The following is a 72,089-nucleotide window of genomic DNA, read 5'->3' on the forward strand; positions in this document are numbered from 1 at the left end:
ATTCACCAGCGCTTGCTAGGCCAACGCTAATTAGCCTTGTTTGGGACCGGTTTTTACCGGTCTACGCAGGAAAACCCTGGCTGAATCATGGAGGTCACTTGGACCCAGTACTCACCCAGCTGTGAGGACAGTACGTGGAGGAGCTGTGTCGGTGATCCTGTATGATAGCTCTTTACTTCAAGTGCAGGACCTGCCCTGGCCAGGTGGAACTCAGCACCAAATACATGATGATATGAGTGCACAGATGCCGCTGCAGTGATGCAAGGGACAAATTTCACAGAATCACAGAATGTTAGGTGTTGGAAAGGGCCTCTGTGGGTCATCTAGTCCAACCCTCCTGACGAAGCAGGGTCACCCAGAGCAGGCTGCACAGGACCTTGTCCAGGCAGGGCTGGAATATCTCCAGAGAAGGAGACTCCACAGCCTCCCTGGGCAGCTCTCCCTCCGTCACCCTCAGAGAGAAGAAGTTCTTCGTCGTGTTCAGATGGAACTTCCTCTGCTTCAGTTTGTGCCCGTTGCCCCTTGTCCTGTCACTGGGCACCACTGAAAAGAGTCTGGCCCCATCCTCCTGACCCCCACCCTGCAGATATTTAGAGGCATTTCGAAGGTCCCCTCGCAGCCTTCTCTTCTCCAGGCTGAACAAGCCCAGCTCCCTCAGCCTCTCCTTGTAGGAGAGATGTTCCAGTCCCCTCATCATCCTCGTAGCCCTCCACTGCACTCTCTCCAGTAGCTCTGAATTTCAGCGTCACTGCCAGCATGGACTTAACAGGATGGTAAAGTATTTCCAACTAACTGCCTGCATTGGAACCTCTTGGACTCAGAGAACAGATGTTTTGGTCCTGTGTTTGTATGGCACCTAGCACAGAGGGATGCTGGCCTTGGGCTGCTGCGCAATGTCCTGTTTCAAATATTTCAAGTAGCAGATGAACCCCCACTACTGATTTTGCCAGTGTTGCAAGAAAAAAATGCTGACAGTGGTCCACAGCCCGCAACTAAAAACCTGTTCCACTGCTGGCGTTAATTTCTGCTATGGGGAGTAGCCTGGGAAAAGATCCACGACGTCACCAGCTTGTGTCCCTACTCTGTTCTGTAGCTTTCTTCTTTAACATGAATATTCCTGACTATCAAACAGAGTTTATTCTGTGAGTTGGTGGGTGTATTCCTGTCTCTTGCTCTCACTATCATTTTCTGCTTCCCCGGAGGTGCCTTCAGAGAGAACATCCTTCTGGTTCTACATTACATCCCTCCTGGCGAATGCTCTCCAGAGTGATCTGAGGGATTTCTCAGATATTTTCTTCTGGTCATCCCATTTTGGTTAAACATGGGGATTAAAAATGAAAACTGTTCAGGCTGATGATGACCAATGTATGGAAAACATCTCATATTATTCTGTTTAGCAGCATCGCTAAAGCTGACAATGGTGTATTATGGTCCTGTGTGCAGGTGCTTGACAGGTGGCTAGGAAATAATCTAATACACTGATATCACTTCTAAGGAGAAATAATGGATTCTGTCAGGTTCACAGAAAGTCCTCTGCTTTGCTTTCTACCTATGTATCTATTAGTGACTGCCCAGGTTATTTGTGTGTCACTGATCTCACCTGAAAACACTGGATTCATTGTTCTGCATCTGGAATTAAAATGCATTTATACTGATAATAACATGAAAAAAATCAAACTGATGGATCTGAATTGTGTGTGTAAGGCAGCTCTGATTCCTTAAATTCCTAGACTAGATTTCTGCTACCCGTGAGCCAAAAGCTGCTTTCACCATTGGAAGTCCTTGTGTGAAAGGCAGCAGAACTGTGTCACTTTTCAAGGAGATTCTGTCTGAAAACTTTATGAGTTCCCAGAAAGCAGTACTTGCATTCTCATATGAAGGTTCAGATCCTCATGTGTCATGCCAGGCATTAAGAACAACATACCATGATTGTGAGACCACTGCAAGCACCTGGGTCCTGTAGCTTTCCTGCCAGCTGTCCCACTGAAGTTTAAACACAATATAACCTACTCATGTGAAGTGAATCAAGGTGAAGCAGCAGCCGTACAAACGTCCAGGAGAATTTTTTATATTATTTGAGTGGACAGCCTAATAAGCTTTACAGCATGCTAAGGTTTGTCAAGTAAACAACCAGCAAATTGTTACGTTAAAATTATCAAGGAGACGGTGATAATAATTGCTAACCCACTTGTCTGTCAGGGAAGATCCCCAGTCTCACCCATCCTTTTTTTCTTTGCTAGTATCTCCACTGTCGTTGGATGCCATTTGCAGTTTATGAAGACGGGGCTGGAGCCCCCTTCAGATACTAAAGCTGTGCCTAGTTTTGCCAGGAGAGCAGGCTGGACCCCTCTTATGTCTGCTTGTGAAGCCGCCTGCCCTGAGCCCCTGCAAGGCTCCCAGCACTGCTGATCCGTTCCTTGTCAGGGGCGGGAGGCTCGGCATCTCACTGACACCAGAAGCCACAAAGACAGGTCCTGGTGACAGCGAACGCTAGGCAGAAACGAGTGCTTCACAGAGGATAAAAAAAGCAATTTTACTTAAGAAAATAACCGTTCATAATTGGGCCTCTGTCACTTTAAATTTTAATGGTAATAGTAGTACTGGAACTTTAAATTACAGCTTTCAGTGGCTTCATGCTGAATCTCTCAATTACTCTCCGTAACTCCCTTCCCAGAGCGTGTGTGCCATGACATTGATATCGCCGTTCAGATCGAGGTTCGCACCCGGGGGCCGGGCTGCGAGGTACGCCGTGCACGGATCCCGTCTTACTGCATCGCCAGCAGCCAGGAGGACGTACAGGGAGGTGTCACTCCCAGCTCTGGGCAAATCCTGGTAGCCTCGTGAAAAAAAACTGAACATTTTTGGCACTGAGAAGGTGTCCAGCCCACCCGCTCTCTTCGCACTGTGTGGGCTGGAGGATGCTCCTGCAGGTAAGAATTTTGGTGCAAGAAGAGGCAGTCCTGGGAGAGGCAAGGCAACTCTGCCAGTGATTATTGTGATTTTTATGGCAGTGGCTGTTGAGGTTGCCATTGCACTGATCTGCCTGAGCAGCCGGGGACAGCAAGGCAATAAGTGTCTCACTGTTGGGATGCAGAGACTGGGTGGGGAAGGATTTTCCTTCAAAGACAGCTAAACTATATACAGAGCAACCCAAGAGGATGGGGAAAGAAAGGAAGAAAGGAGAAAGTCTCAGGTGTGTTGCATACTGATGTAAACTAAGTTCATATTATGGATTTTCTCTGTTGTTGTTACTGCCAATGGTGTTTTATGAATCAACCTTCCATCGTGGTATTTGTGCATGTCCAGTGCCCAGACCCTTCACCAGCAGCTTCAGCCCTGAACCTAGAGACAAGAACAACCCTGGCAAAGGAAACACTCATGTACATATAACCTGAAGATACACTTTTAAACTTCAGAATGGAAAAGGATCTTTAAAACTGTTGCTGTAAAACTGGTTGCACAAGTGACCAGCTTTGAAAATGCATGGGATTGCTAGTAAGGAGAAGACAAGTTTTGTGCTGGTTGTACCCTACATTGATGAAGAGAAGTGGCTGAGCCCTCAATTTACAGTAAGTGGGTGGGAACAAGAGATCACTTCATCTTTCCAGTAACCCTGCCTGGATAACTGGAATTCTGCATACGGTAGCTTAAAACCAGCTCAGACAGGGCTTCTATCTATTCCCACTTCTAGCCTGGATGAAAAGCACGAGGATGGAGGTCACATAAACTCACTCTGTTCTTGCAGTTCAGAGCTATTTGCATAATCCAAGCTTTCATTTTAAACAAATTAAGTGCCTGGCACTTTATGGTTGTGAAGAAACCTCCCTGAGGTGTGAGTGAAGTAAGGAGCCACTGAAAGCAAAGTCCATTGCGGGTCGAGTGGGAAATGGCAGTGAAGAGGAATGAATGCTTCATAATGTAAACAGAAGTGCAAGAGAAGGGAAATTTTTCACATTTTATTAAATCAGACTTTTACAGTAGTTGTTGAAAGCAAAAAAACACTGAATTATATTTAGATAATCGTTCCATAAATAATGTGTGTTTTCACAGCAGTCACAAAGTCTGGAATTTATTTGCTAATTACAGACCCCAAATCATCTCTGCACAGATTTGCAATTAAAACTGAAATATTTTCATATACAATGTGAGCCCTGTATTCATAGCAACAGCTAAGAGACATGCTGGTTACAGTTTGCTCAGTAAATCTGAATATTTCATGTTTGAACACAATTGTTTCACTATTGTTGTCCTTGCGTTCGGTATTTTAAAAGCTGAAAGAGTTTAAAGCCGAGTGCCACGTAGAGGGTAGCTATTCCATTTAGAAAAAATATTCTCCATATAGTAATGTATATACTACAACAATCTAAGGGAACAAACGGTTATTGAAAGACACAGAGAAAGCAAAATTCCTGCATATGGTTGTCTTCTTAATAAATATTGTAAAAACACATACTTTTAAAACCCTGCAGTGACAGCAAAGTGCAGGAAGAATGCAAAATTAGGGAGAACGTTGAATAATTCAGTAGCTTGTTATGTGATTAGATCTGATTGGCCCACACTAAGATTCTGCCCATAAAAATGATTTCCCATGGTAGCATTGGTCTAGGGGTGGGGGGTTTATGATGTCCATAAAATGGGAGAACAAGGCTTACTGGAACTAATAATATCGTGGCCATGCAGAATGATTGATGATCTTTAAAAAGGCCCAGATTGGTTTCATCTTTCTTCAGATTTTATCACTCACTCTTTCTTAGTCACGTGTAATCACTAAGGCCAAGAGAGGTAACAAGTGTTTGATGTATGATACTTGAGCCACTTTTGTCAGAGCTGCATTTATTTTAAACCACTCTTGTATTTGATACTCCCAACATGTAGATGTTCTTTATGTTTATTTTTTCTCCAGCTGATGAGAACAGGCACTCCTGGGGTTGGGTCAAGAGGTAAGCCAAGCTCGCACTAGAGCAACGGTGCCAAAAATCGCAGTAAAAATTAAACAGATCCTCCTTCTTTGCACTGGGACCTTTTGCGTTACTGATTAAATGGATAAAGAGCTTCACAGGGCTGACATCTTCTTGGGAGAACCTCATATCCTTTATTATTTGCAGTAAGCGCACACCTTTCAGAATGCTACTTACACTTCTTGGAATATATTATCCTTTTCAATTCACTCTATCCTTCACAATCTGCAGAGAGCCACAAAAGCTCCTTTTATGTCAGAAGATATATCAGATGAATAGGGAAAAAAAATACTTAATTTAAACAGTTGGGAAAAAAAGGGTCATTTCCACTTGTTTCTGAAAGCTTACACATCTCCTCAAATACGACAAATCAAGCCAGATATCTTAATCATTTGTTGGAAACATCCTTATCAGTAACCTATTCATAAAGATTGAAGATGTGTGAGCTGAAAGATGTTTGGCAGGGTCCCAAAGGGAAAAGAAAGAGTATTAAAGGGTTGATCAAATAACAAAGTATTGGAGTCCTGCTCGTTTGGAGAACTTCCCATCATCCCCGTTTGTTCTAGTTGGGAAAATGGTAGATCAATCAGCAGGATGTCAGGTTTCTGAGACCCGTCACTGACACGCACGCACGTGTTTGTACGCATGGGTACGATTGCGAGACCGTAGACATACCTGTGCCACACCTGCGCGCTTGTGCACGGCCACGCGCAAGGACACACGGACCGTCTCACTCGCCATGATTTTGTCTCCCGTAGAGTTTAATGGTTTTCTGTTTTGACAATTTAAACACTGTCTCAACGCTGTTTAACAGAATCAAGAGCGGTTCGTGGCAATTAATTTCTGCCGTCAATAGTATTCTCAAACCGGGCAACTCCCCTTGGAACAGGGAGCCGTAACAGCAAAGCCTGTGCGAGTGAAAGAGCAAGACAATTCATTAGACGACTCTGCAGCAGCTAAAAGTGGCGGGGGATGTCAGCCCATGCTCCTGTGCTTCAATACTAATGAGAGTCATTGCATATTCATAACCCTAAATACAGTCAGCTTCTGATAAAAACTTTTGTCATCGAAGCTTCACAGTGAGAGCAAAGCATTGCACTCCTCGTGTCGTGGCACTTCCACCAAGCCAGCGCAAGAGCAAGATTGATTGTTTTGCAGCAGAGCCTGACAGGGAACTAAGAGATACTGCCCCAAGGGTCCCGAAACTAAGCTTAGTTTGATTACAAGGCTCCAAGTAATCAAAGAAACAAAAGAGAGGGGGGGGAAATGAGGGGAAGAATGTTGTTTCGTCTTGTTGGTGGGTTTTGGGCTTGGTTTTTTTTATTATTTTCTAAAGATGTAGATTTCCTTATTGAGTGTTGAGAGTAATTATCTGTTAGGCATTTAAAACAGTTCATATCAGTTTTTATCACGGAGGAAGAAGAACGGCAGGTGCTAGCAAACTTGTTCCCATGTTGTAGGAACACTGCTGCATGTCTTAATAGATACAAATCTCTAAAACTGTATGAATTCTCACGTCAATATGAATAGCAAAGATTAGTGAACTCAACCTGTCAGATATTAAAATCAGCTCTGCCAAGTGTTGCGCTACCCAGAATCCACTTCTTGCAGGTTCCTTTTCATTTTTGTTGTCAGCTCCTTCTTCTTCTCATCATTGTTGCTATTTTTATTATTAGATTTGAGAAACTATCCATCTACTTTGCTGGCAGTCAAATCCTGAAGGTGCACAGCTCTGCTAGCCTTTGACCTTGCAATACCTGTCTGGTGGGGCAGCTGTTAGCATCCCCTGGAGTCAAAGAAGAGAAGCGTATGTTTCAGCACCCACTTTGAAAAAGCCTTGAGCATTTTCTCACTCATAATGATGTCTTCAGCTGGAATGCCAGCACATTTCCACATCTTTTTGACAGGCAAGCAGACTATAAAATATACATAAAATTAAATAAAACAGGACATTAACACAAAGGTTTCAAAATCTGATTACAGTGCAGTGTTGGATTTTTTTTTCCCCCAGCAATTATAAAATTGTGCATTTGGAAAAAAAAAAGAACTCCACAGCTTGAGAGAAATCATGAAAGATTAAGGCTGGGGAGGTTTCTCTAAATTGTTAAATATCTCAGTCATATGTATACAGGCTTCGAAAATAGAGAAATCTTGTAGTTATGATTGATTGAGGTAACTGATTATCCACAGATATTTTAAGTGTTGAGACATTAAATTGTCAGCCATATCAGTTTGATTGCAGTAAAACATGAAAACATTGACTTTTGTCTAGTTAGAGAAATTTATTTTTCCCAGAATGACAATCCTTTAAGTAGAAACCAGGCAGCTTGCCAGCTCTCCATGTCATACATTGAAGTTTGCAAATGCAACCCATATTTTCAAATGTTTTCAAGGTTCAATGAACGGTGCATAGGTCCTTGGCAAATAGTCTTGTAATAAACAGATTTCCATGTACTGCTTCAGTCTTCTTTAAGCCTGGCGTAGACTGGTATTTATTCATTACGAATAAATGAATGGCATAGGCGGCGGTGTGCATTCAAGGTGTACACGTAATCAGAGCTCTTCACTTATGTAAAACATTTCTCTAAAAGAAACAGTAACCCTCCTTGGGCTGAAGCTATAGGAACAAGTTTGATTAATATGTTTTACAAGCCTGAAGTAAATGCTCATCATAACTGTCAGCAAGCTGACAGCTTTCGAAAAAGAGCCTTTGTTCCCGGAATGAGTAATTTGTGTGATCTTCTTTAAGATACCACACTCAAAACCTTAGAGGGAAAAGGTGTTACATTCAAGTGAATTCTACTCAGAATGTGATTGCTGTTAAGTCTGCTTTGTATTCCGGATCCTTGATATGCACACAGTATTTGACAGGATAGCAACTTTTTTTTTTAATTTGTTGTTCTTGCTTGTCAGAACACCCGTGCTTTCTCGTTAGGCAGAGGTGTAGTCAACGAGTTTTCTGCCTATGCATGTGAGAGAGCCGCTGTTACCCAATGCCTTGCACCAGTTTAGCACTTGCTTGTGGTTTAACAGGTAAAGCCCAGGCATAGAGAATTACAGGATACCTTAAAATTACATTTAAATGACTGAAAGTATAAGGAAGTAGGTCAAAAGTTGGAGGCCTGCAGAAGGATGCTTGAGCCGTACCTTGAGAAGCAAAGGAAACGGCTATTCCCTCTTTACCAGGGTGTTCAATATTTTCTCTTAACTGGAGTAGTAACACCTCTGTCACAAAGCATTAGGCAGTGGTACGTTGTGTCTCCAACGTTAACAAGCAAGTACCCCAACAACACATCAGCTGCTGAAAAATAAAACTGAGGTTACCCATTAGTGTAGGAAAATATTTCCTTCCTGACCTCGCCAGGCAAAAAGGTTACTGTACAGCATGAAACATTAGGTTTGATTACTTTTAGATAGCCAAAGTTTGCTCTCAGTTGTATAAATTTGAAGCCGGAAAAGAGCATTCGGCTTAAATAGTCACATGTTTATCTGTTTATATGAGTAGTTACAGTGAATAATAACAACGAACCAATCCAACCCTTTTGAAAAATCCAGTCAAAATATTTGACTGAATGATGCCGAATTCCAGTCTGACTTCAAGCCAGGCAGGGGAATTAATCTTTACCTCTCTCCGTGCATGTGCCCTGCCATTTCTGATCGGTGGGTCTGTTCAGAGAAGAGGAGATGCCCTTTGTCATTTGCCTACCTCCACTCAACTAGCCTTCTCTTTCACAGACTTTGAGTGAATCCGGGCTGAGTCAGCCTCTGACTGAGGTCTAACGGCTTGCTTTGCAATCCAACATGTTAAATAAACCCTCTGTGCCCAAGGTGTGTCACCCGTGTGACCGAGTTGTCCTTCCCACCGTGAGGTGGATGAACCTGGATATGATCCTATACCCAACAAGATGTGGTTAGTATGACAATGTTACACTGATGCCTGTATTATTTACAGGTTTAGAGCACAAAAAATACTTCTTAGATTGCTGGTAGAGTTACTACTATTCTTTTAAATACAGGATTGCCTGACCACTAGCTAGCTCACTAGAGCTCACAAGCAGATTGTGATGGGTCTCCACTAGAACTATTGACATCCTTGTAGGCTCTGTGGTCTGCTTCCACAGGACAAATCAGGAGGATCAAGCAGACACAGCCCCAGCTTGGACATGGACATCCAGACTGGTTGCTGTGTAGAGTGGGACTCTGCAAGGAGCTTGCAGAGACTTTCAGATCTCAACAGCCATCTTGGTTGCCCCAATAGCCTTCCACTGGCCAAATCAGTTTTACAGCCCCTCAAAGCAACTTCTTGAAAATAGCTAGGACTTACCTTCTCCTTCCCATTAACTGTAAAGAGATCTAGAGGGTTACACAGCGGAGAAGGTTATCCATCTTAACAACCTGCTAGTACCATTTTAGTTCACCTTCATGCCGGGGAGAGAGGATCGACGCACTACACATAATAAAATAATACCAAGTTTTAATCCAAGGTAGAAGTCCATTTCTTCCTCCACAGCAATATATTTCCTTAAACACTCACTTTAGGTTATCCTTATAATAAGATTTTAGAAAGTCCAGGGGTTTTGTTCCTTGCTCACTTTTACCTATTTTGCCCTATTTCAGCACCTGTTTGCAGAAGCAGCATTGTTTTCATCCGTTTGGGTTATTCTCCTCCAAGTCATGCATTATGGTCTTCTTTAGAAGAACTCAATAGTTTTCCCAGCACCAAAAGGAGTCTCAAATTTCACACAATTTTTTAAAAGACACTCATATCCCTGAAGTTAACAGTAATAGTGCTTCTCAGTCACTGAGGAGGGTGGTGTTATGTATTATGATCACTATCTTAAAAAGACAATATTTGTTCTCATATATCCATACTGTACTTAATAATTGTGTAGCTTCTGAATTCTTGAGGGAGATCATTCAGTCCTGGTGATTTGCAATTACTGAATCCCTCAAATTGCTCCATCGTATTTGTGCCACACATCAGCCTGTTAAGGCCACGTTTTTGTTTCCTGTAAAAAGTGACCTTGGAACAGAATTTAGAAACAAGAATACATTAAAAAAAGGAGGGAGCCAATTCACTAGAAAAACGTTAAGTTCTGAGTATTGGTAAGTGTTGACAATGAAGAGATGTCATAAAAATCTATAAATATTTGAGGGCTTTTAACAGTAAAAACGGAGAAAAAAAAACCTGACTTTGTCATTAAAGTATTTATCCTGATGTTGTCTATCTAGCTCAGTACTTCTGATACTGTGATGTGGTAACAGGTATTATTTTTAAATCTTTAATCACAACACTGTCAGCTAGTCAACTTAGATAATGGGGTGAAATGACGAAAAAGAAAACAGAGGCTAATGTCTGGAAATTTTGTTTCAATCATAATCCACTGAATTATACTGCACTGTCCCAGATTAATCTGCAGAATCCCCCTCAACTAGATAAAACTCCAGCAAAATATGTGGTCAGAAACAGCCTTCCTTTGACATGGGGATTAATGCGGAGGAGAAAGGAAGAAATGAAGGAAGAAATCCAACAGATGACCTGGCTGTCCCCTTGCTTGAGCACACGGTACTGTCTGCGTATATACAACTTGTACTGGTAATTAATTTAATAATATGATATCTGTTCTAGAGATCTCTGGCTATTTTTATTACTCATAGCTTCTTTGATGTTTTATTCTTAAATGCTCCTGGCTTGTCAGTGTATGCGTTAAACTATTTATGTTATCTGGCTGAGCTTCAACTCCAAAATTTCTTTCAGTTCTTGAGGTCTCTCCTTAACTTTATACTTTTCTAAAGTCAAATTAAAACAAGTAAAGCTGAAACAGGATTATTTCTGACGGCTTTGGGGGAAACATGAAAGCATAGGAGTTATGACCAGCTTACTCCACATGAATGGTCCTCATTTGATTTAAAAACTGAATGTTCCATGGAAAGGTGGACCCAAATGAGATTAAGTAATCACAACTAAATCTGTGGTAGAGCCATGTAATATTTTCAAGTGTATTGATTACCAGTTCATTTCCTGTTTCATTATTTGCAGACATACACCTTGCATTCTGATGACACCAAGCTGAGTGGTGCTGTTGACATGCCTGAGGGAAGGGATGCCATCCAGAGGGACCTGGACAAGCTCAAGAAGTGGAACATAGTGAACCTAATGAGGTTCAACACGGTGAAGTGCAAGGTCCTGCACACGGGTCAGGGCAATCCCTCCTGGCATCAGTACAGGTTGGGGGATGAAGGGATGGAGAGCAGCCCTGCGGAAAAGGACTTGGGGCTACTGGTTGATGAGAAGCTCAACATGACCCAGCAATGTGCGCTGGTAGCCCAGGAGAACAACCGTGCCCTGGGCTGCATCCCCAGCAGAGTGGCCAGCAGGGCAAGGGAGGGGATTCTGCTTCTCTGTCCCACTCTGCTGAGACCCCCCAGGAGTCCTGTGTCCAGCTCTGGAGCCCTCAGAACAGGACAGAGCTGGAGCTGTGGGAGCGGGGCCAGAGGAGGCCCCAGCAATGATGCGAGGGCTGGAACCCCTCTGCTGGGAGGAAAGGCTGGGAGAGCTGGGGCTGCGCAGCCTGGGGAAGAGAAGGCTGCGGGGAGACCTCAGAGCAGCTGCCAGGGCCTGAAAGTACCTACAGGAAAGCTGGAGATGGGCTTTTTACAGCGGCTTGGAGTGACAGGACTAGGGGTAGTGGCTTTAAACTAGAAGAAGTTAGAGTTAGGCTGGATATAAGCAAGACATTCTTTACTCTGAGGGTGGTGAAATACTGGCATAGGTTGCCCAGGGAGGTGGTTGATGCCTCTTCCCTGGAAACATTCAAGGTCAGGTTGGACGGGGCTCTGAGCAACCTGATCCTGTTAAAGATGTTCCTGCTCATGGCATTAGGTTTGACTAGATGACCTTTATAGGTCCGCTCCAACACAAATCTTTCCACGATTCTGTGATTCTGTATTTTATTATTTAGTCAAGGGAATGCCTTCTGCTGGCATCATTTCCTCTGCTTGTCATGGCGTAATATTAACTAGTTGCTGCTGCGAAACGATTTCTCACCACCACAGACAGCATATTCCCCAGTTAAACAGACATTAGCAAAAGGCCACCCTTTTGGTTAATAGTCCTACAGAGTTTTCCTTCTCAACTTCATCTGGTCCACAGTGACTTGCAATGTTACTTGCAGATCAGACCCCTTGCCAGGTTTCCATGACCCAGCAGTGGCAATGGGCTTACTGTGGGTAACACCAAACCTTCAGCGGTGTCTGCAATGGCGCTGCGAGTGTCCCCAGAAAGTTTGGTACCTTTGAATGAAAATGCATCAACGGGTTTGGTCATTGTTTCAGAGGGCTTTGTTCGAGTTTGAAACTTGCTTTTACCCATCAGGTTTCCTTACCTCATGGCTGGGAAGGAGGAGGATACCTGCTCTCTGCCCATCTCGCTCTTGCACTTCCTAGGGTCACGATCCTGGTCACCTAAAGGTATACAAGGAGCAGAGGATTTCTATGGTACTCATCTTTTTCAGTGTGACCCCTCAATCTAGCCTCTGTCCAGCCCTGTGTTATCTCATGGCAATAGGACAAACTGGCAGTTTCTCATAGACAAAGCCCAACAAAGACAAAAAAAAGTACTATGGACATTTCCACCAGTGCGTTATGGTTGACTCCCACTGCTTAACAATTCTTCTTGTCTTTTCTTTGAAAAAGAAAATCAGCATCATCATATTAGGAAGGTACAAATTTAGTGATTTTTTTTTATTTTTAAGAAAAATCAAAACAAAACAGTCTATGTATATAATCTTTTTTCTTTCCCTGATTCTTCAGCAAGAAATTGGGCTAACACTGGAACAGATAATACATTTCAGTACTTCCTTACGTATACCACTTTCAGTTATTGTACTACTCTAAAGATCATTGACATCTTTTGTGATAGTATTTAAAAAATAATGCATCCGTTTCATCATGCAGGATATCTTTTCCAGGTTTTAAAGCACAAAGAGGAATTTGGCAAACACTGAGAAAGCCAAGCCACTATTCTGGTTTGAATTCCTTTAGAATACCTGGCGGTATCACGCTGAGGAAGAGCAACTGTTCTCTCCCATAAACATTTCCTGATTTATCACTTTGGGATTCTGGCACATTCATTTAGTTTTTTTACTATTATGATCTTACTAATCATGTCTGAAAATAAAACGTTAAATAAACTCACCAAGTACAGTTTTCAGAAATAAAATTATCTTCCTTTCTCGGTAGGGTTTTTTTTCTTTTTCCTTTTCCAGACTTCATAGCCTGCTCCAGAAAATCATACCAGCCTTTCCAGCAGCCATATTTCAACCTCTCTTTTCCTTTGCCTCTGATGTAACCTTTGCTGAAACAGCCCCACTGCCAATTGATTAGTATTTTCTTTGCTACCTTTTTGTACCAGCAACCAGTAGAGTGTCATAGTAAATGGAGCAGGTAGGCATGCAATCCAGATATTGATTGGCATGGGGAATTAACCATTTGCTATTAGAGAGGTTGCTCATATGGCAATTTATATTTAGCTTGTGTTTTTGTAAAGTAAATATTTATATACATTCTTCATGTAATTTATTACTTGCGTCCGTGTCTGTGAAATATATTAAGGTTATTTATGGTCTGTGTCAAAAGGTTATGAACAAATTGAATTTATGGAGAGGGATCACTATTCCCCTGTGATCTTGGCAGTAGCTGTTTTTCAAGTGTTTCTAAAAAAAATAGAGATCAGTCTTAGCCTGTTTGGTGCTCACCAAAACCAATGGCTCTTAAGCTCCTGTCAGTGGTTCTTTAAACTAAGCGAGGTTATCTGGCAATAAAACAGACGAGGAGATGTTACAACATCAGTTATTAATGGGAAGTAACTTCCACTTGCAGACCACAAGTTGCAGCATCGTGCTTGAGCAGTGTTTCCACTTACCAGAGACAATCACCTGGAAATCTGCACGTCTTTGTTTTTCCCATCATTCTTCTGTGAGGAGTTTTCTGTGACTGGATGTAGTGTCCTACAATAAATGCTGTGAAGCCCATGTTTTGAGAGCAAGAGTGAGATATTCGGTTCAGCGAGCATTTTCTCCTTCTGGGCCGATCCCTGGAGCGTATCCTTGAGTCAGGTAGAAGAGCTGTTGGATAACACACCTGATGGTACAACAAAACATCTGTTCCTGTAATTAATATAATTATAAATCTAGGGCAAGAAAGTAATAATTTTCTTTCCAAATAATTTTCTTTCCACTCCTTTGGTATGCTAGGAAAATGACAGACCCTCAGCAGACTACCAAACACTATTTTAATATCTCTGGTATTAATCAATGAAAGGAAATGTGAAAGTTACCAATAATTGACCTTGCACTTGATGTCTGGAAAGATAATCTTTATCAAAGTATGTACAAAGACTCTTAGGTTAAATTCTGGCCCATTCCAATAACTTTTCCTAAGCATTTGCATCAAATCATATTCTGCTACACTTCGTGACAGGTCAAATGCGCTAAAATGTTCTCACATTAAAAGTTGCTTGCAAAGAAGTACCAGCATGTTTTCTCTGTACTTTTTTCATTAAACATGCCTTCTGTAGGACATGCTCGCAGCCTCTTGGTTTGTTACTGCAATTCTTTTTTAATAAATGTTTTAAATCTTTTAAGATATGGAGAGAAATTGTTTCGAAATTGTTTGTTAATTATTATATATTTAGGATTTTAACAGGATTTTAAGATTTGGCTGTCATAATTCAGATGCTTTTTTGTATTTTGATACATTTATTTTTACAGGGTTTTTTAAATGAAGTTAGAATGATTCCTTTTCTTTCGTAATCAAGACACATGCTTTTAACTAGCCTGTAACCTCATCTATTACAGAGTAATTGCAGAAGATGCAACGGCTTAGAGTATTTACATAAGCTGGACAGGCACAGTAAACAACCAGCAAAAAACTTTAATAACATCAGATTAAATCTTGATGTTATTAATTCATATTTAGTCAGTACTTACATGTATAAACATTCAGGGGATTGATTGCAAAGAGCGGGTGATGACCTCTAGATTTCACTCAGTGCTAATAGATTAAGTCTGAGGTTTCTTCTTCACTGTTAGACAATGATCCCATCATCAGCTAATCCGAATGTTTGCTTTAATATAATTCTTTTATGACTGGTGTGAAGATATTTCCTCAAACTAGAGATATTTCAGCGGTTTAATCTCATAATAAGTATTAAAGATAACTTGACAATGTAGATTATCAGGCTGAACAGTTTTAATAAACTTAGAGTTAATATGCTGAAAAATTATAATTATTTCTTTTTTAATCAGAGCTTGAGTTCATGAAAGAGGGAAATTATCTTTCTACCTATGGCCAAATACCAGTTTCTCCAATTCGGAGAAAATTGCTATTCAACCTAGTCTTGCCTGAGTGAGGGTTAATGGATTTGACTGTGGTAAACAGAGTACCCAGAAAAACTATGTTTTTCCCTGATGTTACTATCAAGACTGTTACTACTCAACATTGTTCTTCATACTAAATTGGCTTTGCCAGAGCATGCTAATGTTTATAAACTATCAGTACCTAATTTGTCCTATTTGTAAAGAACGGGACAAAAACAATTCTTGGTTACCGTGTCAGCTTCTTTCTTTTTTTCAGTTTCCTTTGTATCTCAGCTAACAAATGCATAAAAGAATTAATTAGGAGAAGCAAGAATTTTTTTACTCTGAATTTTATGTGATAAATTATTATTCAAGAAACACTCAAGAGCAGATATGTTCCATTGAAGAGTCTCAGAGATGAGAGATGTGGTTTGATACCAGGTCAAAACAGTTGCTTATCAGAATCATAGAATCATAGAATTATTCAGGTTGGAAAAGACCTCTAAGATCATCAAGCTCAACCGTCAACCAAACACCACCATGCCTACTAAACCACATCCTGAAAGACCACATCTACAAGATATTTGAAGACCTCCAGGGATGGTGACTCCTCCACTGCCCTGGGCAGCCTGGTCCAATGACTGACCACTTTTCAGTGAAGAAATTTTTCCTGATATCCAATCTGAACCTCTCCTGAAGCAGCTTGAGGCTGTTTCCTCTCATCCTATCGCTAGTTAGTTGGGAGAAGAGATCAACAGCCGCCTCACTACAACCTCCTGTCAGGTAGTTGTAGAGAGCAAGAAGGTCCCCCCTCAGCCTCCTCTTCTCCAGACTAAACAATCGCAGTTCCCCCAGCCGCTCCTCGTAAGACTTGTTCTCTAGACCCTTCACCAGTCTCATTGCTCTTCCTTGGACACGCTCCAGTACCTCAATATCATCCTTGTACTGAGGGGCCCAAAACTGAACACAGTATTTGAGGTGCAAAGAAGGCCCCAACAACAACTTTTCTAACAGAAACCCTAAATTTTTTTGAGGACCAATGTCTATCACTATCCATTACAGTTATCCCAGAGCTGTACATAAACGAATTTTATCACAGAAAATCGTTAGTAATGTATATTGTGAATATGAGTTGGATGATGATTAATAAATTGTTTTCTTTTTGTTTCTTTTTTCCTTAGCATACAAGGAGTAGATAATGTCCATACTTGCTTGGTTAACTCTGATTAGGCTAATGAGTAAATCTTCAGACTGCAGGTGGACTGAGAAAGGATTTTGGCAGTGTATTCAACATACTGAGAGAACCCATTTTTCCTGCTAATATTTTCCATTCAAATTCAATCATCTCATGCCAATGTGTGTGGTGACTGTCACAAAAATGCAGGGAACAGGCTGATGAGAGATGCTTTAGAAATCAAACCATATGAAGAATTCATTAAAATGCATTGTACACTGAGTCCAGTTCCCTATTGTTCCTCCCATTACACAGCCACTGCAATGTGAGTTTGAAATTACTTAAGCTGAACTCTGGTAATTTCTATGTCAACATGGTTATAATGAGTAATGGCTATGTCAACAAGGGCAGCTTATCCCACGCTCCAACCCCAAACTGCTTGCAGCCCCACCCAGATGTCTCTTGGACCCTTAAAATGTGAAACTGATGTTTCAGTTCTGGCTCTCTGGGAGCGTTGGACGGCCCTCAAGATCGGAGCCCTTACACTCTGCATTGTATCCTCTGGCTGTCAAAAATTGCCAAGACTCTAGCCCAATTAAAGCAAGCAAATTGCCATTGCTGGGAGGTGGTGTATTGCCATTCCTTCTGGACAAACAGTTAAACTGTTTGCAAACGTCCATCCCCTGGTACCTGAGGACCTGGCAGAGGCAGAGCACCAAATTGCTCGCACACGGATTTTCCCCGGCCCCTTCTTCCTGTGGCTCACAGCTGGCACAGGCAGAAAACTGAACCACTGGCAGATAACGCTTTTTTCACAAAAATTAAGTTCATGTTCTATAACAGTACTTTGGATTAATTTTTTCCCCTAAAAGCCTGTCATTTTAAAGTACCTCATATATATGTATATGTGTAGAAGAGATCATATACATACATAATCTCTATGACTTAAAAAGTAAGAAATCGTCTATATACATATATGCGTTTATGTCTGTGTACAATCTCTCCTAATTTAAAGGACTACACAAAAGGCTTGTCAGCTTTTTGCTACAGAGATAGAAAGTGGGAGAGAAAGTGGCTTATTAACACCTGGAATATCACTCGCCATCTGGAGAGGCTCAGCACTCACTGGAGCTGTAAGGCTTGGACACAGATTTCTAGTGTGCGGTCCCAGACCTCAGGCTCAATCAGTCAGAGGCATGTTGTGTAGTTTTAGCCAGCGTTTTACACTCATTTGGTAACAGTATAAACGCCTACACAAGGTGCAGACCAATAGAGAATTAGTCCCACCGAGCCTAATAAAAACCCAGGGAGCAGAAAAAATCATAGTTCATTTGTGAAGCCCCAAGATAAGTAAGTTTTTTATACTTAATAATGTTCCAGGATGTGCCAGTACAAAACAAAAGAGCTCCAGTACAGCCAAGAGGAAAGTATACAACACAAATAAAAACACATGGAGACTTTTAGAAACAAGCTAGAACTTGTCTTCTACCAAGAAACCCCCAAACACACGGTCTCCTGTTCTTCCTGCAGCTCACAAGGAAAGAGTGGTTCTGGGTTTCCTCTCCAGATGGAGAGCTCAGCAGCATATTCCTATTCCAGCACTTCTTCCTAAACTGCCACTTTATCCTGCTTTCTCCAACACCTGCTACAAAATCTTTCATGCTTGTTCTGTCTCACTGGAGGTTCTGGGGGAAAGGATGCTGGCACCGTCAAAGGTTGTGCCCAGCACAGCAACAATGGACACTTCCAAAGCAAGATGTCCCTACTGCCCTTGCGTTACCTGCAGAAGGCTGTTTGCTTCATGGACACCGTCCGAGGAACAGCAGCAGCAGCACAGGTGCTGACACGTCAGATTCGGTGTAAATGGATGGACTCATGGGATTCCTCTGGCCATGGTTTTCTCTTGCATGATACGTGATGTTTTGAAGATGGAGTGATGTTGCTGTTGCACGCTAGTAGCCTGTGGCAGCGGGTGAGGAGGAGGCTTTTCCAAGCCTCACGCAAGGAACTGCATTAAAAATGTAAACTGCTTGCTGTCACATATATGTGTGTTCAGGTGGCTTATTGGGATGTAGCCTATAGTGACACAGCAAAATCTATTACGTACATCTGTGGTTGTTTAATGTTCTACAGCTTTCATTAAGTTTGTGTTGGCCGAGGTTCTCCTGTCCTTCCAGATTCAGTGTGGTTAGTGTAGACCACAAATCTCCTTCTACATCTTTCCTTTCCCTACTCCTTGTCAGGAGTGGAAAAGCCTGGAAGCTGTTTCATCCCACCTCAAGTAACAGGGTCTCCAAACACCCATGGCCAATCTTGGAATTGCTGCAGTTTTGAGTCTGTCCATGCAGGCACAAAACCATGTGCTCCAAAAAGGTTCACGTTCAAAATGTAGTGTGACAGAAAATAAAGGGATGTTAAAGATGCTGAATATGCTGTCTGAGACCATCCTTCATGGCCTGGCCTCCACTGTGAGCACCAGGTGGGAACACCGCAAGACCGATGTAAAGTGTCTGAAGTGCCTCTTAGGAGCAGCCTCCTTTTCTCGAGCCTTTAATTAAAATATGATTTACAACAGCCAGAATAGACTAGAATAGAGTAGAGTGGAGTAGAGTAGAGTATTGCAGTTGAAAGGGACCTAAAACAAGCATCTAGTCCAGCTGCCTGACCACTTCAGGGATGACCAAATGTTAAAGCCTGTTATTAAGGGCATTCTGCAAATGCCTCTTTTTAAGGCACTGGCAGGCATGGGACATCGACCACCTTTCTAGGAAGCCTGTTCCAGTGTTTGACCACCCTCTCGGTAAAGAAATGCTTCCAAATGTCCAGTCTAAAGCTCCCCTGACACAGCTTTGAACCATTCCGAGACATCCTGTCACTGAATCCCATGGAGAAGAGATCAACACCTCTCTCTCCACGTCTCCTCTTCTGGAAACTGTAGAGAGGAAGAAGATCACCCCTCAACCCCCTTTTCTCCAAACAAGACAAATCCAGTGTCCTCAGCCACTCCTCATAGGACATGCCATCCAGCCTCTCACAGCTGTGTTGCCCAGTTTGGGGTATTCTACCTGGAGAGTGGGGCCCAAGCTGCAATGCGTGGGGTCTATCTCAAACTAGTAGACCTATTACAACTGCAGACCAAGAAGGACCACAAGGGAACTTGCCATCTCTTGTCGTCAACCCTGTGTCTGTCTGTTCGAGGATGGCTCCTTAAAAATGGGTGTTGACTTCTAGGACCACTAGAGAGTTGCTCCAAAGGTCAAGGATGAAGAGGCATTGTCAGGCATGATATTGGAATGGTTAATAACAGATTAAACAAAATGAAACAAGTTGTCCTCTTTTGCTCTCCAAAACTGAGGCAATTGTTGTCATTAGACTCATAATACTAAGGCACAGATTTCCCAATGGAGCCCAAGGGCTGTGCTCCTGCCTGCCATCAGTGCTGACCTGTACAACAACCTGCCATGGGAAATGGAGCAGCCACACAGCTGCCTGGTGCTCCCCGTGTAGACAAGCACCATGTCCTTCCTGGTGGCAGTTATTTACACATGCCAACAACGAGGAGTGGGTCCAACACAACTAGGGATTCAACCTCCGCGTCCCAAAGTGAGGGTCGCTTTCTCTGTTCTGGGCTTAAAAGACAGTGAGGTGGACGCAGAAACTGTTTCAGGGTGGTGAGACAAGCACTTTAATAAAATACACTGATTTGGGAAAATTAAACTCTGGTATTATTCCAATCTTCCTGAGAGGTGGCTGTTTCCACATTAACTGTTCTTAGATATTGAACAAACCTTTATCCCACCAATAAGAAATGTGTGTAGCATTACATTTTGTATCCGCTGTCACATGGAGCAATAAAAAACCATAAACTGGTATACGTTTTATACATTGGATATTAGATTTTTCAGTACTTCTCCCACCCCACAGAAATTATATTCACACAGTACAAAAAATTTCCAACAATAGTAAAAGGCGGGGGGGGAGGGGTGGGAATCTGTTTTTCTTTTTTTTTTCTAACTTGGTGTTAACTTAATGATATGTGACATTGCTATCAGTGCAGTGCAATAAAAATGAAATGGTACCCAATGTGCACAGGCACTATGGAAATTTCAAATGACAACAGCAACAACAAAAATTATACTTTCCCCTTCCTTTCCTATGCCCTTTGCATTAACGTAAGGATATGTGACTTTGCCATCCATGCACTGCAATAAAAATTAAATTGGTGGCCAATGTGCCCAGACAGAGCCTTCAAATAAAACAAAAATAAAATTATACTCCTTTGCAGCATGTAAAGGATACATGACGCGAGGCACAAATTTCACTTCGCTGCCACATCAGGAAAAATACGCCAGCTGAGAACCTATATTTCTTTCCCATCACGAGGGAGAAAAAAAATGTACTTTGGAACAATTTTTTAAAAATTTCTTTTCATTTAATAAACACTAAAAGACGTGTTTCAAAACAGTTTCTTATATTAGACTCATTGTGTTTATACATTTCCTAAATGAATGCTTTTTTGGTAACATGTTTGTGTCTAACGTTACTCATATAAATAAAAATATACAGTCATTTTATGGGATAATAGGCAAACAGACATCTGCATGCAACATTTCCCTCATTAGATGTTATCATGTTAGCATATTTTTATGACTTCACTGCAAAATACAATGTGCTGATTTGAAGCCTTCTTAAATGTAACTTATTATGTATGTTAACAACCCAAATGCCTTAGTTATGCTTGGAGAATTGTTTAATAAAGGAGTGGTTAACACCGGTGTTGCGCGCGCCGATGTGGCCTGGAGGAATACGCCCTCAGTGACTGCGGCAGCGAGAGCAGCAACCCTTCATCTACGATTATTGAACTGTTGATGGTCCTCAAGTCTCTTCTTCAAGACGACAGGGCAGCCAGCTGACTGTCCTTGTCTGAGCTGCTAAACAACACTGCAAATAATTAGGCACGCGTTAGATGCTTTAGCACTATTGTTCCGCTAAGTAGTTTTCATCATTAATATCAAGATGCATAGGTTTTGTCAAAAATAGCCAGCAGAACGGAGAGTGGGTTGTCGAAAAGACCACGGGTTTTGAGAAATTCTGGGCTATGCTTCAAAACAACAGCAAGTGAAAGGCAGCAGCCTGGAGGACTCCGAGTCTCCAGGTTTAGCAAGAAGAGGCCCCATCTTTGGGTGCTGCAAACCAGTTGCTGTAATGGTTTAATGTGAGCCCAACGGCCAAGGTTAAAAGTCCTCCTTGGAGAAGGAGGAAGGGATGGAGAGTTCAGCCACCGGCGACGTTGGGCCAAGGAGCCAACAGCACACGAGCAGAGGAGGGTGGGTTACATGGGGATGCTTACGGCCAACTAAGCAAAAACCAGCGAATCAGACGGGTTTATAATCTGGCCGAAAAAATGCACAAATGCACTGCTCAATCACTGTCACATCGCGTTACAAAAGCCAAGCTGCAGAGAGCAGAGACTACCAAGGAAATGATTTACGCTCTGGTCAGTCTGAACAAACTGTTCTGCTCTGAATGCAATGAATGTCAGAACAGAATGAATCCTCCAAACCATTAGTGCTTTCAGCTGGGTTTGATCAAATTGTTACACCCTCCATGCCCAGGCTCTGAAAGATGAATACGTAATTGAGAAATTCTCTCTTCTAAAATATTTCTTAAATCCAACAACAAAAGAGTTTAATCAGAAAGTTACTCCCTTTTCAGGGATAGTTCTGCCATAGCAGTTTGGATAAAATGACTGGAAATCAGAGCTACAGTCATTTAAATAATCTGTTAAAAAGCTATTACATTTCCCTAATGCTAGTCATTTTTAAATGGCTCTTGGTTTGATTCATGAACAATACATGAACAGTACATGATTCACATGGGCAATTTTTATTAAGCACTTATCCAAAAAAGAATGTCAGACTGGGTGAAATCCACTGTATATTGCAGCATTTTCATACACATTTTTAAATCGCAGGCGTTAAGGTTCAACTTCTCATAGACCAAAATTGACAGAGAAGTTGGGCCTGCCGCAGAAGATCAAGGAGCCAACAGAGGCTGAAAGATATTATATAGATCATTGTAAAGATCTCGCTGCAGTTCAAGTGCTTTTGAAGTTCTGTAATGACTTTTCGCTATCAGAAACTGTCATGTTTAATTGAAGTCAAAGCTTGCTACTCAATCATGAGATCCATAAGTGTGTAAATATTATTGCTGCTGCTAAGCAATGAATCGCCTTAGTATTAATTAGGAAAAAAAAAACGCATTGCACTGCTTTAAGGTCCCGGCACACGTTGGGCTGCACTGAGTGGTTCATTAGAGGGTTTGCAGGGAGGATCATGAAACTTCAGGTAACTGGAGCTTCTGCTTTTAATTCCGTTTCTAACTGACTTGCTCTGGGGCTTGGGTCAGTCATTTTCTCTCCATACAACAGTTTCTCTGTTGTCCCAGCCATAAGGTATGGATTAGATAAATTCTTACACACCTGACAGGGATACTGCAAGGATGTCACCAAAGACAAAAATGTCAACATAATCTGAAAATTTCCTATAGTTTAAACTGTTCAAATACTCCTATAGTTTGAAGTTTAGCATAATACGTAATTCTTGAGCATAAAGGCAGTCACCTAAGGTTTTATAACCCTAGTGGTGAACATACACATACTTCCAACACGCAGCCAATGTCGGGATGATGTTAGAAGAAGAGTTATTGCTAATTGCCATTTTGAAACAAACAATATTTTCCTGGTTGAGCAATATAATCAAAAGCCAAAGCATTGTTTCTGCTGTGTTATAAAAGAACTTGGATTATGCAATTCAGCGCCAAAGTGACTTAGATCTGCTTAAAGAGTTCTAAATTGTGGCAAGCATTTAAACTGATAATCAGAGATTTAATATGGGCCACAATAAGATTAATGAATAAACGGGAGGATCTTATGTTACCTATTTACAATCACATTCAAAAACCAAACTGCAGCTGTTAGTTATACTCCAAGGACAAATTTTTTCAATTTTGCAGATCGTCGAGTTAAAGCTCATCCACTTTTCAAAGTTGTGTGGAAACCTTAACACACCTCTTAGCACATGACACTCTTTCAACTGTACTAGCTACCACATATCAAAGAGTTGCCCTGGGGGAAAAAAAGTTGCTGTTAGGATCCTAAGTGAAGTGCACTTCCAGGACACGTTAAATTTTAGTGCGTCCTAGTTGTACTTCATTTTGGGAAATCATGCTTCTTTTATTGTTGAGTTACTCGGGCCCATAATCAGGTCCCTAATAAGTTCAACAAAGCATCAGGATACATGAAATATCTTGCCAGATAATCCTCTTCGGAATCCACAGTTCAGTTATTAAGTATTCCCTTCACTAATCTCTGTAATCCTCTGTTGATATAGGTCAGTAAAACAGTGGCTAAACCCCATATGATAAAACTAAGTCTAGATTTTGCAATCTTTCCTCTTCTATTTTTTGTTACATTTTTCTTAGTTGTTCTTACTCCTGAAGGGACGTGACCAGCTCTGCAGATGTTGCGCAAGGCCGCTCTCTCAAACCAAGGGGAAGGTCTTTGCACCGGTGTGCCAGCCGTGAGACGAGATCCATCAGGAAACTCACACATATTCAGAAAATGTACGTGAAAGTCAAGACCAGGATTGTATGCTGTTTGATAACTGAGATGACATTAGCTCACTGGTGTTCGCAGCCACTGAATTAGCAATCAGTGTTAAATCTTCATATGCAATGAAAGTTAACAGTGCTGGTTTTATATTGTCCCAAAAAAATCATCGAGTCTGTTTTCTCCTTTTGATTACAGTTCATTTAAGGGAAGAACGTTACTGCATGCTTTGAAAATGTTTTATGTGTCTTTGGCTGATAGAACACACAAAACGTTTGAATAGGCCCATTTATTTGAGCAGACGTATTAAATAATACTTTAAATGTGAACATGCATGTCATAAATTTTGTAGTCTCTTTAAAGCAGGATAAATCTGTGTATTTAAAATAGTCTTTCTTCAAAGCCATCTTTTTCTTTTTTTTTTTTCAAACAGTCATAAAGGAAACTCTGATTTGTGCTGCATGAACAATGCCAGCATCATCATTTTAATGTTATCCATATGGTCTTCTAATAATAGATAAGAGACTACACTTGTATTGTATGTCTTAGAGACATTTAAAATCTTGATAAGGAAAGGCTGATTTCATTGGTCCCACAGTTAAAGGAAAGCAGACCCTAATTAAAAGAATTCTGTTCTGAATTAACTAGTTTGACATGTGCTAATTGACAGTTCCTGTGAAATGGTTCTAATTAAAGTCAATATGTCTTTTTCAATTAAAAGGAAATTAAGAATATACTAATATACATTAACAACTTAATCTGCCTTCAATATCCCATACATCAGCTGCTTTTTTTCTAATGTTATTGGAGAACCATCTGACATGCATCTTCTACTGTTTGGTTATGGTATCTCATTATTACTCAACAAAAACGCAGTCACTGGTGGATATCCCCTAGAGCAAGACGAGAACATGCCTATACTCCATGCGTGCAATTCCTTATCTCTTGCCTGATAAAAGGTAAACTCACCTTTCCAAGCAGAAGTAAAAAAAAAAACTTTTCTTATGACTGGGGACCTCCTTATTAACTGCACGCTGGGGCAAGTATTGACAATTAGTCGGTGAATTCAAACTCTTAATAGAAGCCTTAGAAGTAAAGGCGCACTGCTGGGCTGTTCCTTCATTATTCGGCCCAGGGACAGGCAGGATTTTGACTTTGAGAGATGTCTCTCATGCTCTGTCTCAGAAGTGAATGCAGGGCAGAGTTCTCTGGTGGGAATGCTTTTAATTGTATATACAAGAAGAAAATAGAAAACATGCCTGCTTGGTAGAGCAGTGCTGAAAACCGTCCCATTGTTATTGCTGGAAATGTGACGTGGCTGTTTATAGCCACAAAATTAAGTATTCAGATGTGCAGTTGACTTTTTGCTACCAATTCCAAGGCTCTACTGCTACTGACTTTACTAACTAAAAAAGCCCCACTAGAAATATCAGGCCCCGTGCCAAAAAGATCACTATCTTGAATGCATGGTGAACTATGCAGAAGATTAGCATCTGCTCATGTAAACTTTGTTATTGATTTTTCATAGTTTTTATTTTGTTTTTTGGGAAATAATAATTAAAACCTCAGCTGATACATTTTGGGGAGAACAGAGTCACCAGGGCAACAAGTGGAGTAACTGACTTAAAAGGTAATTAGATAGCTGCTTTTCAAAAAAATACCTCATACAGGCTGTTAAGAACACATTCTCTCTTCTGTTATAAATTTTATAGCTCAGGGAACACTACTTCAACTATGAATATTCACTCTGCTGAATTTATCATACAGAGAATATATTATCTAGCCAGATTTTACCAAAGCTTGGCTGGCTCTGGCAGTTTACAACATTTTTATTTTTTTCAAATTACTCTTTTAAATCATAACAAAAGCATGTAATTTTTTAAAAGACGAAGAAGAAATTTCAGCAAATAATTGCTTACCTGTGACTTAATGAGACAAATCAAGTTACAAAGGACAGATTTTACAGCTCCAGAAACTGAACCGGAAAATTTTTGACAGTGCAGCTAGGATTCAGAAACCATACAAAAGGTTCTGGGAGGATCTGGGAGTTGTGGTGAGGTGGTATTTTTTACTTTCGTTTGAGTTTGTTGGCTTTCTTGGTATTTGTTGAAATTTATATTCATTTTGAGAAAAAAATTTATATCTAAAGTATTTAATACTATTGAAATAAAAATGACAGTGTTGCATATTATCGCCTGGTTCTGTTTACCAGAAAGAACACAGCCAGATTTTCAGGACTGGGTGGGTGTCAGGAGGACAAGGCCAGACTCTTTTCAGTGGTGCCCAGAGACAGGACAAGGGGCAACGGGCACAAACTGAAGCAGAGGAAGTTCCAGCTGAACCCGAGGAAGAACTTCTTCCCTCTGAGGGTGACGGAGCCCTGGCCCAGGCTGCCCAGGGAGGCTGTGGAGTCTCCTTCTCTGGAGATATTCCAGCCCCGCCTGGACGTGGTGCTGTGCAGCCTGCTCTGGGTGACCCTGCTTCGGCAGGAGGGTTGGACTAGATGACCCACAGAGGTCCTTTCCAACCCATGCCGTTCTGTGATTCTGTGATTCTGTGACTGTATGACCAGATTTCATATAGGCAGCTACTTCATTTTTGGAAAAGCAAATGTCAACAAAATGTTTAAACCTTGGTCCCAAAGCATCTATTACACAGCTTAAAATGTCTCATCTTAAAGCTAACAACAACTTTCTTGACCAGTCCTCTTAAAAGCATTTAGACCACTTATTAGGTTTTGGACCTAGCAAGCTACTTGGGCTGAGCATCTTGATTCTCAGTCTGGACGAAACTTTTTGGGTAGTCTTTAGGAGACCAAGCACTTCGGAAAGTCTCTTACCCCTCACTTGTGCTGCTGGTGGGTCCCTGCGATTCTAAAGGAGGATTTTAAAGGGGAAAAGAATTCATGAAACCTGAAATAACAAAAAGGAGCACCTGAGATAGAGACTGGAGAAGTGTCTGTTTGCTTATGTTATCAAATGGAGTTTGTCGAATCACAGATTCATAGAATGGTTTGGGCTGGAAGGGACCACATAAATCATCTCGTTCCAAACCCCCTGCAGCAAGCAGGGACATCTGCAACTGGATCAGGGTGCTCAGAGCCCCGTCCAACCTAGCCTGGAATGTTTCCAGGGATCTGGCATACACTCCTTTCTGGGTAATCTGCTCCAGTGTTTCACCACCCTAACCATAAACAATTTCTTCCTTATATCTAATCTAAATCTACCTCCTCTTGGTTTAAAGCCATTGCTTCTTGTCCTATCGCAACAAGCCCTGCTGTTAAATGCCTGACTCCCTTTGAGAACCTGTGATAAAGGGCCTGATGTGTTATTTTAATACAAAAACTGTTTGACCAAACCAGGTGCTAAGCTAATCATGTTCTAGAAGCAACATTGTCTGAACCAAAAATAGTCATACATTTACAGCAGAAACTCATATCGTACCTTAATTTTTTCTTTTATCGTAAATGCAGAAAGCTCTCACAGAAACTGGACCAGATCCTTTCATGCCGTCTGTTTGTATCCATTGTAATCTTTTAAGATCTCATTATCTAAGCTGGGGACAGGGTTTTCAAGGGTCATTTATGTATGTGCCTAGGACCATATATAACATTCAGACACTACTGTTTTCTCAGCACCGGAATTTTAACCGTCACCTCAGTATGGTGCTGATACAGATGCACCACTGAAGTAAGATGTTAAACATCTCTCTAAATTAGTAAATAAACAAATCTCTGCGAGACAGCAGAAATTCTGACTACTTGCATTCATTAAAATTCCATGGTACTTTGCACAAGAGGAATGCTAATCCCGGAACCTAAACTGAGACCCAATCCCACAGGCCCTTAAAATGTGCTTCAGATAGAGTAAGACCACTTGCGAGGTTCAGTTTACAGACCTAGATGACTGCAGCTCGACAGTATTTTGCCTGTCCAAAATGCTGCTGTTTTTTTCACTGGCTGCATTGTTCTTTCTTCTCTTACCTCCTTTCACGGTGCCATTGCTGTAAACTGCTAGGAACTTATTTCATGTATTCCATGTTTCAGCTGCATTTCATGCACAAGTAAGAGGATGAGGATAAGGGTATGTGAAGCACCGAGAAAATTATTTTCCTTGTACTGCCCTTGCTAAGCCTGTTGCAGTATTTCAGCTCCTTGGTCTAAAAGCGGGAAGCAAGTGGGGAAGAAGGTGGAGCATAATTTAAAAAACATTTGGCTTGAATCTGAAAACACTAATGAATGAGTTTCACTTGACTGATAAAAGTGGTCGTATTTATTTGAAAAAGCCACTGTTTGCAGGAACAAGTCAGTGTAATACCTTTCCAGGACATGTAAGAATCTTTTTCTCACAATGCACACTTTTACAGTGAGGTCAGTGCTGGCGGTGCTGGAGTACTTCTTGCTCACACAGGTAGTCTCAAAAGCCAGGAGGGCAGGTAGGAAGAGAAACTCCTTGCCCATGTCAGGATCCTGCTTTACAGAAATACTTTACTACTAAATAAGCAGTATCAATACTCTTAAGAGAAAAAAAAAATGAAAAAAATTCACTGCATGAATCATAGTAAATTTGTGAATTACCTTCCTATGGGTGAAGGTCTAGATGGTTTTCGGTGGAGTCTGACAGCCCTGAAAGTCAAAAACACAATAAGAAAAAAAAGAAGTGTCCAGTTCCTACGAAACTTCCAGAATGCAGCTATTTTGTCTTTGTATAAATAATTAGTGAAGCAGTCTTTCTGTTTATATCCAGCCTAGCTAGACAGAGCTGTTTGTGTGGGGAAGGAACTGCTGTGTTCTTGATGCAAGCCAAGCACATCCTATAAATTCTAGAGTCCAAGAAAAAATTTGTCTTGGCAGCAGGTCTGTTCAAGAAATCAGCGTGTGGGACATGGGATGCTGTGGTCCATGTAAAAACCTCTGGTTAGCAAGTTTTTTCTCCTCAAGCATCTGTCCTTCTTGCTACTCTTCCTTCTTCCCCCCTCCCCTTCCACAACACTTACTGTATGTAGTCACATTTTCCTAGCCGTGAATGCTGTGCAAGTTATACATCCGCTTAATACATACATTACGGAGTGTGTTTGTTTTTGCTGTTAGATCAGATAAACATATTTTCAACATGGATTGGCTCATGAGCTGAAAAATAAAGTCGTGTGGGGTGTTTTTAATATCTTTTTGGCTTCACTATTGAGAGCATTTGGCTCCAGGCAGCCTTCATTTACATACCATGCCCCACATCTTTTCTATTATTGTTAATTGAATATTCACATTTCAGTGTTCCTGATCCTGACCCCTATTTGTTTCACACATTCTTTTGTACTCAGTGGCATTAATTTTTCTGGCAGGATTAATAATAGTATCATGCAAATAGTTTTTTTGTTGAAGCCATTCTCTTCATTGACAGGAAAAATGACTTAAAATTGGTAATGTGTCTGTCTCTCCCTGTTGCAAACAGACAGGTAGATTAGTACAGAAAATAACCATGACTAAGGAGGTACACCAGTTTCCATTTTAAGTTCCCATATTTAAGTATTCATATTCTTCTAACCTCTCATTTTCAAGCCTTTAGGTTTCAGGACAAACTTTGTGATCTGCACCTTTGCCCCAAGGTGTCTTTTTTAAGTAAAAGCAGTTAACTAGAAAGACTTACTTCTTTTTTAACCATAACAAAAGTTTCATCCAGAACACCTAGCTGTAGACAGTTGAAATTTGACATGGAGTAACTTTCTAAGAATTTTTCCTTCCACTACGACAAAGAAATCTAATTTGAACTGTGCCTTGATCCAGATTTTTATGGCTGTATTCAGATTATACTGAGTGCAGAGCCAGGGAGGACTGTGCTGAACATCTGCATGGATAACACTGCTGAAGAATGGAAAATGAACAGAAATAGTAACAGGTAAGAAAGCCTGAACCAGTCTTGATGACCCTCTTCAGTGTGTTCAAAGGATCAGAAGAGCTCTTTGTAAATCCAACAAGGAACAATCCCACTGGGATGCCCTTCGAAATGTTCTGCAGCTCCTGCTCAGTATCAGAATGACCATCAAAAATCAGGCAATAAATTGGATTCATACTACCTGAAAAGATGGTTTATCCAATTTGTGGGCAGCGATGCGACATTTCATGAGCCAAGGAGATGCAGAAAGCATTCACTTCTGCACGGATTCATGCTGAGACCCTCCAGTCCTGCTCTAATCCGGAGAACCTGTTGTAGACACGTAACACACAAGCGTTACTGCATGAGCCAAGGCACTCTGAAGCCCCCAAGCAAAGTCTTTCTTCTACTGCCATGCCTGTGCACTCTGATGCAACGGGGTTCCTGTAGGTACATCCATCTATCTGTATGCCATATATTAAAGGAGTGAGGTGTCTGATACGTCCATAAAAAGAGAACTTGTTGAAGTGCTGCAGAGATCAGTGAATGCTCCAGGCGGAGTCCAGTTAAAGTGTATGAAAAGTACCCTGTAGAGCGTACTCTTGCTTCTGATCACAGTTAATATTAAAATTGATAGCAAACTAGCACTGTAAAGCTCTCTAAAATGTGTAGGTACCTTTGTTCCACTGTCACATAAATTGCACCTCTGTCTAAAGATGTGTTAAATTTTTGGGGTGGCTAATTTATCTTCCATACCCATGATGCCCAGAATGGAGATGATGTTGGTGACTGAGATGGAAAAAATAGGCTGTAGATTTAAGGCATAACTCAGTCTGTTTTGGAAGTCAGTGGGAGAGTTTCCATGAGCTTCAAAGGGTATTGGCTCAACACCCACCGTACTGAGAAAGCAGTTCCCTGTGCAATACGAGAGCAATCAGAGCTGGCCTCCGAGTACTCATATCTCCAAATCTGAAGCTAGAAATCTCATCTCCAACACCAAAGCTGGTCTTTGAGGTCACATCCTTCTCTGTGTGAAGTGAGCAGTGTCACAGAGACTCATTGTTCCAGAAAACAACACCTAACTCCTATGACAGCACATACTCAAGCAAGTTTGGAAAATTCAGTGTAAGGCAGCAAAGACAAAGTAAAACAAGCATACAAGTATTCAAGGGGAGGAACGGGTGCCCTAAAAGGACCGCCTTTAGTGTAGGCATTGCCATTCTGTCAGAGTAGTCCACCTCAGACATACTGAATACCTCTCATTCTCTAACCTTTTTGTGACATTCGTCTGTCTTCTTAAAGCCATGGGAATACTGCAAGAATATTGTACGTTTTTGGTGGAGAAACACCACACATCTATGAAGCTAAAAGTTAATATAATCTCAAAGACATCAGATTGAATGTTGCAGTGGATCTTCATCATGTTCTTGTTTGGGTAGTTGACTTAACTATTATGGCCTTGATCCATGAAATGCCTTTCCAAGCCAAAAACGCAGCCCACTGGCATCAGTTGAGTACGTGTCTGTCTATGCACAGATCAGATTGCAAGATTGGTCATAAAACACGGCCAAATGATGGTCTTATGTGAGACCTCTTGCTCAGCCCAGTTGAAATCAGTGGGGCTGTTGGATGAAAAAAAATTATTCACAAATGAGAATGAGGAATTTCCAGTTTGACCTTTCACGTTCCACACGGTTTCCATATATGCTTATTGAAAAAGCAATGTAATTTTATATTTTATAGTTTGAATCATATAGAATCAGCATAATTTATGCAGGATCCCACATGCCTGTTAAGTAGTCAGAATGCTTTTCATGAAGAGAAAGCGTATATAAAGACAGATCTGAGATATCTATATGTGTATGTGTGCAACGGGTAGACCAAATTTACTGAGAATAACTTACTGGAAAGAAACTCTCTAGCTGTGACATTTTACACCAGTTTTCAGAACACAAGAGGACAATTTTTATACGTATCAATAATTAAGAGGGTTTTTTGGGTTCGTTTCATTCTTTTTCCTGTTTTTTGGTAAACACGAAATTGCAGTTCACTGGGATGGCGGGGAAGCATTTTCCTGCTGTTTCTAAAAGGCCAGGCTCAGAGATGTAAAATGACACAGGAGAGTGTAGACGAGCTGTGTTTGAGGGCGTGCGGCGAGCCGAGCGTGTGTCAGGAATGCCGAAGTAGGAATCGTCTTGGGTTGCAGCAGAGACGTTACATCGTGTTTGGTTTAGGTTGGTGCGTGAAAGGTGAGCCCTCCAAGCTCTTTCATCGCCGCAGCCGTGCTTAAAACATCTCCTGCCTGGGACTAAGCACAAGGTGTGCCCGCTCTGCAGGCATCTGACAATCTTTCAGCTAGCTGGCGTGCGGGTAGAGAGAGGACACGTCCCTGTTTTCAGCGTGTGGGTGAGAGATCATGCTCTGGCAAATTAAACTGGAATGAAAACCGAGTCTTTTCTCTGTGTTTATATTATAGCTTCCTCCTTATCTCTGCGTATACCGCACAAGTGACAGCTCACAGATCTGGGATAGCCCTCGTGTCGAAGTCTTGTTTCTCACAGCCGTACAGAGTACATGCTTGTGTGTTTTGTTCTTCTTTCGTTCTTGTTTCTTGAGAGAGGATCTATTTATTGCCCATGCATTTGAAGTGTACGTGCATATATTCCAGCAAGAGCTAATGCATGTTTATTGATGAAACGTAAATCCCACTCTACACAGTCTATGGAAAACATCTGCAGATTTTAATTAAACTCATGCATTGCAACCAGGGCTGGAGCCAGAATCTTTTAAAGAGTAGTCAAAAGCAGCAGACAGAGGTGTATGGCAGAACTATAGCCTAAAAAATGAAAACGTCCTCAGAGCCTATATACCAAGTACACACACGAGCATTTGCATTAGTACAGTCCAAATTGTACGCCATGAAGAAAGTACTCAGGGTTTTTGAAGACTGACATTTGAAATCCTTTGCCAATCTGTTGTCTACAAATATCTCTGTTTATTTTATGTACCTCCTATTTGGCATGGGATGATTTGCACAAATTATTGTGGCAAGAATTATACAAAAAAAAAAAGGAAATAATCTTAAGAAATAACACTGATTTGCAGTAAATTTTTAAGGTTTGCACCAAACAAAATGGCAAAGTAAGAAAGCAGAGCACAATGTTTTATCTTCGGTGCTAGAATATGGATGCATGTAAAGTGTACATTATTATTATAGCGAGTCTTGTGATCTTTCTCTGTGTTTCTCTTTGCAGCCATAAGATGAGGGGGTGATCACCAGTGGGAAATGAACAGTCACTGCGGTATCATATTGGGCTGGAATCTGTCATGCTTGGAAACTGGTGTGAATAGCGTGGTCTTACACCCAGTATAAGAAAGGAACGTTAAAGTTCTGATTGGGTAAAATGATCCCCAGATAAGAATAAAGCAAGACCACTCAGTTCTTGACGTGTATTTAAATGTATTTTTGTACTTCACATAGCTTAAGGTTATACATCCTCTTAAAATTTTGCAGTTGTATTTTTTGTTTGATTGGTTTTTTTGAAAAAGCTAGATTTAAAAAAGTAGCTGGATCTCTATGAATTGCTCAGGACTCTTTCTAAATATTCAGTGACTTATTAGTAGTAATTTACAGTAAATCCAGTCTTACAATGCCATGGTCCTCAGGAAATCAGCCTTTTGTAACGTGTGGCCTTTGTTGTAAGATATTCTGAGGGAGGAGGCACAGCCCTTTCCAGAATGCACCACACACAAACAAGCCCTAACACAATTTATTTTAGGTCAATGCATTAAATACCTTTTTAGTGATACCAGATTTCAGCTAAGATAATATTTGTTAGTATAGGAAGACGTTGTAATGGTTTAATCTAAAAAAATAATTATACTTAATTGAGGTAGAGTTATTTCAGAAGAGGTTAATGATATATTCCCTTTTTCCCCCTCTCCAAAGTGACAAATTATAAAGCAAATTAATCACAGCAGAAGTTAGGGTCACCTTGACACATAGTTTTCTGTCAGCCTTGTTGAAGTCAACAGACTCGGAGAATGACTGCAGACCATCAGGTGATCCACAGGGCAGGTCAGAGACAAGCATTTTGCTTTAAATTCCCTTCATGGTGTTGGCTGTTGGAGTGGTAGATTGGTCTTTGTGATCCTGTCACACAACAGACATTCTAGTCAGGGTTAACCTTTCTTGCAAGGAAACCATACGTATAGCAACAATGGCTGAGCACTTAATTCTTTATATGCCTTTTGTGGCCCTGTTGCTTTGAAGCATTTGTGCCCTTAGCTTCTTGAGACAAAAGGCATGATGTTCAAACGAAGAAATTTGCAAATTTTCCTTTGAAAGCTTCCCTTACTTGTATCAAAGCAAAGTCTGGACTTGGAACCAACAGGGCAATGGTGTTGCCTGGGTTTGCCATTACTGACCCTTCCAATGTTGTATAACCTTGACTTGCAGAAACAGTTAAAGTCAGGTTTTCTCCCCACAACACACATGCATATGGCAAAACACATTTCGAACATCACTTACATACACTTGTTAACCTTTGACCACAAGCCAGGAACCTAAAAGAAGGTAGACAAGATCCCAGCTAGTCTAATACCTCTCCTCAGCCTAATCTTAGTATACCAAGTGCAGCCTAGTATCTCTCCTTAGCATTCTTAGTACTCCCAGTCCAGTCCTTTGGCAGAATTTCTAAGGATTTTCAGGAATACAGGATCAAGCTGTTCCCTGCAGCCTGGGGCCTTGTGCTGTCTCTCTCAGCTACTGTCGTACATGAAATGATACCACAACCTTTTAAAATATCTTTTTGTCTGTTGGGAGATGCGTAGGTACTACCGTAAAATGTTATAAAACTTATCTTTATTTGACAGGGACTTTGTTTTATATTGCTCATAGAAATATCTAGCTGTAAAAAATGTGTGGGACTCAACTCACCCACCTTTAACTGTCTGAAATTCAGTTCCTCTCATCTAGAAATATTTATTTCCCTCCATAGATATAAAAGGGCAGCAAACCAATTAAAACAGTAGAACTGGTGTCTTGATTTCAGGTTGGGCACCCAACCAACTCCTCTTTGTTTTAAAGAGACTTCTTCAGCTGGGCAGGACGATCATAATCTGTTGTAGGTGTCTTGCTTTCTCTCACTCTCATTTTGAATTGCTAATCTTTTTCAAAGTTTTCAGGTGTAGAAGGCTTAGAAGTATCATAGAATCATAGAATCATTCAGGTTGGAAAAGACCGCTAGGTTCATCAAGTCCAACTGTCAACCCATCACCACCATGCCTCCTTTAGGCATGTCCCGAAGTGCCATATCTACGTGTATTTTGAACATCTTCAGGGATGGGGACTCCACCACTGCCCTGGGCAGCCTGTTCCAATCCCTGACCAATCTTTCAGTAAAGTATTTTTTCCAAATGTCCAATCTAAACCTCCCCTGATGCAACTTGAGGCCATTGCCTCTCGTCCTATCACTAGCTACTTGGGAGAAGAGACCAACACCCACCTCACTACACCCTCCTTTCAGGTAACTGTAGAGAGCTGTAAAGTCTCTGCTCAGCCTGCTCTTCTCCAGACTGAACAACCCCAGTTGCCCCAGCGGCCCCTCATAAGACTTGCTCTCTAGAGAAGTAGAGGGCAATTTGAGGAATACAAGACAAGGGGGGATCCAACTTCTACACTGTGTTTTGCTTCGTGAAGGTGATGGATAGAACAAGGGTCATGAATCACGGAGCACAGATCCTTCTTGGGCTGCCAGAGTAGAAAGAGAGATTAAGTCTGGCATATGTGTTCACATGCCAACTATTTGATCAGCATGGGAGACTGGACTAAGGACAACATTTGCTTTATTCAGTCAGGATCTTCAGGGCCACTTTGGAAAACAAAGTGACCAAGTTTCATGTGGTCTGTTGCTCGAGAGCTGTTTATCCCAAACCGTTTGTGTCTGTTTGCACAAACCAACAAAGCTTTTTCACCATGTAGGGGCCACATGTAAGTCATATTCTCCACTCCCAACATCAAGGTTGAAAAATATAATTCCTTCTTGCTGGAGAGGAAAAAAAAGTCCATCAGTCATTATAAAAGCTATCTGCTACAAATTACTGAGTTATGTATACCCTCCTCAATATCTTTCTTTACTTGCGAATGTTTTAGAAGCAGACCCAGATTTTTGAAAAAGTCTAGGGGGATAAAAAATATATAAAGTAACCTAATTTTACAGTGTCTGTGGAAATCCTTAGCCCTGAGTTGATGCCTGTCTCTGCTCTGCGGCAACTCAGATCTGTACGTGTCTCGCTGAAGCTGACATCCAACCCCGTGTCTCCAAAAACGCGCAGTGCTGACTTCCAAGTTGACACTATTTTATAACTGACTCGGGGATTAGGACTGATCCTCTGATGTTCTGGGTGAATGACTGAACTACCATTTTATGCAAAGCCTGACTGTATTCCCAAGCCATCCCGCCCTGCCTCGTTCCCTCTCACTTTCTGTCCTAGCTCAGAAAAATATGTTTTCAGAGGAATTAAACTAGTCTGGGACTGGAACAAAGATGGGAAAGCCACCCAGAAAGGTGACCATAGGCTTGGCTCCCAAGACCACTCATGGACCAGCTAGCACCTCTTACTCTTGCCGCATAACTCCCAAATTGCTCTTCGCTCCATCTACAGTGGTTTTCTGAAATTCTAGTAGCAGAAACATTTAATCAGTTTCATGCACTTACACGTAGGTCAATGAAAGTGGACGGATACAGAGCTAGACTGCAAAATTTGAATTATCTTTCTCACAGGAATATTGGTCACCTCTGCCGTTTGGGATGCAGGCAGGGAGACTCACCCTAGATGCTCATCCGGAGTAAATTTCACTGCTTTGGGGTGAAAGGAGAGAAGCAGAGGGGAAAGGTGCTTTCTCCCACAGTTTTTCTTTGGGGGACAACTGTGAAAACTGTCAAAAGTGTCCTGTCAAAGTTTCCGAGTCCTACATCCATGGCAAGCAGGTACATCTCTCTGTATGTGTGAGAAGCTCTCCTTCACTCTCTTCAGGCAAAAAAATGGATTTTTTTTTTACAGGGAAGGATGGGTTGTAGGTAACCAAGAATTGTGAAGACTGTGAAGCATCAGGAAGCTATGGCCCAAAACTTTCTGACTTCTTCACCACGGTTAATTGTATCTGTATGTTTTTTACTTTTTCCTCAGATTATTCAGCGTAGCCCTTCCGCTGACAAAATTAATAAATGCCATGCAGGCCAGCAGACAATTTGAGGGTAAGCACTAAAAACTATCTTTTCTCATAAGCTTACATGGGATCAATTGAGATGTTACTGCCTTTTTGTTGGGATGGCATGTGGCTTTGCTGGTCTCAAACGAGGGACACTACAAGCGTTATCAACAGCTCCCAGTCACACAGATGCCTCTGAAGCAAAGGCGGTTCATGGTTCCACTATTGCTTATTTTATAAGAAGCTTGTTAATGATCTTATTCGTCATGTACTTCAGGCCAAAGGATAAATGTACACTTGTTTACGTGAAAAGTCAAACCCCGTCTGCGATAGCTTGTATTGCACATACACACAGAGACATGCGCACATACCAGAAAACAGCACAAATCTAGGCTCAGTAACAACAAAAATAAAAGTTAATTTTGGAAGTAATCCACGAGTTTCAAGCTTAGTTTCTTCATTCACTTCGTTCCACCCAGCTCACCCACAGCACAGCCCTAAGGGGACTCTGCCCTAGGTGAAACCAGCCTGCACTCGACTCTGCCCAAGCACAGAAGCAGCCAGAACTGCACTGGCCCCTGACAGAAGTAACTGGCTCAGCACACCAAAACTCACAGTATTCATCAGAGTGAAGACCCAAGTACTTTGTACGGCTTTATTCATGGGAAAAGGATTCCGCTCAGCACTTCTCACCTATGGGTCTCTTCTCTTTAGTTAACAGTAGGTGTGCTTCGCTCCTTAGGTGAGATGCTTAGAGTTCCAAAATGTTTATTTGCTTTCTCTGATTTTTATTCTCCCTACTTCAAACTTGCTCAGTGAAAATAATGGATGGAGATCTAAAATGGAATAAGTAATTGCTTGATAGCTCCTTGCTAACTCTTTAAAGTGCTGTGCAGCTGCTGATGTATGTTTGTGCTGGCATCACGGAGTGGAGCCCTGGGAATAAAGAATCTGATTTCAGAGAAACATGAGCCAGCTTCAAAGAAGTGAGCAGCTCTCCCCAGCTGATAGAACTTTTACTGAAGCAAAACAACAATGAAGTAAGAAACACGCCAGCAATATCTCCTGTTACTCCTCTGCAATCCTTTTCAAAACTTTCTTCTCGTTTATCTGATTATGCACTTCCGTTTCTAAATTCTCCCTTGTGGTGGTTTTACCTTTTCTGTTAGTTTAGGTGTTTGATTGCAGATTTCAATGTGAGACGACATTACTTCAAAGTACATTATTTTAGTTATTAAAGGGGGGAAAGGGAGGGTTGGGGGACAGGATCTGCTGTAATTGCAATATATCCTTGGAGGTCTCTCCAGAATGGGAAACCAAATTGAGGTCTACTACACAATTTCTTTTAAATATAGATTAAAAGGGTATTATTCTCTAACAATGAGCTAGTCCAGAGTTTTTGTTCACTGATGCTAAGGTATTTAAATATTACAACTGATCTAGATTGATCTTATTTATCTAGGAATGAGCTGATTGAAATAAACATTTTGGCTGTAGAAGTACATGCTTGACATTTCAAGAAACAGATGAAAAATGCAGGGTGCAAGAGGCTGTGTTGAAAACTCGTGTGTTTTAAAATTTACTTTCTCAAACAAAGAAGAGGAAGAGAAGCAGTCTTTGCAGGGCCCAGTCCTCCTCCTGTTTCAGCTAGTACCAGTTGGGCAGCTTACTTTAGGAAGCGTAAGTCCAGATTCTTGCAGTTACAGATCTAGTCACCCCTACGGTGAAAATTCCTGGACTGAGCAAAATCAATATACCTACACCAGTTCTGTCACTCCGATTCACACCAGCCGAAGAGCAGTTTACAAGCAGACTTCTCAATGCACATTATTGACGTGCGATAACATCTCTGCCTTTCACTTGTGGAAGATTTTTCTTTTTTCTCTCTACTTTCCAAGCACAATTTCCTGACACTAATAGGTTGGGATATTTCTGTGGGAAGGCTCTGTGAAAGTTGTTCTTCGAGCAGGGAGAGAGCAGCACTGGTTTGTTTAGTTATTCTGAGTGTATGATGGATGAAATGTCAGAAATAATTCCACAGGCTGCTGATGTCTAATCCCAGAGGACAAATGCCTGCATTTGAAATCCCACTGCAGGTTTAATTTGCCCAAATGAATCCCCGTTGCAACACCTTTTGTTACTTTCACAAACTGTGATAAAGTAATGCTGACAAATTGTAAACCAAGAGTAAAGGGACTCTGGAATTATTAAACAGCACTCACAACTAAATTTAGCTGGTAAATTTGTGTCGGTAGAAAAAGCTTTAACTAGAAAACACTTTATCTAGTCCCAATCACTGAAGACATTGAACGTCTTTGGACTGCAAAAACTTTAGTGGTACCTGAGGGAACATGGACACTCGGAAGCCCAGCTGACGCTTAACTCATCATGGTGGGTATAAAGATGGTGGGATTCTTTCTCTGAATTTGAGAATGTGGGATAGTAGCTCTGGCATCTAGGAGAGACTTTTCTATGCTTTCACAGCAGTAAAACAACATATTCAGCATAAACCAGAAAACCAGGTGGTCTTCTCGCTCTTAGGGTCACATTAAGGGGCTAGAGGGAAAGCCTTCCTAGGAATGGGAAAGAAGGGGTGGCCAGAGGGACCACCAAAAAGAATTCTGAGGAGGAAGCACCATGTAAATTCAAACGCAATTCTGATTCTACATTTGAGGCCCACTACAAGAGAAAGTAAATAACTATGGACTTAATATAATCTCAGAGTTAGTCTTCCCTTAACTTCTATGGCCTCCCAAAGACTAGAACCAATTATAAAACCTTGACAGTTATTTTAAGAACTGGCAGTCCTTATTTATTTCTTAATAACTGAGTCCAGGGAAAGGAAGAAGAACCCAGCCCTGATTTTCAGAAATGTTCTCTGATATTTCAGACATCAATATGCACCTATACTCACTGGCTGGGAAAAAAAAAAAAAAAAGTTTTACTGCAGGCTAAACGAAATGCCCATGCAGAGAATGTGGTAGCTGTCCATTTCTCTCGCTGCATTATCGGTATACAACTATTCTGTAAAGACCGCTTCTGTCAGCTCACTCCTATTGCAAGTAAGAGTACACTCACAGTGGGAAATCAGACCCTCGCTATTGTGGATTGCCTCTTACGGTAACAGCTCCAACATTTCATTCCGAGCTGGGTGGTCAGATTGTGCTTCTCCCTCTCTTTATTTACCAGGGCTGAATTTCACTTGCAGTATAAAAATGGCAATTTAAGAAGTATACAAATACCACATAGGTTTGTAAAATCACTATTCCATGTAAGCAGTATAACAGCTGTTTGCCTGGAACAGCAGTAATAAAGAAGAATGTATTATATTTTAGCTGTCGTCTTTTTTTTTTTCTTTTTTCAGTAGGGATGATGCATAAAGATCCTGCATGAAGAGAGATGCTTCACAAGGTCCTTGACTAGACAGAAGTCAGTACATGAGATCCATTTGTGTGTTGGTATTAAGAGGCAAGCTCCTCTATAAAAGGGTTTGAGGTCATATTCTACCCACTGTAGCTTATGGATATTCTCATTATATGTATAAATGTCTAACGTGTTTTGAATCCTACTAATCTCTTGGCCTAAGGTATACCTAGTAGCAATAAGCTCAACAAGTTAATTACAGCTTTTGTTTAAAAAAGAAAAGAAGGAAGAAAAAATCTTCCTTTGACCACTTTTTCCCCCCTTTCTGCTTCATTGAACTTAGTTTATTGAGTGGATAAACAGAAGAACCTGTTCTACCTAGTGAGTATGATTCATTATCTCAAATAGTGCTGATAAAGGCTCTGTCACTCATTTTTGTCAGTTGAATCTCTTGAATTTCTATTCATAAAAAAATGTGTGCATTTTACGCATTTTTTGTGAGGCATGGTCCGTATTGTGCAGGTCAGCAGAAGGTGGTGAAACCTTGCCACTGCATCTTCCCAGTCCCAGGACTGTGTGTTCTTACATGGAACAGCCTTTAAATAAAAGACAGAAACAATCCTGGGAGCGGAGAGCGGAACCGAAAGGATGCACCGAGCCCTGGAGTCGTGCTCCCTTTCATCTTCGCTTGCTGGCTTGGTGAATCCTGAATCCTCCCCTTGACCACAGCCACTTCCCTGAAGGGTGGGAAACATGGGTTTGAGCCGCCCGAGGCAGAAGGGGAAATGGGACCCACGTGTCCTGCTTCCTCTGTAACGGCTCTGACAATAAGGCTATTGCATTACAAGAAGAGGGCAGGCACTATCATTTTCAGTCTCCTCTTTCCAAAGTATTTTAACAGAAAACAGTGATTCCCTTCTCCGCTCGCTGGGAAACAAAGAGAAAAAATGTACAAGACCTACACTCACGAGGTTGTTCGGCTACCAAGTGAATAGATGCTTCTGTCATCTGTTTTGGACCCATTTTGAGGTGCTGGGTAAGAAACACAAGCTGCTCATTCAGCATTCTGGATTGCATGCCGGGAGCCATCTGCAGAAACATCAGCCTTGGAGGCACCTCAGTCCAGGACCACCTCGGTGTCTGCAGAGGTCAGCCACCCAGAGGCCTGCTTCTCCTAGACACGTGATGGGCTGAACTGACTCCTGGTCATCCCTGTCTTCTCCACGAGCAGCAGAAGCTCTAGACTGCCCAAACATTTAAAAGGATGAAATTAGGTAAAATTGCACAGTTCTGCAGGTTTCAAGGCAGTAGAGACAAGCAAAGCCTCAAAATCAGATTGGACACCCTAGCAAGGAGTTACAGACAAGACTTTCCATTTTTATATTATTGTTTTGATGCATTTTGGGTGCCATCAACATGGTTTTTAATCTGAGCATTTTCTCCTCTACACTGGAGCCTCTGCAGTTAGTGATGCTTGACCGTACTGCACTTTAGTAGGAAATAGAACATGTTTTTTTCATTTATTTATCTTGTAGAGTTCAGTTGTAACTATTTGTAATACGTCAACTCTTATTGCTAAACATTATGGTATATGTTTTGTTGGAGCGATAGCTTCTCAGTGATACAGGTCCTGTTACCTCATTCTTTGCCGCTGATGTCGTCATCATTGTGATAACAATTTCACTGAGAACAGACAACAAAAATGACAGAAACTTCTCAAACCGCATTGAGCAAGTCGAGCACCACATTGAGCAAGTTAACACGTCTCTGGCAGTGGCTATCAATCAGTGTTTTGGATGGCCAAAAATTCTTTCCAAAATCTCTCCCTCACAAGCATAACTCTACAAATACCAAGAGAATTGGCTTTAGCTGAGTATTTATTCAGCTTTGTAGAGTTTTGCTGAATTCCAGTTCCCTTTTCTGATTTTATCTATGCTTGTAGTTGGACTTGGTGTGTGTTTAAAGGAGTTAATTGGTCTGTGTCCTCACCTAGCTGGGAAGACCAAGACCAAAACACAGTTTGATGTTGAGTTGGAGGAACCGTGTTGTGATACCTGAGGAGTAGGTTTACCTTTGTGCCTGCTGTTGATTCTGCAGGCTGGGAAAGCAGGCAACGCTGGAGGCTGAAGACTGCTCCTCTTTGTCAGTCCCAAAGGCATGTCGGTCTTGGGATCTGTGTAAAAATCTGTGAATCATGGTCTCTGTTGCTCTGCTTGAAAAGCAAAATAGAGGGTTGTTGTTGAGTGAAGAAGCTGTTGATCATAAGTTCAATGTTCACACACTAAACATCGCAATTGCCCCTCTTTTTCCAGTGACTTTTTTCCACAAGGTGGAACTCCTTTGCTAGCAATGACTGTCGATAAGGCAAGTTATAAGCAGAGATGTGAGGAAATAAGTGTTAGACAGCTTGTTCTCGGCTTGCAGTGGTGTGTAAACCCCCTCAGCTCCAATGTCTTCAAAGTCCCTTACAAATGCTAAATAACTATCACCCTTGTCCCCACCTCACAAAGGCACATCACTCAAGGCTTTAGCTACAGACAGGCACGGTTCGAAATGCCTGACAACATGGCCTGGAAGCCCAGCTACACTAAAGGTCTCACAGCACAAGCTCTGGAGAAGCTTCTCTAGGGTTGGCAACAGCAGATGATTCTCAGGCATCTCCCTCATGGAGAGTGAAGTGCTGTGGACCATCTCAAGAGCACAGCCAGCAGGTGTGCCAGAGCCAGGAGTGAAACTTGCGTAGCTCTTGAATCCCATCCTTGCACTCAGATCATAATGCTTTCATGAAAAGTGTGTTAAAAACATCACGAGTGTTTTAATTCAACAAGCTCCATCATTTTCTAATGGTACTACGTCTATGAATTACAGCGTTAGTACTGCAGCTATTACTTGCAAGGTTTACAAGCACATTATCTTTATTTTTCTTGTAATTACCCACAAATCTCAACTATCCTGGAGAGGTACATGTGTGCCAGAGAGGAAAATGCTTCTACAGCAGCAGAAAACTCTGATTTTCTGTGAAGAAGACCGTGATTGCAATTTAATCCTTCGAGTAACCCTGACGTAATATACAGAACCTGCAGAGCAAACAAATCTCAAGTCGCTAACGAACACTGCGTTGGAGACCTCAACCCTGTCAACTGTTAAGGACCCTTTCTGCTGATGGCTGTAACGGACCCAGGAACCTGTGGGCAACTTGAAGGAAGAATAGCCGCCCTACCCTGGGTTCATCTGGAGCAGCTGGGCGGCTCTAGCCATCCTTGGGAAGTGCTGTATATCTCCAAGGGATTGTTAAAGAGCCATTTCAGGCCCTGTAAAGACCCATAAAGTCCAAACAAGCTGTTTAGTCACGCCACTGAAGGCGTCAGTTAGTTCGACCCAGAAACTGGAGTCAAATTTTCCCGTGTTCCAACTCTGATATATTCCATTCCTTTGCACGGAAAAATGAGCTAGAAAGAGATGCAAATTTTTATGGCGCTAAGCATTTCCTTTGCTTTCTTTCATGATATGCACCATGTCCTACTACTCAATACAAGTGCGACATATGCTGTTAGGTGGGCCCATTAACTACAGTATCTCGCTAGACCTTTAAAATGAAAGCTGCTGCCTCTGGTGGTTTAGGTGGAGCAGAGATATATAACCTCCTAAAATATCTGCAGTAGCCCCGAGTTAACAGCCAGTATTTTTTAATCCTTTTAGTTATATTAATACCCCATTTTTTTTCTGGAAAGGAGTTTGCCAATATAATTTGCAATTATTACTTTGCATAATAAATTCATCGTTTTGAGCTCCTGACTCTGAAAAGCAAATCACTCTGAATATATTATCCGTCTGAAATGAATTTGTTTGTGTGCTTCACCCAGATATATACAAAATATTCCTCCTCCTGGGGTGAAAGGGAAGGGTGGGATAGATTTTAATAAGACAGAAGAAGAATCGAGACGTTTTTTATAAAAAAATCCTGCCTAAGCCAAGCTCTCACAGTAACAAATCCCCTGGCAGGAGGCCTGTCGGTGGACTGTGTCCAAGACCTCAGCCTGAACGGCAGCCAGGGGCCCTGCAGAACAAGCCCAGCGTGGCTTATCACCTTTCCCCTCCGACTCCTCGCCTCGCTCGGCCAGCTCGGGACCAGAGACCTGCTGCCCTGCTTACAAACAGCCTATTCAGCCCTCGGGAGCTGCTCCGAAGGACATGTCCAGGTCGCCTAACCCCGTCTGGCCACCTTCTCCGCGCGAGAAGCGTTGGACAGGCTGGCAGTGGCACCGGGTCGCTAAACTGCCAGCCCACACTTCGTTCACCACCCACCATAAACCCCATCTCACGTTTTAACATGTAAAGGCGTGCTTCAGCCATAGCTTCTACGAGCCTTGCGCTCCTCAGCTTTGCACGACGTAGCGACGGATGTGGATTTTCCCTGTTTACCTCAGCCTCACAAGTTAATTTCGGTAGCTGTGCTTTCCTTTATTCTTCCCGAGGTTTAAAACTTCGCCGGCAGCTTCGTGCGCATTCTTTCCCTTATTAGTTCTGTTCCCAGGCTGACATTTTTGTCTCTGCTATAATTTTCATTTAAGCTAACAACTTACTTTCTGGGCTGCTCATTTGAGTCAATAGTCATGAGGGTTTGCCGAGAACACTAGCCAGGAGGCAATTTCTTGATGTTGTTTTGTCACTGCTGTAGTTTCAGAAACTGAATATAATAATAATTAGAAACAGTGAGTCAGTGCGGGTGCTTTCGTGGTCAGATATCGTTTCTTTCATGTTAACACGAAACCACACAACGACTGTTATGGTGTATCGACATATTCTGTGGGTTGTATCCTGCGCCGATTCGCAGGTCATGTTATTTCGTTTACTTAACTTCTGTTGTGCAGACTGAAAATTGGTGAAGAATTTGACCTTTATAGCTACATAAGCATTTCACAAGGACGCTTAGAAATCCTTCCTACTTCTGTTCTAATTACTTCGCTTATTAAATGTTTGTATTCAGGCTTGTAACCTGACTCAGTAAAATAATGCCGTGTGTCTTTTCTTCCCATCCACAATTTGGCACAGCAAATGGGCAGATCAGAGTGCAGCAGTAAAATCTTGGGTCACACACAGCGCTCATCCGCCTCTGTGCAGACCGACGACTGCATGTGAATACAGTATTCAGTAAGTGCATGAGGAAATATTTTCATTAGGCTTTTTTTTGAGAGTCACAATGGAGTACAGCCGGTTTTTCTTTTTATTTTTCCTTAAGAAATAAGACTGCCACATCCATATGTGATATTAAAAAGCTGCTACCCCCGTATCTTTTGCTTCTGTAGTCAATGCTGAGATCAGAGCCAAGGGCACAGCCTAGGCATTTGCATGTCAAGATGAAAATAATCCATTCTGATCCTCTATAGAAAATGTGGTAATAGTGGAAGAAGCTCAGAAAACATTACCCATCTCTCTGTGCCATGGGAGTCTTGAGGGAATAGCATTCCAGAGAGGGGTGTGATGTTGCAGTGCAGCACTGCCTGAAATGCTGGGAAGAGCACAAAGAGGAATTCAGACACAACAGAAGTTATCCTGACAAAAATTGCATCTATGTTGATGGGGGGGGGGGGGGGGGGGAAGAAAAAGATAAGAAGACAGAAAAAGAGCTGCTGAAATAAAGCCTGGCTTCATCCCATCTAGCGGTAGCACTTAACTAAGATGTCTAAACTCAGCATGTTTGAGATGTCTAAACTAGGCGTGTTTTGACCACAGCTACTCAGCTGGGAGTGAGAGGATCCTGAGGTATTTATTAACAGTAGGTGGGCTGAGTTAAAACCAAGATGGATTGGGCAGGTACTGAAAAGATCAATTTATATGTAGATTTGCAGCCAGGTATGCGCTATTCTGTCTGGCTATCCGACATGTGTTTTTAAAAAGTGTTACTTAGCTGGGGCTGACCTGGCTGGAGAATGTGCTGCTCAAGGCAAGCTGTGTGTCCCCATGCACTATAATACTCTTTTTTGCTCTGGAGACAAAGGCATTTCTGCCTTCAGAAAGTCTTCAGACCCTGGGGAGGACCACGTTCCCCACTGAAGTCCTGCAGAGCTCCCGCTTTCCAGAGTGGAGCGGCACAGCCAGATTGGATATTATGAAAAATTTCTTTACTGAAAGAGTTGTGAAGCATTGGACCAGGCTGCCCTGGGAGGTGGTGGAGTCCCCATCCCTGGAAGCGTTCAAAAACCACGTAGAGGTGGCACTTCAGGACATGTTTCAGCATGCATGGAGGAGTGGGTTGATGATTGGACTTGATGATCTTAGAGGTCTTTTCCAAACATAATGATTATGATTCTGTGACAGGCAGGGCTTACCCCAGGAGCTGCTCTGAGCAGAGGGTTGTGGAGAGCGCCAGGTTCCTTGTCTTCATCTACACCCTCATCTGTGGATATCCTTTTCCCTCTTCAGAAATGGAAGAGTAACTTCACTTTTAACTGCAGAAGCTTTACTGCAGCCTTTGGCTGAGCCAGGGTGAAAGGACAGGCACAATTTGAACCTGCACTGCCATCCTGAGCCGGTGCCCCTCAGGGCTCTCCTCAAGACCCAACACCAACCCTAGACTTTGGTTTTCAGAGCCACAGGCATTAACTGATGTTGACTTAAAACTCCTTGTAAGTAATGGGTACAGGTTGTAAAGTTCGAACGTATACAAAGACCAAACTACAGGAACCTCGAAAGTAAAGCAGCAAAAAGAGAAACAGTGTTGACATAGCTCCAAGCCTCATTTCGTGCTGCCTTGTGTCTCCTCAGACCACAGAATCATAGAATCATAGAATCATAGAATCATAGAATCATAGAATGATTTGGGTTGGAAGGAACCTTCAGAGGCCTTCTAGTTCCAACACCCCCTGCAGTGAGCAGGACATCTGCAGCTGGATCAGGGTGCTTAGAGCCCCGTCCAACCTGGCCTGGAAAGTTTCCAGGGATGGGTCACCGATCACCTCTCTGGGCAACCCGTTCCAGTTTTTCACCACCCTCACTGTAAAAAAAATTATTCCTTATATCCAGTCCGTATCTACCCTCCCTTAGTTTAAAACCGTCATTCCTTGAGCCTTTCCAGCTGAGGCCCCGCTATGCTTGAACATCTGCAAACGTCAACAATTCCGATTTTAAACTTGGCCTTTAGAGTATCTATAAAGCACTGGAGGAAATGCTCCCACACAGCTCACTCCCACACAAACATTCAGCATTCAATGCAGTGTGCTCCTTCCTTTTTTTCAGGTCCTGAGGAAATAAAAAGTCCCACTGGACCAAAAAGAAAGAAAAAGGAAGAGGAGGCCTGGAATTGGAAAAAGCAAGTAAATATGAAATAAAAATTGTGGAAGACAGCGCGCCAGACATCCACAGGTTTAGCAAGAAAACTATTACAGATCTATTTAAAAACTGAAAAGTATTTGTGTGCATTAACGGGGTAACAATGCAAATGGACAGATATTGGGATTTATGGTTTTTGTTACTCTTTCATTGTAACCCCTTCTATTTCAAATGTGCGCATTATTTACTGCTAGGGCCTTCAAAGCAAGCATGCCCAATCTGTAGGTCTGAAATATGGGAGCCAGAAAAATTGCTCTCAGTCTCTCTTTTTGCCTCTGTTAATCCTCAAGGATTTCTCCTACTGAGCTCTCATTTCTTCTCTTACTCTTCTCCAGAGCAGAACTGCTCCCACGCTCTTCTTCCTCAGCTCACCTGAGAATTATCCAGGGTCCTAAGTGTTAAGATTGAGATCTTTTCTGCAGCAAAATCCTATTTAAATCTCCTGGATATTTGGTAGGAGGCAAAGACTCAAAATCTGCAAAAATAATATGTGCTAAAATTTGCGGAAGGAATAAAATTAATGCATATGCCATGGCGCTACCCTGTACTACTTCCCATCTGGGAGGAAAGAAATAGGCATTTCAGCTTAATAATATGCATGGTTCTCCCATTAGATTCCAGAATCTCTTAATGTAGATACACATCATTTTCTGGATATCAACAAACCACTTGAAGTATTATTTATACTCAAGGCTAGAATGATTGCCATGAGAATAATTGTGTAAAGGCTGGAATAGGAAAACAAAATTAACATTGCTGAATGGTATTCAGGCCTCAGTGATTTGGCAAACTTAGCAAAGATCACATGTCAGTTAAATGACAGATATGAGCCGTTGCAAAAAATATAGTGGTATTTCTTGCAAATATCTGATAGAGTAAAGGTTAATGTTATTAACATTCTGCTTGGTATGTAGTTGGTGTGAATGCAATATGTTCTTTATGATTTCTGTTTTCAAATATCAATGATACTTGATTTTTTTATTAACAGTGTGTAAGGATGTATTGGGTTTTTTTCTTTGTAAAAATAATTAAAGCTGTTAAGCTTGGAAGAAAAAGATCTAAATAGATTAAATCCCAACCTACACAACTGAGCCTACAAAACTAATCCTTCCATCAGTCACTGCAGTATTTCCTTCTCCTTGGTTAAATTCAAATTCATTTTGTATTTTTCTTTACTTTCTTTTCTTTTAGTTTAAGAGCTGCTTTTTCCCAGTTGGCCTCTCCCCAGCTTCATTGGGATGTCTGACGCTTTAGATCACTCTTTGTGCCCTGAACCAGCACAAATCTTGTGAAACCAGCAAATATTCCAGAAAAAGAAGCAGCACGTACCGTCCTCCCAGTGCTCCCGGTTCGTGGGCTGATTTATCCTGCTCTTCCTAAGGCTGCCATGCAGACTGCTTTAATTCACAAAATGGCACTACTGTGACTGTAAGGAATTCATGTGCAAGTGACATGGACGTGGTAGCCTCTCTGATGTTGGTCGTGAGGGTTAGCCAGTCTTTTGCCCATCTTTCAGACAAAGGCCCTCAGCCTCCCTTATCAGTTCCCAGTAGCTTGAGCTCTGCACCCTGCTTTTCATTTGCTTTCCTGCCTTTCTTCCCCCCAGTCTCAGTTTCACAGGTGCTGGTTTCTTCTCACATCCCCAGCAGGGAACTGCAAAGGGTGCTGTAATTTCCACAAGTGCTGATGACTCCAATATGAGAGTATCTCTGGTTACTCATGCAGAGTTTAAGTAACTCAAGTAAAAATGTCTTGCCTGGTTTCCAGGTATGCTAGAGCTGTGCCTCTGTGACAAGAGGTGGTGAGCTGGGAACGTCCTTTGCAAAGCCCTCTGCGCAGTGAGGAGGAGGGAGATGGCCACTGAGAAGACAGTGTTCACCGCCCAAGCTGTGATGAATCAACCCCCAGAGAAAATTTAGGAACAATAGGGAAAATTACCTTGCAAAATTTGTGCTACGCCAACAACTAGTGAGTTGCAAATTAATGTCAGGACAGGGGAAGGATGCTGGAAAGGCCAACACTCCACATCCTCTACCCAAATACCTCAAAACCGCTGCTGTCTCAACGCGGCTCGAGGCGTCTCCTTGGATGGTGATCCCAACCTATGGAACACAAGCACGCTGGAGGCTGTTCCGGCGTGCTCGGGGACGTCAGGGGACACAACACAGTCAGACGTGGTGACAGCTGAGCAGGCTTTTCCACGTCCTTTCGTGCTGCACACCTTCGCCTGACAACGAGCAACGCTCAGCCTGTTGATCCGCAACGAGCGCCTTCCACCATTCGTGTTTAACCGCGTTGCGCCGGGTCTCATTTCCCACCATTTCCATGAAAGACGGGCGCGTGGCCTAAAGGTAAGCGAATTTTCCACCCGAACTATTCGTTCAGTTTTTGACCTGCTGCCTCCTCCATTCTGACCAATCCCTTAATCCACCTCACTTTAAAACTGCGCGGGCTTTGATTTTACCCCTTGCTCACCCTTTAAATCTCATTTCTTATCCCCTGACTCAATTAACACAGCTTAGTTAAAAATTGTTACAAACATCTTTTTTGGGATTATCCTCTTAATCATAATTTTTAAATGAACGGAATATTCAATAATCTGTACTCATGATGTAATCAGAAATCTAAAAAATCCTATGAAAGCTATTTAATAATATTCTAAACTACTCAGCATTTAGTTAAGGTTATTAGAAGATTAGAAGTGAGATAGAAAGATGAATAAGGAATAAATCTGAAGTCTGTAGCTATTGTTTCTAAAATGAATGACCACATTAAGGTCTTCCAAAAACTGAAGTGGTAATAGATCTTTTCTCCCACAAGATCCTGCTTTAGAAACATGCTTTTGTGTTTGGGAGGGGAAAGGGAGGGGATTAAAGTCTTTGAAATCATTCTATAAATAATGTGAACCCACTGAGTATCAGCCTGTCCCTTCACCAGAGCCAAAATAAGCACCCGAACACCACGATCCCCTCCCTAAGCAGAAGAAAAAAAACCCTCTCCTCACTACAAAACAGAGAGCTGTGCCGAGGCCGTTGCGCAGAACCCAGTGTGGGAAAAAGCACTGGAGAACGACGTGTACCTCGTCCCTCGGACCCGGGGGTACATCGTGTACCCCGCGCAGGAGCTGGCCCTGGGGCTGGGACCCCCGCACCCAGAGACCACCGCGCTCCAGAAAGCCAAGCCCGCAGTCCCAGCTACGTCTGACATGCAGGCGCGAGGCATAAATGCTGTTTATAGTGGCTTTCACCTCGGACACTCGTAGAGATTTGGAGCAGCCTCAGGAAGGTCTTTTTCTTTTCTTTTTTATTTTTTTTAAATTTAGTTTCCCCGTAGCCATTCGAAGGTGAAATGCACCTCGCACTAAACCCGTTCTAGAGGGATTTGGGATCTGATTGTGCATTTGTTCTACAAATAACTCCCACCCCAGTCTGCCAGTCACTCTCCCTGCATAATTTCCACAAAAGCCTGGGGGAGTTTTTCATGCAAGAGGACTTGAGGGTCAAGCACACTTTAGAAGAGATTCATTTTACCTTTTTTTTTTTTCCCCCCCCCAAAGTAAACTTAAACAGCTTTAAAACTGTTCGGCCTTCCCAGGCTGAGATCAGAGCCAGGCACAAAAGGGCAAATTCCAGCCCAGGGTTTAGGTGTCCGAGGCTCGTTTTCAGCTTGGAAAAGGACCGCTCACTGCTCTTAGCCCCAGCGCCAAATTTTCGCCAAGGTCAGCGTGCGCAGACTGAGGGTGTGAGGCTCTTAAAATCATTTCAGCAAAAAGTCGAATCCTCAAAAGCTGTGTCATCACAGCAGACTGCACTCCGAGAACAGCAGAAGGGAATCGCGCTGCACGCTGTTAAAATGTTAGCAACCACATTTCATTTTTGAAAAGGCAATTTATTTGTCCTGAAATAAAGAGTTGATTATATCTCTTATTACTGTTACAAGAACCTGATATATCACAAAGTGGAAGAGTTACAACATGTACCAACTCTCAACCAGGAAAAATGAACCTGATTCATAATTCACTCTGAGAATGTCTAGTTAGTCAATCAAGTGATTTGTAATCATAAAGGCTGCCAGGAATTGAATGAATAATGGACCGTACTAAAATCCTCGGATTTTCTAGTATTCTTATTTCATTATGTGACTTTTATTGCTATTTCTGATAGTTGTCTCTCTTTCAGCAGAACAAATTAAACTCTTCATATTTACTGGAAGGAATATATTTGACTGTTTAATGCGCATAATGAATACACAAATGGAGTGACCACCCTACGTAACGACTGAATGCGAGGTTTTTCTCCACAGAAGCTAAACCTTTAGGAGGTGAAGCTTGGGTAGAAACAGTCTTTCCCTCTCCCCCCCTGCCCCCATCTCTGTTTTTCCTCTTGAAAGGATTTTTGGGGTAATCAATCCTACCATACATCATATTGTTACACTACATTTTCTCGAGTTGTTTTATAACTATGGAAATGACATAATTCATATAGCGTGGCATCTGTTAAAGTGCAACTGCTTTACCCTCTTTCTGCAGCTGAGAAGCGTCTTTACACTGTATGGTTATCTAATAAGATGTGACCTCCAGCTCTGTATTCTTACCAGTAATCATCGGGCAGAGTCACATAGATAGTTCTAGACAGAGCTGGAAACAAGAAACAGCCACCCTAAACACTAAATCAGGCAGAAGCTGTAGCTTAATATGTGTTAATTACATTCATAAGTGCAGGTTTCTAATGCTTAGTTCCTTTTTCCAGACTTTCACAGCAAAACAAAACTTTTAAACTACACAGCTAACTTTACACAGAAGGTCCCTTACTTGCGGATTTCTGTCGCATTGAAATTTTAACTCACTGTTTGCTATGTTACTTTATTGTTGTCTCATGCATTTCTAAATACACGTTTCCAATATCCTGACAACCGAATCAGACAATGTTGTGATTTTCAAATGATCGACGCACCCACGCTGTGAGCTGCTTTATTCTCAGCATTTCCCCCTACCTACAGAGCAGGTCCATCGACAGATTTCTGCCTCTTCATCTCACTTACATTTATACTGGTGCAATTTTATTTTACATGGGGGGGGGGAGGGCGGGAGGCGGGGGACTATATATGACAAAGAAAGACGTGTTAAGCAATAAAATTAAATCTGTCATATATTTTGGTGATATTTTAACCAGAACAGTTTCAAAGGCTTAACTGGCCCTTTATTTGAAACCCATATATGAGGTTTAGACTTTCCCATTAAAACCAAAGGCTATTTCTTCATCAAAAAAGTGCACGGGACATGGGCACTGCTTCACCTAGCAGTGAAGCACAACCTGTCCAGAACCAGAATGTGGCACCGGGAAAACAGTTACTTCAGGAAGCTTAGGATCAAGCCTGCAAATAATCCTGAATTTAGAATACCGGGATGTAGTTAGGCGAACTGGAATATAGCCAGGACGCTGCTCCCACGGTTACAGGCGCTCTCATGCTGCTCTGTAACGATCGCAAGGGATCACCGCCTGCATTTTACACCTTCTCGAAAGCTGTTGTCGTTTCGAAGGGACAACGTCAAATCAGACGCAAACTGCGGGTGAACTATAGCCAGTTCCAAAACCCATGCCTTGGGACGTTTTTTTGTTTCCAGTAAAAGCACGGCGTTCTGAACTTCACTCTGTTGAAATGCTCGTAGCCCAGACAGGGTGCCATCGTGTCAGTGAATGAGAAAGGAAATTTGAAAACTGAAATGGGAAAATTGACGAGGTAATTTTATCTCTGTTAACAAAGCTGAGAAAAATGACTAAAAGCATAATAAAATGCTGAAGTACTTGCGTCTTTACTATTCAAAGGCTAGTGAAAACCCCTAAAACATTAGTCTGAATATAAAACACAGCTTTGAAAGAGAAATATGACAGTTAATTTTACGGCCATTCCTGCCTGCCAACGTCATTTCAAAAAATGGTTTAGAACACATGAAGAACACAATACACAAGGTCAAAACATATTGTGCTAGTCCAGTGTGCCATGCAGACTGGATGTTCAACCAGTGCTTTTCCCAACCAAAGTCACTGTCCATGCTTCTAGCTGACGGGGAACAATGACAGCTGCTCAGCAAAGTTCACTTCGAGCTCTCTAGAAAAGGATGTCCAACAGGGATCGTTATACAGTCGCTGGGTCACGCACATATATTACGGCTGTTGCGTTAAAAATCGGTGGATTTGGGGACGAGAGCACCGTAATTCCCTTCCACAGCTGCGATCTCCAGCCGCACTCCTATCTGGTTTACCAGTGATGGTCTTCTTGGTATGCCGGAATATAGCAAAGCCGAAAAGCTGCTTAGAGCCAGAACCATATTTCTTTAGTGCTGTTTAACACAGAGTAAATCGAAAGAAATGACTGGTGCAGCTAGCTTTAACACCTATGCAAAGCCCTGGAACTATGTAGGATCCCACCATTTTTGATAGATTACCTGTGATCGTAGTAACGAGGCACTAGCACAGCAAGCCACGTACTTTTAACTTTTTACTCACTTAAGAAAAATGAAGTATCAATACAGCAATGGCTGTAAAACCTGATGCAAGAAACCCCTGCTCACTCATTCGGTGTTTTCATTCATGCATCTGTGGACAAGCACGAATTTGTTATTCATTAAACATGGAGTTCTAACTAAACAAATAGATTTAATTATGCTACGCTTTCCATGTTTTTCCAAACTACAGAACTTTGATCTTCGATACAGCAACACATACAGCAGGGAGGTGAATTTTACCGCTGCTGATATAAAAGCCCCATCATAGCAGAGGTTAATGGGTGGGCAAGGGACCATACTTCCTTTCCAAATACTGTTCAGAAGTGCGTGAGTGTTAACCGCTTGAATGCCGCTTCATACGTTAAGCAAGTTCGAATATGTAGGTGAATTAAAAACAAATAAAATCCTGGGAAAGCAGCGATTAACTCTCAGCAGACTTCCCAGATGTGCGACACACCGATTGCTGCTTATCCTTGTCTGCCTCGATGAAAAAAAAAATCAAATTATTAGCCTGGAGAACACGTTCCAGAGAAGTGGTGGAGCCCAGTATTTGGGTACTTTGGTGCACTAATTTTTTTCTAACCCTTCATCTGGCCCCTGGAGCTAAATGACCTAGAGCAACAGGACCGATGCCCCCCAGGTCCTCGCCTCCAGCTTTCACATATCCAGCAGCTCCCTGCCTACCCACACACACAGCTACGAGCGCATGGCCCTCAGCAAAGGGAAAACGCTACTCCCTGCTGCTGAGCGCACCAAAAATAAACCGTGTCAGAGGTCTGACTGAATGTTTACCTTTTCAGTCAGGATCTTCCCTTTAATGCTATCCAGAAGTTGGGCTCAGGGACTAGCAATTGTCTTCTACAAAATATGTAAAGAGACAGATCGAGGCTTAGCAAGGCACAAACCGCCGTGGTGCCCGTCGGAGGAGGCTGCTTTGTTTCTCTTCGTTCCCGTGGGTTTGTTTTTCCCCGTACCTGTCGATTCAGGCTGACCAAAGCCAATATTTGCATCTTCCAGAACTGCAGGGTTTCAGTGCTGCAGCAGCTGAGAGAGATGTCCAAGACCCTCACTATTTGTCAGCAAGAATTGTTAAACGCAGTCAAAAATACTTTATTTTAACCTGAGTGAAAGGTTTTCTTTTAAAAGAGCTTCTCTCGCCTCTAATTCCCCTCATTAGTAAGAACTTGAAGGGATGGGTAATATTTCAGGACTGCTCTAACAGAGCGTTTTCATGCTATCCTGTTTAAAGAGATGATGAAATTGATATATTCCTCTGAAACACTCTTCTGCGAAGTCGGCATTCTCTTTGGAGACTGTCCTGTAGGACAGTTTTTGGCCAGTCCACAGCGCAGTCAGTTACCGGTGCACTGTCTCTCTGCACATGCCACAGCTCCTTCTGCTGCATCTTTCAGCTCTGGGTGACGGATTTTGAGAATCAGGCAGCTCCAGCACGAGCTGCTGGGTCAAGTAACTACTGCCAGAAAAGCGCTTTGGATAAAAACCTCGATCCTGCGAAGCGCAGAGCTCGCCACCGCACCGAGCAGCGTTCGTGCCTGCAGCCCTTGCGCAAGTGCCACTCGCCTGCCCGGCCCCTTGGCCTCGCGGCAACGGTCATCTCTGCTGCCAGGGTTTCATGTTCATCCTGGTGTCTGACCTCTACCCCTTTTAAGCTGAGCCTGGATCGAGGGGTCTGGGATGCGCAGCTCTGTTCTGTGTGCTGGCAAGGGCTGGGTATGACCATCTGTAGCGGACAGGTCTGTCTGCAAGCATATCTCAGGTAGCTCATCTTCTCAGCACATGCCCCAGTCACAGCAGACCCAGCTAAAAAGGCACTGGGGTCACCTCTTCGAGTGTTTGGTCTGCATCTGACTACATTCAGAAGTCACCTAGCCCTGGCTGAAGGCTCTGTGTGGGCCACCACGGGCCACGCTGATGGTCAATGTCCCCATTAGGGCACCCTGCAAGGCACGCGGGCTCCCACCGACCTTGTTCTGTGGGACGTACCTCTCTCCTTTCTTCCTACAGGGTGCTTGGGAGCCCACAGCACAGTTGTTTCTCCTACCATCAAGGGCTGCAAAAGTTCAATATTTGACATCCAAATATTTGTGTGGATCGGACTCCCAGAAACCGCTAATGAATAATATACAGGCTTAAACAATAAGCATTTATTTTCATTTATATAACTAAAATAAGTCTGTTTTCAGAAATGCTCTGAACCTGCTGTTACATCTGTGGAATTCCTGTGTTGTGAGAAGAGTTAGACTAACACCAAAATAGGGCGTGACCAAAGTCAAGCCCAGCGTTTGTACCTGATCCAGCAAACCCAAGGAAGCAATCAACCTGTGTTTTCATAGCATGAAGTTTTCACATTTTAACGGGAAGAAAGTCTGACAAACATATTATCCACCCCACTTTCTACTTTTTACTTAGAGAGGAGGGTAAGGAAGAGAAGTTTTGGAGAGGATCCTCTTCCGAATGAGCTAAGTGGGAATGGAGACGCTAACGAACAGCCAGTGAGAATCCCACCAGGACCCACCGGTCTCATGGGGGCAGAGTCTAAGCAACGCTCTGCTGTGTCCAGACCCGGCGCTGGCACAGGTCTGCATTTTGCCCATCGATGAGCTGCTCGCAGGGTCACAGCTGGAAATCGCGTGTGGTCCGCGTGCGGCAGAACCTCGGGGTGAAGCACGCAGATTTCAGCTCGCCTGCACCGCGGACGCCAGAAAAGGGAACCGAGTTTTTTAAAAGTGTGTCTTAGCAAAAGCACAAATGGCTTTTTCCAGCTCCGTTCTGTTTTGCTCCCTGGTGGGCAGCGCTTCTTCACACAAACTTCTCCCGATCGATCGAGTGACAGCCCTAATGTATAGTTAGTGCATGTGCAAGGGTCATACAGCTGTCCCTTCAGTAGACATTAATCCTACATCCAGAACTATGCGAGAGGTTAATGTTTGCTAATCTAACAGACTCTTTTTCTCTCCAGTCCTGCAGGGATGAAAGGATGTGAGCTTCACTTAAGCTTTTTAAGTTGAGTCTGTGATGGATTCTGCCTGGCTTACTGCAAACGGGAGGGATGGGGGTGGAAAGCTCTCTCCGCTCCTAACTCAGACTTTCCAGGCAAATAATATTGCTGCTATTATTTACCAAAATCAAAACCTTCCTCAGTGCCTAGCAAAGGAGCAGAAGGGTTCTCCTATGTGAGCTGGAAAGGATCAGCAGGGAGGAAGGGGCAGAGGGGATGGGAGAATTCGCTCCCAAGCAAGACGAGTCCCCGCGTTCTGAGCCAAGCCTCCCCGGGGCTTGGCTATCCGAGCACGAAAAACGTGAACTGCTGCGTTTCGTGCCTTTCTTTTCAAAGTTTCTCGGCAGTGAAAACCCATTGGGAGTGGGAACGCCGGGCAAAGCGAGTCCGTGGTATGCCAGCAAAGGGGTGGGGGTCCCCGTCAGGCTGGAGCAGCCTTAGAAGGGAAGCTCGCGGCATTCCCCGGGACACACCAGCGTTCTCCACGCTGCTGTGCCCGGAGGCAGACACCCTTGTCTTTCTGCAGGCTAACCCACGCCGCAGGGTTTCCCCAGACAATGTAGGGATTTCTGGGGATTCCCAGGGGCGAACACGTAGCCCTCTTCACGACTGCTATAACGGTTCCTGCACAAACTGCTTTAGGTGGAGAAGGGAAAAGTCAGACTCTACGCACCACAGAGGGATCTCGCGCAAGTAAATACAAGAACATCGCTCAGGCAGGGCAAGGCATGTTTTCTGGCATGGTATCAAGGAAATCACGCTGTGACCCAAGTACTGGTATTTGGACTCAACCTGAAATTACAGTAAATTAAAATAGGAAGTAGCAGGCTAACATACTCCTGGAGAGCGGGGGGGGGGGGGGGGGGGAATATATATAGGGCTGTAACTTCAGAATTTCCTAGGTTTGCGACACAGTGGATCTGTGCTACCCAGTACGGTGATTTTACTGTCCCTTTGAAAATAGCTGTGGAGCTGCTTTCATTGCAAGGAGGATACAGAGGCGAAAGAAACGCTCCTCTGCCCTCGGTGCTGTCCAGAAGTGCTGTTTCGGCACGGCACGGCTCGACACGAGCCTGAGCTGGGAAGACACTAGCCCACGACAACATTACTTTTTACCTTAGGAATAATTGTGTCTGAAGTTTAACTTGAGAACACTAAACCCATACAAAATTTAGCGCTGCACTGTGGAAACAGGTAGATTAGCAGAGCTGACCCATGCCCAGGTCTGAAAAGAGCAACGCTGTGGGCAGAACGGCAGCGGTGGGCTACCCACGGCATCCGGTCTCCTCTCCTCCCCTCGCCCTCCCACGACCTGCACCGTAACGGGTACCCAGATCCCTTTTTCCACCACATCCCAGCACTTCAAGGCCTGATTTTCCCATCAGGTTATCCTGAAAGCATGCAGACGAATTGATCCGGGAGAGTCCGCACCAGACCGGTGACTCCCGGAGCTGACATGAACCGCGTTTCTTCTCCTCACCCCAGATCGATAACAGATCAGCTGCAGGCGGCCCGGTGATTTTAAGAAAGAAAGAACCATGAGGTTTACTCAGCCCGTCCGTGGTTCCTAACCTTGCTGTTGAGCATGAACAAAAAACGTCTCTCCATGACCATCAAATGTCCACCATTCACACACAACTGCTTGTTGAAACCGTTCTTGAGACCAAGCAGCCCCCACCCACCCAGGACTCTGCAACCTGCTTTATGGAAGGGGAGCGGGGAGAGGAGAGAAGATGGACTCGCCTTAAGAATCGGTGGCTTTACAGCACAACAAGGGGGGAAAAAAACCCCAAACTTCTTTACGGCTTTCCTGGGACTTCAGGATTTTGTGTTTCTATTTTTACAAGAATGGGCTGATTTGTCTTAGGCTATTACTGTCTATTACTGCTGGAAGTCCCAGGGAAAGGTGGGAAGCAGAGAATTCTGGCAATCTGCCTAAAGAGAAATCAATGAAACAAATTAATCCTTCGCAGGCTGCAATGACACAGTAATCCATCATTCAGAGCTGCTTTTATACACCAAATCAGAGAGCAGAGGAAAGAGCCCTGGGGGACATCACAGACAACAACTTACAGCAACACTGGGAAAATACTAAGGAATCAGTTTATTTAAAGAGGATAGATTTCAGTTGATTGCCTATTTCTTTTTATAGAGATTTTTCTTCTGCAGTGCTGCGAAGCTCTGGGCGGATGGCTCTATCTGCCGAACGCGGGCTCCCCGGATCCCCTCCGCGGTCTTTCAGCAGGGTTGGGGGGTGAAGGGGAGGGGGTGAGTCTTTTTACCTGAGGAAATACTGACTTTTGGAGGCAAGGAGGAAGGTGAGGGTCCCCACCCCCGCGGGTTTTGCAGGATCGGGCCCCTCGGGCACTGGCTGCGTTGATCCTGACCCGCATTTTCAGCTGCGTGGGATGGATGGGGGGGGGGGGGGGGGCTGGGCAGGATCAGACCCGCTCTCCCCCTCCATCCTCGCAGCCCCCCTGAGGTTTCCTTTACGGGAAACCCACGCAGCATGGAGGACTAGGGGGGGCTGGCCAGGGTTTGAAACCATCCACCCGTGCTGAAAAGCCGCGGGGTGATGCCCAAAAGGACGGAGGGGGAGGTGGGGGGCTTGCCGGGCGTGACCACCCCGCAAAAGAAAAACCAAAACCCACGAGTGCAAGGGGCCGCGGTGCCCTCGCTGCCGGTCCCGCGTGGACGTGACCCACGTCTCGGGAGCGGAGCAGAGCCGGAGGCATCCTCCATCCCCCGGGATGACCTCCCACATACCCCCCCCCCCCCGGGGCTGCGGGTCCTGCCCACCCGCCCCGAGCGCACTGGAAACCGGCGAGAAACGCCCGAAAAGAGCAAAAAAACCGAAAGGCGGAGGGTTTTTGTTCACCCCCCTCCCTTCTCCCCCTCTCAGGGCAAAGGGGTAATTTCTGGTAGCCCGCTTGCGAGCTGGTTTCGCCGCCCTGGACTCTTGCGAGGCACGTTTTATCCCGGCTTTCCCCCTGGTTTGGAGAGATGGATAAGGCAAGGACCCGGCGGTGCTGCTGGGGTCAGCAGAAGTATGCTAATTGGGGAGCCTAATTGCTTCAAGCAGTCGTGCCTCCAAACACGGAGAGCGCGGTTGATGGAGTCGGTCTGTTCCTAATAAAATGAAGAAGCACTGAATTAAATTCCCAAGAAAGGGACTATAAAAGTTTCCACAGTGTAACTAAATGACTTCACCTATACTATTACCCCTCAGATGACATCTTGAGAGAAGGCAGACTCAATACAGCCTCCATATTCATAAATTGGCCGCGCTCAGGCCAGTAAATCTGGACTGATTTAAGAAGGCTTTTTCATCCTCCCAATCAAATGAAGTCATTGCTAATTAGATGTTTTCTGTTAACAGTGTCGCTATTCCCTGTGTTACCTGCTCGCACATTTACTGAACTTCTTACAGCATCTGGATCAGCAGATTTTTTCTTTTTTTCTTTTTTTTTTTTTTGGTGGTGTCGGTCTGAAAGGTGGTTTCCCTCTAGTGACTCTGCTTTTTCGGCGCAAACACCTTTCATTCTGCTCCTGGCGGGATAAACGCCCTATTTAAATGCCATGAACCCGTGGTTTTCGGGGTGCTGGTGGCCTGCAGCGGGTCACCGGGGCCTGCTTGCCCAGCTTGGGACGCCCGCCGAGAGGGGCACAAGCTTGGGGACAAGTGCGTGACAGAGGGGGGCTGGAGGGGGGAAATAAATAAAAAACAAAAAGAAAAGAAAAAAAACGCAGCCCCAAACTTCACTCTGGTATTTCGGGATGGTTGGAGAGGGGGGAAGAAAAAAGAAGAGAAGAAAAAAAAAAAAAAAAAAGAAAGCATTCCCAATCTTCACTCTGGTAGTTTGGGATGGTTTGGGGAGGAAGGAAAAAAAATAGAAAAATAAAATAAAATAAAATAAAATAAAATAAAATAAAATAAAATAAAATAAAATAAAATAAAATAAAATAAAATAAAATAAAATAAAATAAAATAATAAAGAAGTGCAGCCCCAAACTTCACTCTGGTAGTTCGGGGTGTTTGAAAGGGGACAGGAGCGGGGAAAGCATACCCTCAGGGGCAGCTCCCCCTCGCAGTGAGAGGCGTTTTGGGGCGCGTTTCGCTGATTTTACGCGGTTTATGGGCAGGGTGCTTTCCGCCCGGGCGGAGGACCCACTAGGGGGGTCGGGAGGAGCCGTGGCAGCGCGGGGTGCGGGAGATGCGCTGGGTAGCGCGGAGCTGAGCCTTTCCCAGGCTGGCGGGAGAAAGCAGGGGGGTCCTTCTCAACTGGGAATAGCGGGTGGGGTTTGGGTGGGGTTTTTTTTGTTTTTTTTCCTTTTTTTGCCAAGCTTTGAGCTTAAATCGGTGACCTCTTCAGATTTCCCCCCGCAACCCTTTGTGCCGTTTAAGCCCGTTTTATCCTACTTAGGGAGGCTCTGTCTTGCGCTCCACGGAACTGGCTCCAAATAAACGGATCGTGGATGTAAAACTATCCTCCCCCCAAGACATATGACTCAGGATTGTCAAGGAGACTTTTGGTCCCCGATCCACGTCCACGACGCCAGTCACTCATCACGATCCCTGGCCGTGTGTCGTACGTCATCGTGACACTGACCCGTGGCACTGTTTGACGCCGTCCGGGGATGCGCAGCCTCCGCCGCGAAAGCAACCCCGGGACCCTCTCCCCGGGACCACCGCACGGCCGAGATCACAAGCCACCATCCCACAGGCCAAAAACGCACTGCTGGGGGGGGTTTCTAGCTGTTTCCTTGTTTCAGAGGGGGGTGGCGGAGTGTTTTTCCTGCCCTCCCCCCCCACTCGGGTCCCTCAGCCCCGCTGCTCTCCTCTCCCTCCCCTCTCGACGTGTTCGCCCCCGGGTTGGGGGGGTCCCTGCCTCTTGCCGTGCTCTTCCACCCCTCCTCAAGCGTTCGGCTTCTCCTCCGGGCTTGAAACCGAGAAAGACGCCTGTCCACGCAGGAAACATCACGCGTGGGCAGGAGGCAGCATCTCCGCGGTGGGGACGGGGGGGAGCGGACGGGGGGGGGGGGGGGGGGGGAAGAGGCCAACCCGCCTCTCTCTGCACCTCCGATGGGTTGTGCAGTGGGGGGGGGGGGTGTCCCGCGGGGTGCGTGAGGGGTGCGTTGGCCATCCCCCGACCCGACCCCGGGAGCATCCCCGGGGCTGCGCGGGGGAGGCGAGAAGGCAACACCCGCGATCCATCGCGGCGATGAAATATGTACGGCAAATGCGGAGTAATTGCTCTTCCCGCTTCCAGAGGGAGCTCAAAGCTGGAGAAACCAAGGCTGGAGTCTTCGAAACTGCAAACAAATTTCCACGGGGCACGTCCGAAGCGGAGGGAGACGGACAGGGAGAGAGGCAGAGAGCTGGTCTCGGGAGGGGCTTTAAGATTCATTTAGCATCGTGCGAGGAGGCATAAGCACCCTGCCAAAGCCTATTAACCTGTTTAGCTAGGGCACGGAGCTGAGAAACTTTTACCTGTCACCGGAGGTGAGCGGGGATCCGGGCTGGATCAGCGCCGGAGTAATTAATTCACCGCAGACCACAGGGCTGCCTTAAGCAAGGGCATTAAACACCCCCTGGAAATAAAGAGCCGCCCGTGCGCGTCCGCGCAGGGGTTCCCATGCGTGTCGTGCGGTACGGCTGCGGGCAAGGGCTGGAGTTTGGGGGTCCGGGGTCGTGTGTCCCCCCCCCCAAGAGTCGGGCTGCAGCGTGGGGGTGTGGGTGACACGCACCTTGCCCCCTCCGCGTATCTCTGCGCGCATCCCCGTCGGGTGTTTTGTTAAGGGCGGTTTGGTGGCTCGGCGGCGGCCGACACCCAGAAATTAACGCTGGCGGGAGGTCAGAAGCCCTCCTCGCCCTCATCATCCTCCTCCATCTCGGGCCGTGCCAGCTTACCTGCCCCTGAGCATCACCACACGCCCACGCTCACGGTCCCTGCCTCCCGCTCCTTATCTTCCCCCCAGCCCCCCCCCAACGGAGCCACTCCCGTGTCCCCCCCCACCCGCGGCTTCCACGACTCCGCGCACTGTCACGACCTGGGTATAAATCACCGGGAACAAGCCGCAGGTTCGTTTCCTTCGGGGGAAAAAAATAAAATAAATAAACAAGTAAAAATAAAAAAAATAAATAAATGAGCCCAGCCTTATTGCTCTTTTAGCGGAGGTAGGGCGCGTCTCCGCTGACAGAAGGGGGGGGGGGAAGACGGTGTGCTAAAGGGTCGCCAGCGACCCCCCTGACAAGCCACCGTGCCTTTATCCGCCCACCGATTAACCACACCTCACGGCGCTGCCGCCAGCAGCTAAATTGGGCTGAAAAATCGGGGATCCTGGCGTGGGGAGGTCCCCTCGGGCGGCTCCGAAAGCGGGGGGGGGGCGGGCTGGGACGGGGAGTGGGGCCGGGTCACCCCCGGAGAGGGGATCGGGACCCCCGAGCAACCCTGGGGACCGGGACCAGGTCATCCCCGGGGAGAGGGACCTAGACCGGGACGGGTCGGGGGTCGGGATACAGCTTCGACCCCGGGATGCTCCTCCAGAGCGCGGTGCCTGGGGGGTTACTGCTCCTCAGGCTGCCAAAACTCCTTTTGCCTGTTTTGGGGGTTTATGGTTTGTTTTTTCTCCCCCCCCCCCCAAACTTTCCACCGCGCACTGGAGCGCTGCTCCGTATCCCAGTCCGGCAAACCATTCTGCTTATCCCCTTCACAGCGCGGTGCTACGCGACGCGGAGGGCGGTGAATCCGCACGGAGAGCTGCGGGGGGAGGCGAGGGCGTACGGTGAGATGCCACCTTCCCCACCTGCCCCTTCCCTCCGCCGGCTCCGACAAAAGGCGCCCGGGATGCTTTCCGTGGGGCTGAGTTAATTCCCAATATTTGGTACACAAACCTAGCGAGCCTGAAGGAGATTAATTTTCCAGAGTAATCCAATTAAAAGATTTCTAAACTAATCTTTCTGCTTAAAAAATAAAATAAAATAAAATAAAATAGCGCGAGGCTAAAGAGGAAAATCGTTTTTATGACAGTGATTTATTGCGCCGGTTTGGGCTACAGAAAGAGGCTTTCCTCACTCGGAGGTGACCACTCTTCCCCCCTTCCGAGGTCGCAAATCTACCCTGGCCCACGTGCGGTGCAGCCTGCCCGCTTTATTTTATTTTTATTTTCTGGAAGGACGGATCTCGCCCTTAACGCGCCAAGGAAAGGGAGTTTGGTCGCTCACAAGTACCCTAGACTTTTTAAAGTGCTAATAGATTTATGGTCTCTTTTCCGACGCCCATCCAGAGTAATTAGCGCATATGTTCTAAATAGATGATAGTTTTGTGAGCAATAAAGCAATTACCCATCGCTGGAGCTGACAGTTCCTCCGACTAAACTCCAACCAGCAGCTAATTGGAAAAGTCATTTCGGCTCCATTGTCTGCAATTAGTCCTGCTAAACTATTACACCCAAACTACCTGGTTTGAGGTTTATTTATTCATTTCTATTTGCATTTACAGACGTTCGCGGAGTCACGCTTAACTTTACCAGGGCGGCGAGCGTCTCCGGGGCTGGGGGTTTTTTGGGGTTATTTTGGAGGGTTTTGGGGTTTTTCTTCCCTCCTTTCGCATCCAGGAGAGCCACGCTCCCAGACCGGCGGTGCTGGAGGGCTCAGCGGTTTACAGACATGTGTCCACTCTGCTGAGCAGGGGTGATAAAACCGTATTTTTTTTTTTCCCGGCCAGTGCAGCCAAGCGGGTGGGCGAGGGCGGGGGAGGGGGGAAGAGGAGGTTGGTCCTGCTTAACAAAAAAAAGAATAAAAAGGAAAATTTAAAAAAAGGCTAATTCCCCATCCACCCGAACTCTGCATTTAGGAACAGCCCGGAAGACCCTCGCAGCACCCCAAATCGCAGGTGCCTCTGTGCTGAAGGAGCCCCCCCCCCAACCCTGCCTGGGGACGCGGTGTCCCCTGCCTCTTCCCACGGCATTGGGGGACAGGACAAGGTCTCAGGGTCTGGGGGACCCCCTTCCAGCCCGCGTCTGTCCTGTGTGTCCGCACATCACCATCACCTCGAAACCTCCTCCTCCTCCTCAAGGGATTGGGAAAATTACACGAGGCTGTAGGAGGTGGGGGGGGGGGGGGAGCTGAGGACTTGTGCACAGTGAGTGGAAAAAATGCGTTAAACATCGGTTTGACGCCCCGCCGGAGCTTCAAAATCTACACCGGCTGGATTTCTTCTACTTAATTTAATCTTTATTGGACTGGGTTGCTTCTCGCCACCTATTCACCAGAAGTCCCAGCAGAGGGGGGGGGGGGGGGAAGGAAGGAAGGAGGGGGGACTGGTTTAGCCCCCCGTTTGAACCTCAGACCTTAGCAGGTATTTGGGGGGGGGGGGGGGGGGGGACACCGGGAGGAGTTTGGAGGGTGTCTGCTGAAGCCAGGACTTCTGCCCAGGGGCTTGAGCCGGTCCTGGAGCGGCAAAGGATTTCGTGTGTCGGGATGGGAACCTGTAGCCTTAGCAACAAAGTAGTCGCTCGGAGGAATTTAGAGGGGAAAGCATCCCGGACTTGGGGGAAGAAACGCCGATTTTCTGAGCGGCGAGGAGGGAAGAGATAGTGCCCTGGCTTCAGCCTCTAGAACAAAGCTTTTTCTATTTGCCAGCGGCCCCCCATTTTGTCAGCATCTCTTTTTCCTTTTCTTTTTTTTAATTTCAGCCTCACAAAAAAAAAAATATATATATATAACGAGCCTCGGCAAGGTGACCCCTAGGAAACCCCTCGCACCCCGGTCTCCGCCTGCAGACCGGCCAGGCTCGGGCAACCGGCCCCGCTTTGCCCGTTGCCCACCCAAGGGCTGCAGCCCCCCCCTTCAAAAGCCGCCTTTCTCCCTGCCCTGGTACCCTCAATAAACTCAAAATTACCAAAAAACCCCGGGTTCTGAGGCTGAAAGGGGAACACAAGGTCGGGCCGACTCTCCGCGCTCCCGAGCATCCCCCACACACATCCCCCCTCCTCCTCAGCCACGGGTCCTCGCTGAGAGGGGTCTCCGGCCCGCGGGTTGCCCCCCCCCCACCCCTCCCGGACCCCCCTCCGCTCCCCCAGCGAGACATGGGGTACCCAGCCCCGCGAGGGGGGGGGGGGGGGGGGCCACGCTCGTCGCCCCTGCCCACGCGTGTCCCTATGTGCGCGCACCCGCTGGCGGGGATCCCTCCGGTAGCGCAGCCCCCGCGCAAAGGGGTTTTCGTTCTCCCAGAGCGCGCACACACACCTTTTTTTTCTTCTTCTTTAATTCTTTTTTTTTTTTTATCCCCCCCCCCTTTTTCCATTACGAGCGATTAGATGGTGTCCATTCAAAGTTGCTGATCCAGAGAGAAAATAGGAGTAGATAAAAGGAGATTTCAAGTGACCTCCTCGTCCCTTTCACACCAACCTGAGCCCCAGAATAGCCGAGGATCAGCTCGGACAAAAGCCCTTTCCTTTTTCCCTTTCAGCTTCAGAAGATTCGGTGCAAGGGGTTAACAATAAAACGTATAACTCTAGCCCCGTTTGGTAGGATCAGGCGATTTTGTATACCTGATTAACGGCGCCGTAGGGTACGGCCGGGCTTCACCCGGGCAAAGGTGCGAATAATAAAAAAAAATAATAATAATTTGAAAAAAAATTTAAAAAGAAATGGAAAAGAAATAAAAAAGAGCCTTCGCGTGGTAAAATACACAGCAGTCATTTACAGCTTTTGTGCCGGGCTGGAGCGATTTGCTGTGTTTATTCTGTTTCGTTTAAACTTTATCTAAAGAGCATCCCCGTCCTCCCTGAGCAGGCGGACCGCTCCGCAATAAACATCTCTTTCCCCCTGACAGTTTAACTGAAAACGCTGAGGTTTATTACTCAGACCAACTTCTGACGAGGTAACTATGATTATACCGCAACTGTTCTTCCCAGCTGCGTTTTCCCCCGGCGAAACATTTTTTTTTAAATATTTTTTTTACCTCGGATGCTGGGGAGAAAGTGACATTAAACACTTGAACGCCTTGGAGCCGGTCCCTGGTCTGCCCGAACCCGCTCCTGACGGACTAATCCCCACGAGCAGAAGAAATGGGATCTCTGACAGGTAACCGTGAGGAAAACGATCACACCCTGCCGTCGATCGCGCTGCCAGGACAACCCCGCAACTTCCAAACCCGCTTCCGAGCGCCGTCTCTCCATCAAAAGGCTCCATCCCAACTCGGGGTGATAAATAACACCTAATTCCCCCCTCGCAGAAGCCGGGGAGGGGGTTTTAAAACACACAGCCAGAGGTGTTTCAGCGCAGGAAAAGAAAAAAAAGCCTGGTGTCAAATGGCTTTTCGTACACTTTCGTCCCCCTTGGCTTCGGAGCTCAGATCTCCGCAGCTCGATTTTGCGCCGAAAATAAATATTTGGTGGCGGATTCGCCGGCGCGTTGGAAATGGTTCCCCGGGTTTGCCCCGTAGGAAGGTTCGGTTCGCACCAGGAGGTCACCAATTTATTTTCCTGGAGGTCTACTCGGGGATTGCCACCGCTCCTTTACGCTGCTGGGCAAGTGGCCTTGGGTTTGGGTGCTTTCCCTCCCTTCTCCACGCAGACCTGTGGTTTGGGGTTTTTAGCGAGGTTCTTTTGGGTTTTTATTTTAATTATTTATTATTTTTTTTACCTCCAGGCACAGATTATTTTTTTTTAACCCCTTTTTTACATTTTTTTTCTTTTTTTTTAAATTAAAAAAAAAAAAAACAAAATGCTCAGGCGTCTCTGTTCGGACGGACGCCGAGCGCAAAGTCGCGATCCAGCGCCCTGCTCTCGGGGTCGGCAGCCGAGCCCGGTGCCGCCGAGGAGCTGACAAACGGCAAAACCCCGGCTCTTCGCGGATCGCCTTCCCGAGGGGGCCGCGGGGGGTCGGGGGGGGGCTCAGTCACGCCGCCCTTTTTTTTTTTGCCTATCCCGTCTAAAATAATTGCAGGGAAGCGGACGGCGTGCGGGGGGGGGGGGGGGGTGGGGAGAGGTCGCACCGCTGGGTTAAGCACAAGCAGAGGGTTGGGGGACACACACACACCTTCCCCGGGGGGGTCGTGGGACCCCCGGGATGTGCAGCCCCTGGGGACAAGGCGGAGATGTCAGCCCCCCACCCAGGGTGGAGGTTTCGGAGTGGTGAGAGGGAGCAAGGAGTGTGCTCCCACGAGAAAATTTTTTTGTAAAATATAAAGAAATTAAGCAGGATATGCGTGATGGGGGGGGCCGGGGCTTGGGGGTGGGGGGGGCCTGTACAGGGAAAGGTGGAGACCCTCTCTTTCCCAAGGCCAGCAGCCTGCTTTGGGATGTAGCGGAACGGCCTGGACTATCGCGACAGGGGATACCTGGAGGGGAGCGTGGAGATGCCCACCAGCGAGGGGGGGCCGTGTCCGGTCCCCCGGCCTCGGGGCTCCCTTCAGAAAGCGGCGGCGGGGGGGTTCGGCACAAAGCCCCCCCGGGTTCTCCGGGCAGCAGCGATCGAGCAGCCCAGACCCCCTCGGAGGGACTGGCCCCGTGTCCTTGTCCCCCCCCCCCAAACTCCCCGACTGCCCCGGAGAGACGCAATCCAGTGCAGACCCCCTTCCCCGGGCCGTGTGCCCCCCAAAAAACACCTCCTCCCCCCCTCCACATATCTTGTCCTGCCCTCCACAGAGACCTCGGTTGTCCTTAAGGGGGGAGGGAAGGCGGGGGGAAAGAAAGGAGGGGAGGGGGGAAAAGGAAGGAGGGGGGGAAGAAAGGAGGGGGGTGAAGAAAGGAGGGAGAAAGAAAGGAGGGGGGAAAGAAAGGAGGGGGGAAAGAAAGGAGGGGAAAAAAGAAAGGAGAGGGGAAAGGAAAGAGGGGAGGAAAAAAGGAGGGGGGGAAGAAAAAAGGGGGTAAAGAAAGGGGGGAGGGAAAGGGCAAAAAAGAAGAAAAAGGCCAGTGAAGAAAGGCCCCATCACCGCTGATGGGAAGTGAGGCCTGGCCTGCTGTCGAGGCCCTGCCCGGCCCACAGTGGGGGTCCCCGGGGGGCTGCAGGGCCAGGACATGGCTTGGAGTCTGTGGGGGTCTCGCTGTCACCAGTCATGTCCCGTTCACCACCGGATTTGGCCAGGGAAAGGGGATCCCAATGGCCCCGACCAAGAGGCACACATGGGGACTGGGGTCTGGAGAGCAGGAGGGGTGAGGAGCAAGGGCAAGGGTCCCCAACGCGACATTTGGGTTTTACAGCACCCCGGCTCGCAGGCATAAGCAGCTTGGAGCTGAAAACGCAGAAAATTGGAAGAGGGACATTTTTTTGCACGTCAGAGCTGCTGGCTGCGCCCTGTGACAGCAGCATTTGTTGTCCTCCCTCTACCCCGCTCCCTACGTGTGTGTGTGCATATTTATATATATCTATACACACACACATATATGTGTACACCCGTGCATGCCCGACTGTGTTTTTATACATATATCTATTCCCTGGTGGAGCCTGCAGGTGAAGCAGTCACTCAATGTTTGTTTTGGAATATGCAGGCTATGCATCTCCGCTCCGGCTTACGAGCGGCCCTGCCACTTACCAAATCATAATAGTTGGGGGTTTTATTATGCTCTTCCCCTTTCGCCTCCCCCCCCCCGACATAAATAGAGCGTGGAAGTTGTCATTCACTAATCTGCAGAGGAACTTTTACTTTCTGGAGGGGTTAAGGAGGAGAGGGGGGGTAGAGACGTCCCGGGTTGGATTACACAGTGGAGGGGAACAGAGACACAGAAAGTGGTGGAGGGGAAGAGAGACACGGCAAGTGGTGGGAGAAAAAAAGAGTAAAAAAAAAAAAAAAAAAAAAAAAAAAAGTAAAAAAAGAAAAGAGTAAAGAGAAGTAAAAAAGAAGGAGTAAAAAAAGGAAAAAAGAAAGAGTAAAAAAGTAAAAAAAGTTTAAGAACAGAGTAAAAAAGTGAAAAAATGTTTAAACAAAGTAAAAAGAGAAGAGTAAAAAAAAGTAAATAAAAGAGTAAAGAAAAGTTAAAAAAAAAAGTAAAAAAAAAGTCTAAAAAAAAGAATAAAAAAGATAAAAAACCCCAAACAGACCCTAAATCCTCCCAAAACTCCGCCAACGTCATCCCAGCCTGAACCGCGGCCTGGGAAAAGCGGGCTCCAGCGCGACCGGGGCGGGGGGGGGATATATAAACCCGAGGGAATCCGCAGCGTCTTCTCGTCTGCCCGTTCCGGGCCCGCAGAGGTTAAAAAGCAATCAAAACTCATTTCCCAATTAAAGGTGAGCGGTGACCGCTGCCGAGTGTCCCTGCGCTCTGCCCGGGAGATGCCTCCCGCCGACAGCACCGCGTTTTCACCAGCTCAGCGGGGGGGGACGGGGCTGCCTCCCCCCCCCCCGGCCCCCACCCCAGGCCCCTGCACCGCGACGGGACCCCGCAAACCCCACCGGCCCTTCCATACACCTTTTATTTTATTTTCTTCCTAAAAACCCATATTTAAACAGTCGCTTCCAGACGCGTTCGCAGCCGGGCCAGCAGAGAGAATACCTCCCGGCCTCACATACCCCCCCCTACTCCCCCCCTCCCCAAAATAGGGCGATTTGAGAGGTTTTTGGCTTCCTCCCGGCCGCGCCTGATCGCTGCCCCGCTAATCTGCTGACACCATCTCCGGGTGAAGCCGAGCCTGCCATCGATCCGTTCATTAACCCATCGCCTAACGAACCGAGCAGGTGAAGTGCGGGGAGCAGGGCGGGATGCTCGCACACACCCCCCCCCCCCCAAACCCCCCTTCCACCCCCCCCCCGCCGTCCAAGCCGTGCCCCGCATCGACGCGGGGTCTGCGCCGGAGAACACGCGTGGGCCGGCTCCGAGACACGCGTTATCTGAACCCGGGGGGGGGGGTGTGTGGAGTGGAAAACCCCCTCACGCGTGGGGGATCGCTATCTAAATTTGTTTATACCTCACTTACCCCAATGAAGACTTGGCGCCTAAATAAGGGGATGCCCGAGTACTTTGAGGGGGGGGGGCGGGTGTTGGGGGGGGGGTTCTCCCCTTTCCCCCTTCCCCCGCCCCGAAAGCCCGAGGAGAGCAGCGGCGACTTGCCTGGGGGTTGGGAGCGGGGTCCGGGGGTGCCGGCGGTGCCGGGTCGGGGAGGGGAGGGGGGGGGGGGCTGCGGCCGCTGGGTCCGTCCACCTTCTCTCCGGCTTTTCCTCCTCTGCCTGTCTCTCTGTCTCTCTGTCTCTCTCTCTCTCTCCCTCTCTCCCTCTCCCACCCCCCCCCCCCCCCTCCGTGCCTTGCTCTGCCTCTTTTACTCCCTGTCTCTTCGCAGTCCGGGGAGTAAAACCCAGATGATATACATACCCAGCTCGCTTCCCTCTCTTTTTTATTTTTTTTTTGTCCGGTTTAATCTTATTCGTTTCACCTTTTCACTGACCGGGAGACGGGACCGGGAGTTTATTTGGAAAGGGGGGGGGGGGGGGGGGCTGTTAAAGGAAAGAAGCCCGCTGTTGCATAGTCAATAACATCCTTTTTATCGACGCAGCCTACAATAGGGACGGCTGGGCCGGGGGACTCATTGAAACCCTCTTCATTATTTCGGGGAGAAAACCCAGCGTTTATTCTGATCTCTGAAATGATGGAGGATTCGCTTTCCCCTCCAGCCGGCTCCCGGACTCGGAGCTGTCAGGGAAAGGAGGAGAGGGGGGAAAGGGTAAAAAGAAAGAAGTGATCACGATACATCAA

The 72,089-nt window shown here is 44.8% G+C and overlaps 1 long non-coding RNA gene across 6 annotated transcripts; it reads right to left on the reverse strand.

The window, feature by feature from the left end:
* Nucleotides 1–3,990: 3,990 nt before the first annotated feature.
* LOC142358830 (uncharacterized) lies at nucleotides 3,991–42,745 on the reverse strand. 6 transcript variants are annotated; one of them, XR_012761893.1, is made up of 6 exons: nucleotides 42,614–42,745; nucleotides 30,169–30,296; nucleotides 28,676–28,723; nucleotides 13,882–14,099; nucleotides 12,344–12,422; nucleotides 3,991–6,874 (listed from the first exon to the last, which is right to left on the reverse strand). It is a non-coding gene; the product is annotated as an uncharacterized LOC142358830 (long non-coding RNA). The 6 variants fall into 6 exon arrangements; XR_012761889.1 differs by having other exon boundaries at nucleotides 3,991–12,251; XR_012761892.1 differs by having other exon boundaries at nucleotides 9,283–12,422.
* Nucleotides 42,746–72,089: the final 29,344 nt, after the last annotated feature.

The sequence above is a fragment of the Opisthocomus hoazin genome, chromosome Z, assembly GCF_030867145.1.
Source record: "Opisthocomus hoazin isolate bOpiHoa1 chromosome Z, bOpiHoa1.hap1, whole genome shotgun sequence".
In the NCBI taxonomy this organism is placed as follows: Eukaryota; Metazoa; Chordata; class Aves; order Opisthocomiformes; family Opisthocomidae; genus Opisthocomus; species Opisthocomus hoazin.